The sequence below is a fragment of the Pyrus communis genome, chromosome 6 (genome assembly GCF_963583255.1).
Source record: "Pyrus communis chromosome 6, drPyrComm1.1, whole genome shotgun sequence".
Taxonomy (NCBI): Eukaryota; Viridiplantae; Streptophyta; class Magnoliopsida; order Rosales; family Rosaceae; genus Pyrus; species Pyrus communis.
The window spans coordinates 4,264,684-4,336,772 of record NC_084808.1 but is presented as its reverse complement, the minus strand read 5'-3'; the positions used below and the strand labels follow the sequence as shown (position 1 = coordinate 4,336,772).

The 72,089-nt window shown below is 40.3% G+C and overlaps 3 protein-coding genes and 1 non-coding gene across 4 annotated transcripts; 1 reads left to right on the top strand and 3 right to left on the bottom strand.

The window, feature by feature from the left end:
* Window positions 1-34,857: 34,857 nt before the first annotated feature.
* LOC137737659 (receptor-like kinase TMK4) lies at window positions 34,858-38,469 on the bottom strand. Its single transcript, XM_068477202.1, has 2 exons — window positions 36,159-38,469; window positions 34,858-35,717 (listed from the first exon to the last, which is right to left on the bottom strand). Exons 1-2 carry the CDS (start codon window positions 38,419-38,421, stop codon window positions 35,203-35,205), a joined length of 2,778 nt encoding a protein of 925 aa, XP_068333303.1. The 5' UTR covers window positions 38,422-38,469; the 3' UTR covers window positions 34,858-35,202.
* Window positions 38,470-47,900: 9,431 nt separating this feature from the next.
* Window positions 47,901-48,005, top strand: LOC137738527 (small nucleolar RNA R71). Its single transcript, XR_011068971.1, has one exon. It is a non-coding gene; the product is annotated as a small nucleolar RNA R71 (small nucleolar RNA).
* Window positions 48,006-58,085: 10,080 nt separating this feature from the next.
* LOC137735940 (uncharacterized) lies at window positions 58,086-62,223 on the bottom strand. Its single transcript, XM_068475292.1, has 5 exons — window positions 61,902-62,223; window positions 59,418-61,815; window positions 59,045-59,324; window positions 58,570-58,940; window positions 58,086-58,488 (listed from the first exon to the last, which is right to left on the bottom strand). The coding sequence occupies exons 1-5, from the start codon at window positions 62,221-62,223 to the stop codon at window positions 58,086-58,088; spliced, it is 3,774 nt and encodes a 1,257-aa protein (XP_068331393.1).
* Window positions 62,224-63,122: 899 nt separating this feature from the next.
* LOC137735939 (uncharacterized protein At4g02000-like) lies at window positions 63,123-63,758 on the bottom strand. Its single transcript, XM_068475290.1, has one exon. It carries the CDS (start codon window positions 63,756-63,758, stop codon window positions 63,123-63,125), a length of 636 nt encoding a protein of 211 aa, XP_068331391.1.
* Window positions 63,759-72,089: the final 8,331 nt, after the last annotated feature.

Below are 72,089 nucleotides of genomic sequence, written 5' to 3'. Positions count from 1 at the left end.
TAACCACTAAAAGGCCTAATTCCTATCCCTTTGTGTGCTCCATTCACCCTTGTTGAAGCCAAACACTTTTAGCCTAGTTCTTTCATCACCCATACCAAACTCTATCAATTTTAGCCCATTACAACCATACCTTATAGTTTGGGGAATACTAAAGTGATGAAGACATAGATCGATTGAGCTCTAGATTAAGAATGTGGCGTGTACCAAGGTAACATATGCTGGAATTACAAATAATAGAAAAAAAAGTTACAGAAAAAAAAAAAAATATCATGCATGGGTCCTAGACGCCAAGAACAAATAATAAAGACCAATTCAAGTGAAGAGCCTGCTTATTTCATAACAAAGACACCTTGGTATGTCCCAAGCTCTAGTATTTCCTATCCTTTCTTTCATAGCCCATAGCCTATGCCTTACATTACAACCTTGTGAAAGACCTAGTAGATCTTTGGGGATGTATACACAGGTGCTGGTAAGTACGTGCATTATCAATATTCTTAGTATTTGATTCATTCCATAAGATATGTTCAGAAATTGTACTTTTATTTCATATTTCATATGTGAGAATTTTTTAATCCCTTTTACATAATTTCACTCACATATGTTTGTGGAAAGACTACACCTTAAGATCTGAGTGAAAATTTGAGTGATATCTGTGAGGACTAGAGTTGGGGTGAATTCTATCTTTGGCATTTGAGTATGGTGTCTTTGAAGTCATGAGTCATAGAGTAATAGTTTTACACTTTACACATGATACGATTCTTTGATGTGGCAAACTTTTAATTTGGATGTATCACTAAGCTTTCATTGGTTCTTATTAGTTTGTTTTCAAGTATGCATTAACCAATTTGTTTGTAGAGTCTATAGATGTTTGTGGGCGTCATCACTGTAAACCCTCAGGAGACACAACTTCTCCGACTAGGGACACCTAGAGGTTCAAAGGCTTGTTGCACATGCTCAATGCAATCATGTAGCCAGTGAAAGTGGTATAGTTAGATTTTATTGTTTTTGTGTGTTTTTAGTTATAGTTTTCTTGAGGACTAGCAAAAACTAGGTTTGGGGGTATTTGATAAGCCATATATTTCATGCTATTATACCATCCATTTTTAGTCTCTTTCTGATATTTTTGAGTTAAACCGGTTGCATTTTACCTTATTCTGTGCTAGTGTGCAGTTACATGTACTTTAGGATCAATTTGAAGGCAAAAGAAGTGAAGACATGCCATTTTTTGATCTGGCCCTTATTCAAACGTGGAGAGAAGTTTAGTGGCCTATTTGGGAGCCCAAATAAAGTTGTTACTTGTTTTGAAGCCCAAATAAAGAATCCAAAGTGAATTTGGCTAGTTAGGAGACCAAAAGTAGAATGGGAAAGGAATTGGAATATCTAGCCTGATTTGGAGGAACCAAATAAGGAAAAATGTTCAAAACCTTGGCTTAATGGTTGGGATCACCTTGTAATCAGTTGCAGCCCCATTTAGCATATAAATACTAGGGCTTCAAATCACTTTTGTGCAAACCCCCCTTGGGTTCACCCAAAGCTCTCTTTCTTCTCTTTCTTTAGCTTTTCTTCCAGAAACAAAACCTTATTTCCCTATGCCATCCGCAACCACCGAAGAAACCACGCAGCTATGCTGTTCTTGAAAGATTTCCACATCAGAATTGCTTCAAGGGGTTTCTTCTATGAACTTTAATTTCCCTCTATATTATTCTTGATATTTATATATTATGTAATCATATTGTGTAATTAAGTTCATAGCTAGGGATTTCGATGTAGCCTTGTAGAACTACTCTATGTTATTAAGTTAAAGTATTCAAACTACCAATTTGTGTTCTTGTTTCATTCACTGGTCTTATAGTTTAATTTGTTTGTTAATCTTAATGTTTGATCACCACTAGGTCTGCTTATGAATTATTTTATCAAGGTTATAGTACACATCATGCTTAATCTTGGTGGACACGTGAATGAATGAAGAAACTCCTATGCATGTATCCTACCATGTGATTTCTATGGTTCTTTGAAGTTTTCTTGTTCTTCATGGATTCTTACTTGCTAGTCTAAGTTGAACACCCCAACTAGGTTGCAGATTAGGAGTACTTGATCACAACTGCACATCAAATGGATGATCATAAATAAGTAAAACGAACCCTAGTTGCATATTGGAGAGTTGAATGCGTTTTCACTTAATTTTCATAGAATTGACTTGTAATGGTGAAATCGGTATCCCTAGTTCCATTCCCATCGTTTCTAAATCAATCTATCATTCATCTTTATCTTGTCTTGCATTTTAAGTTACTTTAGCTTTCAAAACAAAAATCTAAATTCAGTTTTCATTTTCATTGCTTAGTTAGGGTTCACATAAAGCTAGTAATTTGTAGAGTTCTAATCAGTCCCTATGGTTTGACACCCTTACTTGTGCCATTATACTATCCTTATATTTGCACTTGAAAGGAACACAATAAGATTGCGATGCCATTGTCCACTATAGTTCTATCAACGATGGTGTGGGAAATTGGACAAATATCACCAGGGTGTCATCATGGGGAAAGTCTACTTTTTGGTGTCCTGCTCGGTGAAGCCAATGATCGAAGCTACTATGACTCACCCTGATTCGGAATGTCCACCTGGACTCCAAACCGAGCTGTGCTAGCCGACACTAGAAGGGTGACGAAACCATAAAGTGTGGTGATGTGGAAAATGTGAATAAATTCAAACCTAAAAGTGCCTAAATATAAGAGTGTGCATGTGAGCAGGGAATGAACCCATTTCATAAGTGATGTCAGAGCATAAGTACAATAAGGTAAGATGAGAATTATGCCATCTCAGGAAAACTCATATACCGAAATTTTCCACGAATCCTCGTCGATACAAAAGTCAGCTACTAGAACCTGGAGGGGCAAAAAACTAAGGTGAGTAAGCCTAAAAATAAAGTTTTGTAAAACCTTTTCAAAAACATAATAACCCTTAAACTAGTATAGTTTCCAATATATACATGCTACATATAGTATGAAAATACTTACCGTAGCCTACAATATCTCAAGATTCAATATGTCATAAAATTAGTAAATAAGCATCTAACTTCTAGTAATCGCAATATCTCACAGAAATAAACATATCACATCGAATGCTCATCGACATATGTTGACACACGAGTTCATGCACATGTATTCTAACATGAACAAAACTGGGTGTAATAATGAATTACGCTCCAACACTACAATCACTTGAAGACTAGCGCTACATGCCTCACATGCGAGTCCTAATTACCTATAGCAATCTAGGACAGGACTGGCACCAACAATGGCTCCAAAGTGAGCATATGGTGCAATGTGAACATATACGTGAAAGACTAGCCCTGGCCCGGGCAAAGTACTAACACCGCTGCAGCAACGATGATCAGATAATGTAAATAAAATCATGCAGTAGTAAATCAATAATTTACGTCGACCATAATGCTATTCATAACCATAAATATAATTAAGGCACTAATAATAATACACATACCTATGCATCCTGTAGGACATAGCATAATTTCATAATTTATCAATGTGCGAAATCTTATAAACGTTACGCTAATCTAGGGGTATTGTAAAAAACTCTGTACAAAATGTATAACTGGAAACTAACAATTATACACACACACACACACTATATGTACTATATAAAAGAAAAGACCCACTCACAGATACTTGTGAAGTCGTAGCCGTTCGAACTAGGATAGTCGGAGTCTCCGATAGTAATCGCACCTAAGTATAATATTAGAACCCATTAATAAAACTCAATTAAAACATTTGAATTTGGAGAAACGAACGACGAATTCGAAATCTGAGCATCGAAATACGCTACGAAGGGTTCCGGGCAATTTTCGTAAAAAGTCAACGACAAGTCAACGGTCAACCCTAAAAGCCAACTGAGTTGCCCCAACGGTCAACTACGTTAAAAATTTGGAATTTTTTTAAATAGATGTCAAAAATGGACTCGGGACGTTGAAATTAGCCTAGGAGGATTTCTGAAATTTTTTTGAAAAGTCAACGCAAGGAATATTCTTTGGAATATTCCATGATCAATTTTGAAATTAGGCTGGGTTGGGTAATAGCCCAAAGGTTTGGACCAAATGTGACAACCCGTCCCTAATTTTACGTTTTTATTAATTTTAAAAGCGTGAATTTACGAAAATGCCCTAGAGGCAAGAACTTTGACTTCCGTTGACCATCGGTTTGAGAGATGTGGGACTTATTCTTTTAGCGTATCCTCTTAGTACTCGTTGGTACGAATGCATAGGCGAAATCCGTTTGCGAGTCCGGATTATAACGGTATAGTTATGGACGTTTTAAAATGGTTATTTAAAGTTTAGTTATAAATTATTTGAATTCCCACCTTGTGGGAAAGTGGCCCAATCAGATTTGTGTTAGTAAAGGACCAATTAGGTAAAGGAGTGAGTGACCAATCAGAATGGGAGGAAGGAGGGCAGCAGCCAATCAGAGAAAGGGAGAGAAGCTCCCAGCTTCTCCTTCCCGTGCACAACCCAAAACCACCTTCGCAACCTCCCATTTTCTAAGGCTTATTTCGACCAACTCCAAAGGAGTTTTTCGATGCCACTACCACTATATTGAATCTCTCATTCCCCTCTACGAAACCCAAGCAAGAACCACCTTTATAAACCACCACATGTGGCAGGGCGAAGCTACGAAATCCAATGCATCAAAACCATGTTCTGCCACTCTTTTCAATTTTCCGACGAATCGGCAAAGCAATGGCCAATGCCACCACTTGGGCTTTGTAGCCCATCATCCCAGGAGAAAATCCCAACCAACCTTGACCCCGTTGGACCACCATAGATGACGAATCAACACTTGGAAGCTCTAGGCACCCAACGTCTTTGTGGGCAAAATTGACCATCTTCCGTCCACTTTTGGACTTTATGGTAAGTATGAAAGTTGTTCCACTCTTTGAGATCTTCATTTCTGTGAATTTGAGAATTTTTAGAAATAGTGGAATTTTCCAGTGAACTATGGCGGCCGGCCACCACGCCCGGCGGCGTGTGGGCCAAGACTCCGCCTGACCTTCCTAGGCTAATTTTGAAGCCCTGATTCCACATTTGACATCCGTTTAGTGAAATTATGGTGTTGAATATAATTTCATAGTTGACCACCTACTTGGCCATTAAGAGGTCCTTGCATGAATTGACGATCCGACCGTTGGATCGTCACCAAATTTTAACACATTATGTTATGTAATATTTGAGGATATTAGAAACTTAAGGATTGGAAATCTGACATACGGATCTTCCCAAATTGGATTTGTAAGTTCGTAAAATAAAACTTTGACCGCCACTTGAATTGGCAATTGGCAGAGATCCAACCGTTGAATCGTAATGAAACTTTAGTATTATGTTCGAGAAGTATAATGTGGATCTTTAGAAGTTTCGGATCGAAAATCTGAGATGCGGATCTTCCAGATTGAGTTACGTACGGTTGTCGACCCTACCGTTGATCTTTGACCGAAGGTTGAGTTTTGGTCAATGGATATGAAATCATTCTAGAACATCCTTGGGATGTGTTTTATGTAAATTATGGGTTCTATGGATAAGAGTTCTTAGATGTGACTGAATAATTGTTCTAGGTGAGGATCGTTCGTGATGTCTTGATATTCGTGCTTGGGAGTTGTAGCGTGAACCTAAGGTTAGTGGGCCTTTTCCCTTCTATCGTGTGTGTGTGTGTGTGTGTGTGTGTGTGTGTGTGTATAAGATTGACTCTCCACAAACGTTTATAAATTGAATATTTCATATAATTTCTGTGAATGGTTTGAAGGACTAGTGCGAACTATGAATGGCTTGATCCCTGTTTAGGGTACGTAGGCAGTCTAACGAGACGTTAGATGCAGCCATACAATAAACGAGACTAATTAATTGGGGCAATAGCCTTGTTTGGGGAATTGAGCAATGGGAAGGATATTGGTGGAAAATGTGAGATTTAACCTTATGATTTTGGTGGTTAAATGTTGGTCATAAATCAATATGTGAGGAATCAAGGAAATGAAGTAAGGAAACATAAGTAATGATGGTTAATTAAATTAGTGTCTAGTTGGGCTTATCACCGATAATTATTCCCGAAAATAAATAGTTTGGAAGTGGGCCATTACAGATTATACATTTCACGCCCTGTTATATTTATATGTTTGGAAACACTATGTTATGGTTGAGTTTTAGATTGCATCATGGCATATCCATATGTATATTATCTGTACATAATTACTATAAATGCTTTGAAGTGCGAAGTGGAACGCAGGACGCACAAGTAAGTTCATGTGAGTTTATGGTGTTACTCGAAATGATCGAGTTATGACATGACTATATTTATGTTTTTAGACAACTCCGACATTGTCGTACAGGTCGCCCATGAGTCGTACATGTTATGTTGAGAAGCATTGAGAGCTCATGAACTTGCACCCCAGTGTTAGTGCTTCCGCCCGTGGCCAAGGCACAGTCCTTTACATGATGTTCACCTCCCACACCTTACGCTTACCTTGGATCCAAGGTAGGTGCACAGTCTTGTTTTACAGACCACAATAGGTGGTTCCGACTTGTAGGTGACCCGCGATTATTCGCCTAGTCTTCACGTGATCGTAGCACTTGAGCGTATTTATTTACACCCAGTCCTGTCGTACAGACCACTTTAGGTGGTTCCGACTCATGTGCAGGTATACTTATTGAGCTATAGATTCAATCGTACAGGTCACTATAGGTGACTCTAACTTATGTGCTAGCATTGATTGATGAGCTACGGATAAGCCGTACAGGTCACGTGAGGTGACTTCGGCTAGCATGTTGATGAGCTATTGATTCAGCCATACAGGTCACGTGAGGTGACTCCGGCTAGCATGTTGATGAGCTATTAGTTCAGCTATACAAGCCACAATAAGTGGATTCGGCTGACATACCATTTCATGTTGATTTATTTCACCTGGGTTACTTATTCTTGTTGAGATATTTGACACGGCATAGCTATGAGACTGTTATTTTGGTTATGGTTTTGAGTTATAGTCATGCCTGTTATTTTCTGGGAAATTATACAGGTGTTACAGCGAGGGGTTACTGCCTTTGGTAATTGAAATTGGGTTGAAAATTTTTGTTTCACTCACTCACATTTTCTATTTTTGCACCCCTCCAGGTTCTAGCAGCAGAGTTCCGTATCGACGAGGATTCGTGGCACTTTTCAGTACAGATGTCTTCTTATGGTGGTATAATCATTATCTTACCTTATTGTACTATACTTATGCTCTGTATCACGTGTGAAATGGGTCCAGACCCGCTCACCACGCACTCGTGTACTTAGGCATTTTTAGATTTTAATTTATTCATATTTTATACATTATCACACTTTATGGCTTCGTCAACTTCCAGGTGTCGGCTAGCACACCTTGATTTGGGGCCCTAATGGACATTCCGGGTTGGGCTGTGTCACCAAAGATTATAGGCCGGGTTTTGGGCTTAAGGCCCCTATTTTTTGTCTTTTTTTTTCCTTTCTTCTCCGGCCGATTGCCACTGCAACTGTCGGAATATGAGAAAAATGATGGTTGGGATAAACCCCGGCTCTGACCAACCAAAAACTTCACTAAACCTAGCCTTCCAATATATCAAATTGAAGCTCGGAGAGCAAGGAATCGGAATATACATTCGGTTTCCTTGACCGTGGCCGAAGTTAGTCGGAAAACGGCTCGAAAGTCGCCGAATCTCTCGCCGAAAAACTGGGTTTGAGTTCCCCGAATAGTTTTTGTCCCCAAACCCTACAACAAAGGCCTAAAACCTTAAAATATTTGACAACAACGAAAAAGGATGAGAGATGGGGGTTCTCGAGACCTACCTTGATCGGAATATCGTGGTGACTCACTGGGAAACATGTAGATCGAGGTCCATGTTCGTGTTTCCAGCTCGAGGTCTGGGTATGCGGTTTCACAGTCAAGCAATGAGGTAGGCTTCGGGTTCGTGGCCGTGATGCTCGTCAGAAATGATGGTGGGTGATGGTGGTCCAGCAAATCTCATGGAGAGAGAGAGAGAGAGAGAGAGAGAGTTATCAGAGAAAGAGGGATGAGAGAGTTCGGGAAAGAAGACACGCGTTAAAAGGAGAGTGGAGAGCTTTGGGATATGTGGGCCCCACGGGCTAATAATAATTAATAAAATATTTAAAATATCCCAAAGTAATATTCTAATAATAATAATAATAACAAAATAATCTTAAAAATTATGAGAAATATATAAAATAATAAATAATAGTTTTTACAAAAGTACTTTTCGGATTTGTAGTTATGTAAAACCTTCATCGTAACCTTGACTTCGATTTCGCTTGCGCCTATGCGTTCGTATTGTCGACTACTTCGAAAATACAGTAATATAGTAGCTCGTACGCATCACGAAATGACGGTCAACAAAAGTCAACAATCTCACCACTAGGGGCATTTTTGTCACTTCACACTTTTAAAATTAATAAGATTGTGAAATTAGGGACGGGTTGTCACAATCTACCCACCTTAAACATATTTCGTCCCTGAAATTTGAAATAAGTTGCTATACAAAAAATACTCAAAATAGAAATAAAATATATAAAGAAGAAATCAAGCTAGAGCAGTTGCATAAAAGAGAATGTCATTCCATCGCGATCAGATTGCAATGATTCCTCTTTCACGCCTCCAAATTCATACTTTCCTTCTCCTTCAATACAATACTATAATATAATACTTATTATAAAAACATAAAGTCGAAAATATTTATATATGTATAATAACTTCACATCAAAATACATATATATAATAACGTAAAGTTAAAATAATTGTACTGATATTAAAACTGAACATAGAATATTTTTCACCTGCGCACCTGTTGCATCACGTACTCCGAAGATAAGTGTGTAGTATCTTTGGGTTAAGCCCAAACAATAAATAACTAATTAAATAAACAATACAAATGCTAATGTAGACGACCAATTTGTCCACTTGCTTAACGAATCCAACAAATAAGTTAACAATATTACGGTTTGTAGCCCGTAATACTAACAACGCATTGTTCTCTCGGCAAGCAAGTAATAAATTCTCAAGGGTGCAATATTAACATCATGCCCCCCCATTAGGAAATATACATACATCGCATGATCAAACCCTCGATCGTACTCACGCACTACCCTCTCGGGCAACATCACCAATATTATACAATTCTCTATATCATAATCTCGATCATTCAAATACCTGTTCGCAATACTCATATGTCAATCGTATTTTGTGTGTAAAATCTCTATACAACGGCTTAAATAGTACTATAGCCAACCCAGAAAAATAACTATCATTGTACACAACTTAAACAAAGATAGATATCTATCACAGTCATGCTAAAATTGCAAGACCAGACAAAAGCAATATGTTCTCCAAGGTTTAGAAAGTTCATTTAGACTGGCGATTAGTCTGAAGGCTAAATGGGGTATTGAATAACAACTTTGTACCACATCTTTCAAGAAATCTTCCCAAGACTTAGAATTAAAACACGCATCATAGTGTGATACAGTAGTGATACGCACACCCTATAGTTGAACAAATGTAGTTCACAACGCCTTAGTGAGCAAATTCCAAGTGAATTTCCCTCGGATTTAGTGAAAAACTATGTCGAGTAGGCTAAAAGAACACTCAAGAATTTGAGAGTCAAAACAAGTCCATCAAACCTAGAGTACAAGGTAACTGGATTGAATGCATAATATCTCACTACAACTATAGCTTCCTGAATATTCAATCACCAATGGTAAAGATTCATTTAGCAGAGTATTTATTGGGTGATTGAGGAATTAATTGTAGCAACTAAAATTTCACTATCCGGGTGATTCTCCAAGACAATCTGTCTGCCCCAGAAACAATACGAAGTGCAGCAGGGTAGACATGTACCCAAGATTGACCAGAATGCCTTCCAAGAGGTGATTATGAAATCATATTCAGAATAGATGTTGATCAAAACACCTTACCAAGTGGTCTAAAATGTAGTCCCTCTAGACCAACGGAAGGTGAGTTAACTTGTCAAGTCGGTTAGTAATCATCGAACATTATCATAATCTCCACATGTACAAGATAACTCGTACCAGGAACTTATGGTGATATTTCTCCATCTCCATTTGGATTAGGAAGTGATTATAACCACTCGAACGATTCTTGATGATTTGTAAGTAATGTTAAATCAATACTCATGAATTCCAATTGAAATGATATAAGACAAGCTGAAAGTGAGAAAGGGTATATATGTCTTTTGCTGTGGTAATAGTAATTATGTTTGCACAACCGGGGTGATACACGATAGTGTAATCATAGGCGTTGATTTGGTTTCCCCATCGTTGATGTCAACAATTTAGCTATTTTCAAGAAAAAGGAGTATTTGAGAAGTTTGTGAGGTTGGTAAAGATTTTGGACACGTTTCTCCACAAAGAAGTGCCATCCGGCTTTTCAAGTAAGAATGATAATTGTTGACTCAAGGTCATGAGTAAGATGGTTCATTTCATACGGTACCAACCATTGGAAACATAAGCGATACTCCATCATGCTGCAATAGTACGCAACCAAAATATACAGAGAAAACATCATCGTGGATTTCAAAATTATCGAGTCATCGAAAGGTGTAAGAAAATGCTCAAGAAAAAACAGTACTTCAGTTGTCAGAAACTTCATTCATAATCAACAACACAACTAAACGAACTTTCCTTGGTTGACATGTGAACAAAAATGCCATAGCCGAAAAATCACTAACAAACGACCGATAAAATCAACAAAACCAAGGATATCACGTATTTCACAACACCTTGTGAGGATTTCAAACTCATTCCACTAAAACCTTTTTGGGAAAAAGAAACGAATATTATCTACTAAGATCACGTCTCCCAAGAAGAGTGCCAATTTAAACAAAACTAACATTTGACAAATTTGGTATAAAGCTGACTGTCGGTATTTAGAAAATTTGATCTCATTGCTGAAGTAGGTGGGAAAATCGTCTATAAGACTACAACAAATTCGACAAGCTAAGGAAGAAAACTCGAGTTCTAACAGTTGGTCAGGTAGACCATCAATTCAAAGTATGGGTTAACGGTTTTAACCGTTGCCCAATTGGTTTGCTAAATCTAGGCATGACCCTACGGTTCAGTATTTCCTCTTCGCGGATAGGTTTGAGGTTCCCTAGATAAAGTGTTTGGTTGGCTAAATTCCTAATCAGTAAGCTTTTGTAACTAAGTTCTCTCAATGATGTAGAAGTTGTTCAAAAAGACGCAAGGAAATTTGATTTAGTATGAGAAAGTGGATCAATAGTGTACTTCACTTCACCATTTGGTGATATTCCAAGTAAAATTTTGAGAAATGATGCCAAAGGTATATGCCCTCGAAACATATCATATTACTTCCTTTCTCTACGGCACATACTAATAGGCCTTCGTAATTTTCTCAATTCTCATTTCGCTCCTAAAGCGGGAAATTCACTCGTGCTTCGATTCTACTATTTGTCTGTGAAAGTGATGAGACAGATGGCTGGTCGAAAAGGTTTTGTTTACCTAGATGGGTGATAAGGTTAAAACAACTATGAGTTTACTATCCTACTACAAAACTTGCTTCTAAGTTTCTATGATTGTAATTATTTCGACTCAGGTTGTCACTGTTAATCAGTCTATCAGTTGCACTGCTAATTAACGCATTTAAGATATTTTGATATTGTTCGTTGCCCTGAAACTGTGAACCAGTGTTCTGGCACAAAGGTATCACTCCTAGCTACTAGGATGTGTCTGGTATCAGAAATCATACCGCCTGAATATTGGTGGACAATTCCTAGATATTAGACAGTATCGTCAATTAGTAGCACCACTATAGGCTGATTACAAGTTAGAGCCTGCTTAGGTGGATAGTTTCGGATGATTGGTAAGGAATCGGACCTAATGATTTGGTTTCATTGATTCAAGGAAAAATTGATTACTGCTTTTGGGAAAGAAATCTCGAAAGGAAAAATTGATAAACCTATACTCACAAGCCTATACTCATCGAACTAATGTTGGTTGGAATGTCCTAAGGCTGGAAAAAGGAATTTGCTACTTTAGAACAAACTTAAACGGAAGGCGATCTTCCTCCTGAAGATCTGGAATGATCACTAGTATGATCGAAAAGATTAGTGTTATCGGGGACCAAAAGTGGTTGTCCCCCAGATGTTCTTCCATCCAGTGCTACCACTCTAGCACCAGGTTGTCGCTCAAGACATTTTTGGAATCTTGACGAAGTAAACGGCGTAGGAATTCTAATAGATGGTATACTAACGGATGCTACCAAGGAATCAAAACTATTCTTGGTTTCCTAACTCGAAAGGGTTGGTAAAGATGACGAGATAATAGTAGTGGAATTGATGAGTAAAGTCTTTGGTGGTACACAATTACCAACAAAATAGCCCTGCTTCAGGGCCACAAACTCTTTTTCGAATCGGGATTTTCGTTGGTAGGAAGGTTCTTTGTTTAAAGTCTAGAGGAGGTTGTCTAAATAACCCATAACTTAGGAAAAGCTAACACGTTTTTTCGTATTCGACGAGGTAGCAAGATTCGACATTTAGGTTCAAGAACCAAGAATGCTTACATCACGCATGTGATGAGCACAATACTGCCCAAACTTATGCTCTGATACCAAACTAACACACCCCGACCTGGAATGTCCACTTGGACTCCGAATCAAGTTATGTTGGTCAACACTAGAAGGGTGGCGAAGCCATAAAATGTAGTGATGTGGAAAATGTGAATAAATTTAAACCTAACAGTGCCTAAATATCAGAGTGCGCTCATGAGTGAGAATGAACCCATTTCATATGTGATGTTAGAACATAAGTAAAGTAGGTAAGATGAGAACTATACCATCTCAAAAAAAACTCATATACCGAAATTAGCCACAAATCCTCGTCGATACGAAAGCTTAGCTACTAGAACCTGGAGGGGCAAAAAACAAGGATGAGTGGGCCTAAAAATAAAGTTTTGTAAAACCTTTTTGAAATAATAACCCATTGCCATAAAACCAATATAGTTTCCAAAATATACATACTACATATAGTATGAAAATACTTACCGTAGCCTGCAATATCTCAAGAATTCAATATGTCATCAAATTCGTAAATAAGCATCTAATTTCTAGTAATCACAGTATCTCACAAAAATAAACGTATCACATCGAATGCTCATCGACTTATGCTGACACACGAGTTCATGCAAAGGTATTATAACATGAACAAGACTAGGTGTAGTAATGAATTACATTTTAGTACTACAATCACATGAAGATTAGCGCTAAGCACATCACATACGGTGCGATGTGAACATACACGTGAAAGACTAGCCCTGGGCCAGGCGAGTACTAACACCGGTGCAGCAACGATGAGCAGATAATGTAAATAAAATCATACAACAGTAAATCAATAATTTACGTTGACCATAATGTTATTCACGACCATAAATATGATTAAGGCACTAATAATAATACGCATAACTGTGCATCCCGTAGGACGTAGCATAACTTCATAATTTCTATCAATGCGCTAAATCTTATAAACGTTATGCTAATCTAGGAATATTGTAGAAAACTCTTTATGAAATGTATAAATGGAAACTAACAATTATATATATATATATACACACACACACACATTGCATAAAAGAAAAGACCCACTCACAGATACTTGCGAGGCCGCAGCCGTTCGAACTAGGATAGCTGGAGTCTCCGATAGTAATTGCACCTAAGCATAATATTGGGACCCATTAGTAAAACTCAAGTAAAACATTTGAATTTGAAGAAACGGACGGAGGATTTGAAATCAGCACGTCGAAATATGCTAAGAAGGGTCCCGAACAATTTTTGATAAAAAGTCAACGAAAAGTCAACGGGCAACCCTAAAAGTCAACCGAGTTGTCCTGACGGTCAACTACGGTAAAACTTTCGAATTTTATAAAATAGATGTCAAAAATGGACTCAGAATGCCGAAATTAGCCTAGGAGGATTTTCAAAAAGTTTTCGAAAAGTCAATGCAAGGAATATTCCAAAGAATCCAGGAATATTACAGGATCTCTTTTGAAATTGGGCCAGGTCGGGTAACGGCTCAAAGGTTTGGACCAAAGATTATGGGCTAGGTTTTGGGCTTAAGCCCCCCTGCCCCTTCTTTTTTTTTTTCCTTATTCTCCAACCGATTGCCACTGCAACCGCCCAAATCTGGGAAAAAAGATAGCTAGGATAAACCCCAGCTCCGACCAACCAAAAACTTCACTAAACCTAACCTTCCAATATATCAAATTGAAGCTCAAAGAGCAAGGAATTAGGATATACCTTTGGCTTTCTCGGCCGTGGCCGGAGTTGCTAGAAAACAGCTTGAAAGTCGCTGGATCTCTTGCCAGAAAACTAGGTTTGAGTTCCCCAAGTAGTTTTTGTCCCCAAACCCTATAACAAAGGCCTAAAACCTTAAAATATTTCTCAGCAATGAAAAAGGATGAGAGATGAGGGTTCCGAGACCTACCTTGGTCGAAAAATCGTGGTGACTCGCTGGGAAACAAGGAGATCGAGGTTCAAGTTCGTGTTTGTAGCTCGAGGGATAGGTATGTTGTTTCATGGCCAAGTAACAAGGTAGGCTTCGGGTTCATGCTTGTGATGCTCGTCGAAAAGGATGCTGGGTGATGGTGGTCTAACAAATCTCACGGGGGGAGAGAGAGAGAGAGAGAGAGAGAGGGATGAGAAACTGAGGGATGAGAGAGTTCAAGAGTGATTTCCAAAGAGTTCGGGAAGGAAGACACATGGCAAGAGGAGAGTGGAGAGTTTTGGGATATGTGGGCCCCACGAGCTAATAATAATTATTAAAATATTTAAAATATCCCCAAATAATATTAAAATAATAATAATAATAACAAAATAATAATATAATAATTATGAGAAATATATAAAATAATAAATAGTAGTTTTTACAAAAGTACTTTCCGGATTTGTAGTTTCGTAAAACCTCCGTTGTAACCCTGACTTTGATTTCGCTTGTGCCCACGTGTTTGTACTTTCAAGTACTTTGAAAATATGGTAATATAGTAGCTCATACGCGTGACGAAATGACCGTCAATGAAAGTCAACAATCTCACCACTAGAAGTATTTTCGTCACTTCACACTTTTAAAATTAACAAGATCGTAAAATTAGGGACGAGTTGTCACATACTAGCGAAAAATAGAAGAGTAATTGTTCCATTAGAAGTGTATATAGTCTCTCTCTCTCTCTCTCTCTCTCTCTCTCTCTCTCTCTCTCTCTCTCTCTCTCTCTTTATACATAGACACACACATATAACATGTGCAGTGTTCAGATTGGATGGCATAATGTAGTAAGTGCTCTTTTTAATGGTTCATTTCCATTATTTTTGTTTCATCATGTAGTATCTTCCCTAACATCTTGGTATAGTCATTTGCTTTTCAGGATGGGTTGTTAGGAAGCGGATGTGGGGTGGCACATTTGGTGAAGTGTACAAAAAGGGAGTGCTTTATGAGATTTCATGCTAAAATCATTGCTTGTTTTTGGTATTTCATGTTGTGAGACTATTGGCTTGTTGAATTGATTCTTGGTATTTGTATTTTATAGAAGTACTAAATCCAACTTGATTTTATGTGATTGTTTCGATACACTTAAGGTCACGTATTGATCTCAGACGTATCTCGGGATTGAGGCGCAACACCACAAGTTTTGGAGCCTAAGTTCCATACCTAAGTGTGATTGGCACTTTATTGTACTTAGCTCAGTGCACTAGAATGGACATCTACTTCGCTATCAAATTTTTGGCAAGTGGCAACCATGTTCCTACATGCAGACACTAGACAACTGTTAAAGACATCTTTTGCTACCTCAAAGTTACGACGGATTTGGGTTTGTTCTATCCCTATGAATCCTCAAGGAGGAGCTGCAACCCTTCTCGGTTTTCGAGTTGATTCACGCCTTGTTGGTTGTGTTGACACAAGGTACTTATCTAACTCAAACAAGGCACATTCTCAAACGAGTTACATCTTTATCATTGGAGGAACTGCCATATCTTAGAGGTTAACCAAATGTATCCTTAGTTGCTATTGGAATGTGCCCTAAAGTCAATCATATGATGATACTTTACGGACATTTCACATGTTAAACTAATCTAGTTTAATATAAGGGCAAATATTATTGTTTAAAGTCATCTCATATAAATATTATGTGCTTGAACAATAAGTCCAAGGAATATGTAACTGAGAGAATGTAATCTAAAGAAGTTAGATCCATGAGACCATTCTTTTTCGTATACATATTCTAAATGTTCATGATCATAGGATTTCCAATTGGGCATTAACAGTCCATTAAGATCAGTATGTGCTATGTCTTCTCTCTAAGAGAGTGACTAGTCTTAAGTCATTGGTGTGACTGACACCAAGACAAGCATGTAGGTGCTCAATAAAGAATGAGTCCACTAAACGCAATCAACAAGGAGTTCTCATGCTCATGTCACATGAGAACTCAAGGTTGAGGTAATGCAAAGTAGTCATTTGACCAAATGCATCATTATTGTCTTGTGGTTAGGTCCTTGATCTTTGACCGTGTCAAAGGCACTCCATCAGAGAGTGTCCACGGCATAGTTGGGGTTAAGCCACTTAACTATAGAGGCAGGTGAATGCACAACAAGGGAATTATTAACCTTCAAACCGTTGAGGGAGAATACTCTATGATATGATTAAGAATCTCTTGCCAAAGTATTAATGAGATTTAGGAAGTCATTCGATATCACATTCATGGTAATCATATAAGTAAGAGAATCACATTGGATAGTAGACATGAATAAACTATCAAACCAAACAATGTGATCAAGAGTATTGTATTTGAGAAAAGCTGTATTGCATTGTAATCTCAAACTGAATAGGTTCCTCCAACATCTTCTGATTAGCTTAGGTAGCCATGACATAGTGCTAGGTGTCACTCATGGCTTGTGGAAGCCCTTAACGGTGTATAACCATTAAAGGGACAATTGAAAGTAAGTTTCAATTCACAATCAATTAGTAAGAGTTCTAATCGCTACTGCCTCGCTAAAAGGAACCTAATAGATCACACACCATGTAAGGTAATGATTGAAGGAAATAACGAAGATGAGTAAGGACTATTAAATAGTTTAATTGTATATGGCAAGGATTAATTAAAAGTTAATTAATCAAGAATGAAAGGCTTGTTTAGGCCTTAAGTTAGTTTTGGGTTTCAAGACTCAAAAGGGTTTTGGTCCACAAGGCACATAAGGTTAAGTTGTGTGACAACTAAAATAAAATGGGCAATTAACCCACTAACAATAGGGAGGCCTGCTTAGAGAGGGCGTGGTTTTGGACTTACTACAAGTTTGCCACTCCAGTGAAGGTAGGTATAAAAGTAACTTTATAGCCTTTTCTTCATCAGGGTTTTTCTTTGAGGAAAGATTAAAGAACACAAGCTCTCTCTTTCTCTCTAGAGAGGCCGGCCACCATGGGAGAACATTGCTAGCATTTTGTTCTTCCATGGTCACTCATCTTCTTCCTCCACCATCCTTGGTGTCAGAACTAGAGGTCTCCAACTTGGGGACTTTTGGAAAACCCATTCCTCCATCCATAACCAAGAAGTCATGGAGCCAAGAAGCAAAGTTCCACCATCCACAGAGGAAGGAGACAAAGGAAAGAAGGCCCCCACATAGGTGAATATCCTTTGCTAAGCAAAGAGGTGCTTGAAAGGTATAAAAGTTTCTCAACTCCTTTCTTTAAGATTTGAGTTAAGTACTAGTCCACCCCAACTACTAGGCTTTGAATTTCATAGTTTAAGTTTTGTTTTAAAGTGCATAGAAACATACTTTTGCCATTTAATTGTTAAATGCATGTATTATGTTGCCTAATGAATTTAGTTTTTCACAAATCTTCCTTCAGTTGCGACTTCTTCGAACCATCCTAAATTCTAGTCCTATATAAAGCTGTGTAGGAATGTTTTTGGTTAAGAGTAGTAATGGAACATATTCAAAGCACCTATGAACTTTCTTTCATCGTTGATGTTCCTACAATGATCTATAAAGGTAACGTAGCATGTATCGAACATCTTAAGAAGGGATACATCAAATGAGACAACACCAAGCATGTTGCGCTGAAGTTCTGCTTCTCTCATCAACAACAACAACATAAGAAAATTGAAGTCAAGCAAATCCGTTCCCAGGACAACCTGGCCGACTTCTTCACCAAATCACCAAATCAATGTCGAAGACTATTTTCTAGAAGCTTGTTCAAGGAATTGGTATGCAATGACGTTTTGAGTTGTAACATTATTAGTTCTCTTTGGAATTATGTCAAACTCAAGGCGAGTATTCTGAAGCATACTTGCTTGATGTTGATGTACTATTTTTTCCTACGATTAGGAGCATTTTTTCCCTTTGGGTTTTTGCTACCTAACTAGGTTTTAACAAGGCACCCATCATGGGCTATTCATACCCTTGTGTACGTCCTGTAGACGCTTAAATTGGCTTTACATTGACTCACCTTTTTCCTTAGCCTATGGGTTTTTGTCCATATTGGGTTTTACCATATCCGAGTTTTGTGAGACTTATTTCCTTATGCAAATTCCTTTTGTTTGAGACTAGTGTATTCCTAAATCAATGCCGACGAGTCGACTTCCTCAACTTTACCTGATGACGAATCTACTTGAATAATTACACACTCAAGGGGGAATGTTGTGGATACTCTTTAATGGTGGGTGCGTAAACTTAGATTTAGTTTTTAGATATATCTATTACTCTAGTTATTCTTTCCGTATAGGATTGTACTTACTTGGAAGACAAGTTAATCCTCTCATCTTCTCTTGCTCACTAGTTCAATCTTATATTGCTTACTAACTTGATTGTGTAGAGCTTTTGATTGACACAGTCCCCCCCCCTTTCTCCAGTCTTTGGCTAGTTCACAGTTGTTTACTCTTTACAAGTTACTTGGGTTTGTACATCTTCACCTCCACCTCCTACAGCAGTGCGCGAATTTGGTTTTAACAATCATTTTTAATTTATTCGATTTAACAGCTGAAAAATTAAGAAGTTGTTTAGACCTAAAATTACTGGGTTGGGCCAAGTATAGAATTGTTCTCAGCCCAGAAGCTCTGCTCAAGGATTGCTATGAACCGTCTGGTTCATGGGCCATCTAACCGAGGTCGGCCAAGTCCTATCAGGAAAAGGAATATTCTAGATAAATAGAAAGTGGGTGAGCCCTATTGTGAAACGGATGAATGAAGAAGTTGAGTCCTGATGCAGGAAGTGAATACGGCCTGATAAGGGGTTGAGTTCAAAATCCTAATGGAATGAGGACTGGCTGAGACAAGATGGATTGGGGTAAGGAGTTCTAGTCCAAGTATGGTTTTAACTCAATCGTAAGAAGGATTTGTTCTTGCTGCTATAAATAGAGAACGGAGTGCACAATTCAAGTCTCTCCAATTTAACACACAATTGTGTTGCGCAAACCTCTCAAACATCTTGAGATTTTGTATTTTCTTTTTCCGCTGACACATCTTCAGTTTGGATAAACAACACTGTGAAGGCAACCGGCGAACATCTTCAGTTTGGATAAACAGCATTGTTGTCATAGAATCAGCCGACCAAGAAGCACCTTCAGTTTGGATAAACAACATTACATCGAGGCCGACTGGTTACCTATCCAAGTCCCGGTCGATAAGGGTTTTCGAATCCTTGTTGGCAGAGGTCACTTTATTAGCCTTCTAGGTGTTACAAGTTACAACATTCAGCTCATTGAATGCCGAGTGATTTTATGATTGGATATTCACAAATGAGTTTCAGAGTTCGGCATTCTGACGGCCGAACCACATTTACCATCAAGACATCCATCTCCATTGAGTATTTGTGTCCATATAGTCTGGTGTCGATTCGACGTGCTTATACTCTTGCGAATATAATCATTGTGCCCGAATCTGGCACCGACGATTCGTGATCTTTGCAGAACTAGCAGCCTTGTCTTCAGGCTCGAGAATCCGAAGGCTGAGATGTGTTCCTTCCTCAGCCCCAGTTGCATGATCAAGAAGTCAGCAACGCGCTCAACGTAACATCAACAAATTTTACTCTTCAGCTGAGCTCGGCTGACGAGTTGGCACGCCCCGCATTGAACTGAATGACGGAGTTAGCTCGTTAGTTACTCGGCCTGCACACCACGTAGGCTTTGTAATTTTTAGGGTCAACATTTTGGCATCCCCGATGGGACCCAATGCTAAAACTTTCGGAGTTTATGACCATTGAGACACGGTCAATCAAAAAGAAAACAGTCATGGGAAAATCAACGACTGACCTGCCAATATAGGGGCCTGGACAAGATTTGCCACAGGTGCAAAATCCCCTCATTACTATGCCACCCGAGGCTGCAAGTGCGACACACCGAGAAAAGGAAGTTTCTCTCGGCAGCCAGCCTCGCAACGCAGAAATTCCCAATAAAACTACAGGCATTTTCATCGAAGACATAGTGGAAGATTGTGACGAAGATGGTGGGGAAGGTTCTAATCCCCCAAGTAGGTCGTTTCTTCAAAGATGACTTAATGAGCAATCTCGCCAAGTCGAACAGTCAATTGGCCAGAAAATGAACAATTTGCTCAAAGCCATACAAAATAATAGTGATATGCAGACTAGATTACTTGAACTATTGGTCAGTAAAGCCTTCGAAGATGGCCACGTCGGCCAACCTCGACAACTTCCACTTAAGAATGTTCTAGTACAAGCCAAGACAGGATCTGCTCGGCTCCAACCAATTGACTTAGAAAAAAAGGGGGATCTAGCAGTAAAACAGACGGGTTCAACCAAGGAGTGGAGACAACATCCTTCAATATAACCAAGGTCTAAAGGATGATAGACTCGGCCTTAAAAAAGAGGCCCAAATTCCCAAAGTTCATCCATTCATACCCGGCTTATGTGGAGAAGTTCGAATATCCTAAAGGCTTCAAGATCCCGGACTTCAGTCTTTTCTCTGGAGAATCGTCTTTATCCTCGTTAGAACATGTAGCTCGGTTCACTGCGCAATGTGGAGACAAAAAATAGTGACTTCCATAAACTACGACTATTCAACTTCTCACTAACAGGATCAGCATTTGCTTGGTACATCAACCTCTCACCTAACTCCGTCCAGAGTTGGGAGGAACTGGCCGAAAAATTCGATGAACAATTTTATCGACCTGAGATGGAAATGTCAGTCTCATCATTAGCTAGGATGGCTCAAGCCTCAGATAAGTCACCAATGGAATACTTGACAAGGTTCAAGTCGGCCAGAAATTGGTGCCGAGTATCTCTCCCTGAAGTTGAATTCGTCAGAATCGCTCTAAACGGCCTGGATGTGGAATACAAAAAGAAATTCCTGGGGGTAAATATCTGAGATATGTACAAACTGGCTCAGCACGTTGAGCAGTATGATTATTTGCTTTGAGAGGAAAAGATCTCAAAGTCCCCATCTCGGGGAACGATATACAAGAATCCCATAGTTAGTTACGCATTGGCCAAAAGCGAGGATCCCCAATGCGCCAATGTGGACGCAGCTGAAATAGTCATAGACAAACCATATGTTTGCAAGGAATTAGCCCAAATCAATTCCAAGGATGCCAAAACCTGCTCGGCCTTTGAAGCGACGATTAAAACATCAAAAATCTACACTTTCGATATCACCAAGGCCGATGCAATTTTTGACCAGTTGTTGTTAGCAAAGATCATAAAACTTTGGCCAGGACACAACGTCCCTAAGGCCGAAGAGTTGAAAGGCAAAACGTATTGCAAGTATCATAATTCAAACAAGCATACCACCAATAATTGCCTCGTGTTCCCTGATACAATTCAAAGTTGGATTGATAAAGGTAAGTTAAAATTTCCTGAGAAACAGATGGCGGTTGGCATCAATCCTTTTCCCTCAAGGACAATTAGCATGGTGGACGCTCACCTACCTAAAAACAAAAGGAAAGGGAAGGCCGAGTTCTTCCCAGTACAACATATCCTGAAGCGGAACTCTCAGCCAAGACTCCAGATTGATTTATTTTCAAATGCACCGCCCATGGAGTCTTCAGGACCAGCCATAGTTTAATCTACTTCAGGTTCTAGTTCCAAAGAAACTGATGAACCAATGGTTTTGTGTAGACGCTATCAAATACGAGTTGTCCTAACTGAACCTGAAAAAGAGAACACCTCAAGCTCCAACTTTATGTCAACTGTCCACGACTGCAACAAAACCTCTGAAGAAACTCGATGCCGGCCAACGTCGGCAGGTGTTCGAGAGACTCGGCCCACAGGTACGAACAAAAGATCCAAACCCAGTTAAACGATGTCTTGATTTTGACGCGCCATTCTATAATAAGGATTATTATTCGCATAACTCCAGCAGTTCGAGTTCATCGGTGGGTCAAAAAACCTTCAAGCCACCTAAGCCACGCGACCAACGTTGGTATAGTTACAATTCTCCTACTGGTATGTACACAACGTTATCCAAGTCTCAAAAACGTCATTGCCAATGGATAGATTGCATGGCCCGACGACAAGAAGCACAAACTCATTCAACTACCTGGTGGCAGCCAAAAGAGGTACCAGGAAGCGGTGACGACTGACATATCCCAACCATTATGGCCAAATTACTTCAAGAGAAAAAGGCAATTGATCATGATTTTGAAACCACCATTGAAGAGTCCAGAAAATGCATCAAACTCATTCTTTGGCCTGGAGAGATGAAAGCTCGTTTTGAGCATTTCAGACAAGAAGCCGAAAGCAAGCTTCCCCCCTTAGCCCCGCAAGAACCGTTAATAAAAGTCCGGCGAAATTTACACCCTCCATTTTTCGGTGAATCCTTGGAATACATGCGAGAATTTCATAAGAAACATTCCACCAATGACTTGTACGGACTGCCCAAGGCATGTCAGGAAGCCCTCAACCTAGCACTAACTTATCCTGATGCTGAACAGATTATCCAGAAAACCACCGGTCTAACAATAAAAGCTAGGTTCCAACATATACGTGAGGCTCGAGTCCTCGGCTTTGAGGTCAACCCATACACAAATATAGACACTGCCGAGCTACCTTTTCCCCTTGAAGACCTTCAGCACTTGCGATATCATTTCGACGTCTTCTTGGTCGTGTCCTTCTTCGGCTTTTCGACGGATGAGGAAGATCGTGTGGCGCGTTTAGATGCATACCTGGACACAAAGAACACCCAAATCACCTACGAAGAACAAAATCATTATTCAGCAACAAACAAGTTTGAGGACGACAACCAGAATGAACTAGGTTTAGTCGACGCACCACGAAAGCAGGTACATAACGGGGCAACAGATGATCCAGTTGAAGACACTCCAAAGACTGGTACCACACTCGCTAACCTGGAAGACGACAACTAAGACCCGATGGGTCCTTCGATCCTTGAGCACATGGAAATCAACATGGTTCATGTCCTGCCGGTTGAATTTCAACCAACCACCCACCAGTCAAATTTCTTAGATGGGGATGTGCTTGCCGAAGAAGCGACACAAGTCGATTTCATCGCTACCGAGAGGATGGGGAAATTAGTAAAGACGACAAACTTAAAGCAGCCCTGGCTGAATTATTTCCTCGCTCTCCTTCTGTTAATCTCCAACATCTAAAGTCGTTATACGTTACGACTCATATTGAAGGATACCCCATTTCCAAGGTGTTTGTCGATTGTGGAGGCACAGTCAACATCATGCGAATTTTCATCATGAAGGCATTACACCGCTCCAATGACGAGCTCATACCATCAGGAATAACAATGAGTAGCTTCATCGGCGACAAGTCCCAAACCAAAGGAGTGCTCCCGTTAGAGGTAAGTGTTGCAGGTCGCAACCACATGACTACATTCTTTATAATTGACTCAAATACCGAATATAATGCATTGCTTGGCCACAACTGGATCCATCAAATGAGCTACATTCCTTCATTGTTATACCAAGTTCTCATCTCTGGGACGGCAAATCGATAATAGTCCATCCAGCCAATAATTAGCCGTTCGAGACCAACATGATTCAGGCCTGCTATTATGACGATCACGTCGGCTACATTACCTTACAGGGTTTTAATAAGGATGGACGGCCGACTCGGATGTCAGTCCAGAAAGCCATCGAGGTAGGCGCCAAGACTATACACCAGGAGTCGGTGAAACTCGGCTTGGCAGACCTAATCACCAACACTGATGACTGACGCCGCCAAACAAGAAAGGCGTCTGGCCGCGGTTTCATCCACCATGGAACGTCTGTTGGCTCATTGGTATGCTATTTCCAAACAACCACACAAGGCATAAGCTTAATCGAATTTTTGGTCGAGGGAGATAACGGCCCAGTTTTATCGTTAGACAAAGTTCAGGCCACACCGACCGAACTCATAGACAGTCGGCCACAAGTCAAGGACCCATTAAAAGAGATAAATGTTGCCACAGTCGATGAGCCCTGGCCGTTGTTTATTAGTGCGTTGTTGCCTCACCCCATGAAGGTTGAACTTAGTAAAGTACTCAACGAGTTTAAAGATTGTTTCGTGTGGAATTATCATGAGATGTTGGGCCTTGACCGAAACCTAGTCGAACATAAGTTACGCATCAAATCTGGTTGTAAGCCTTTTCGACAACCCTCTCACCGATTCTAGACCGAAGTACAGCTTGGCATAAAAGACGAATTAGTTCGACTTTTAAAAGCCAAGTTTATTCGGACCGCTCGATACGTCAAGTGGTTGGCCAATATCGTCCCGGTGCTAAAGAAAAATTGAGCCCTACGCATCTGCATCAATTTCTGTAATTTGTAACTGGCAACTCCCAAGGATGAGTACCCGATGCCGATCTCGGATTTGTTAATTGATGCCGCAACCAATCATGAAATATTGTCCTTCATGGATGGCCATGCCGACTGCAACCAGATCTTTATCGTCGAAGCTGACGTTCACAAAATCGCCTTCCATTGCTCGGGGGCACTCAGTACATACGAATGGGTCGTCATGCCATTCAGCCTCAAGAATGCCGAGGCCACATACTAATGCGCTACGAATACGATATTCCATAATTTGATCGGTACGGTCATAGAAGTATATATCGACGATGTGGTAGTGAAATCGAAGTGTCGCTGAACGCATCTAGATGATCTTCGGCAAGTATTCCTTCGTATGCGCCAGCATAATCTAAAAATGAACCCGGCCAAATGCGCCTTCGGTGTATCGACTGGTAACTTCTTGGGTTTTCTTGTGCACCATCGTGACATCGAGGTCGACGAAAATAAAGCCCACGTAATCATTAACGCTCAATCCCCAACGACCAAGAAGTAACTCCAATCGTTACTCGGGAAGATAAATTTTCTCCACCGTTTCATAGCTAATTCGGCAGGCAAAATGAAAGCATTCTGTATGCTTTTGAAACTTAAGGACTCAGATAGGTTTAAGTGGCGAGAAGAACGTCAAGCAGCTTTCACGCAAATCAAGGTTTCCCTTACCACACCATTAATACTGGTACCGCCTCGCCGTGGTAGGCCTCTCAAACTGTACATTTCGGCAGCCGACGAGTCCATCAGTTGCCTCCTCGCGCAAGATAACGATGTTAGGCGTGAACAAGCTATCTTTTATCTCAACCGGAATCTGAATTCGCCTGAGTTCAATTATTCACCATTGAGAAACTTTGCTTAGCTTTGTTTTTCGCCACGTCAAAACTTCGACATTACATGCTCCCATCAGTTACACAGGTCATCGCCCAAACAGATATTATTTGTTACATACTTACTCGGCCTATCGTAAAAGGCCGAATTGGTAAATGGACAATGGCATTATCAGAGTTCAGTTTGCAGTACGTACCCCAAACAACCGTCAAAGGTCAAGCCCTAGCCGATTTTTTGGCCCACCACCCCTTTCCTTATGGTTTTGGGGGCAGCGAAGTCGAAATCGGTTTAGTCAAAACATGAGACAACTATTGGATGATGCATTTTGATGGTTCTAGCACCTCAACCTCGGCTGGTGTTGGTATCGTCATTCAATCTCCCGACCACTACCGTTGGTATTTCTCTCAAGTTAGATTTTAGCTATACGAATAATCAGGTCAAGTATGAAGCTCTCATCATCGGCCTTCACGACTTAAGGGCAGCCCGTGTCCTTATCCTCAGTGATTCTGAACTGGTGATTAACCAACTAAACGGTGTTTTTCGTTGCATGAGTTGTACTTTGGCGCCCTATCACATGGTTGCCACCTATTTGGCCAAGTCGTTTGAAAGAATTACACTTGAGCACATTTCGTATGTTCAAAACACTAACGTAGACGAACTCGCCCAAATAGCCTCCGAAGCACAACTCCCGAGGGGCGAGTTAGGCCAGGCAACACCTATAGAACGGCGGTCTTACCTAGCCTTGGTTAATCAGCAAAATCTCCAGTGCAGTCAAGTGATACGCACATGAGTGATGTCTTTACCATCATTGCTAAAGCGAGGAGACCCTATAGATGTATACGCCATCGAGACAATGCCAGATGATTGGAGAATAGCAATTATACGATATCTCGATAACCCCAGCGACAAACACGACTGCAGAACGAGAGTACATGCCACAAACTACGTGTCATACCAGAATGAGTTGTATCAAAAGGGTGAGGATGGTTTATTGTTATTATGCCTCGGCCCACAAGAGGCTGCTCAAGAAATCGCCAAAGTACACGAAAAAATTTGTGGGGCTCACCAATCCAGCATAAAATGTATTGGTTGCTTCGTTGACACAGTCACTTCTGGCCAAGTATATTGAAGGATTGCATTGAATACGCACGGGGATGCATACAGTGTCAAATTCACGGACCTATACAGAGAGTCCCAGCCGAATTACTCCACTTAGTTACCAAACCATGGCCGTTCAGAGGATGGGCAGTGGACCTAATCGGCAAAATCACGCCGTCTTCTAGAGCAGTGAAACACGCGTGGATATTAATGGCAACCAATTACTTCACTAAGTGGATCGAGGCGAAATCATACTCCGAATTAACAACCAAAGAAGTTTGCAATTTTGTAGAGGAAAATATTGTGACCAGATTCGACGTGCCAGAAACGATCATAACTGACAATGGCACAATCTTCACAGCCGACAGGTTTAAGGAATACACGGTGAATCTAAATATTCGACTTCAGCAGTCTACGCTGTATTACCCACAGGCGAATGGGCAGGCCAAAGTAAGCAATAAGGTTTTGATCGGCATTCTTGAAAAAATGGTAAGAGAGAGACCTGGGATGTGGCATTTAAAGCTAAATGAAGCATTATGAGCTTACCGAACTTCACCCCGATTAGCCACGGGAACAACTCCGTACGCGTTAACCTACGGACACGATGCTATGTTATCGGTCGAGCTAAGTATAAACTCATTATGAGTGATCGAACAAAGTAGTTTGTTCAGTGCCGAATACAATCAAGTGATAACACAAGAGTTAGAAGACTTGGAAGAAATTCCACTTGATGCTTATAATTTATTAGTAACACAGAAGAAGGTTGTCGAACGAGCTTATAATCAGCACGTCAGACAAAAAACATTTGGCGATGGAGAGTTGGTTTGGCAAACTATGCTGCCCATGGTTCGGCAAATGGTTGCCGAATTGGGAAGGACCGTTCATCGTCCACAAAGTTCTCGGCAATGGGGCATACCACCTTAAAGATCGAACTGATTTAGTTCACAAGGTGCCAATCAACGGAAAATTTAAAAAAGAAAATATTACCCAATCACTTGGGAAATGAGGGAATAAAGGCGCGTTCATTAAATTTGGAAAAAAGTTACAGGTGATTGAAGATTAAAGTAGCCTACAGATATACAAAGTTCTAAGGGGTCGAACGAAGGAAAGCATTCAGAGCAGCTTTTAATTCTAGCCATCTTACTTCGCCCATTATAACCTTAGCCTGCCGTATCTTCTTGTCAAGCTTCAGTTGCTTAATCTGCTTCGTGCCAGTTGCGAACTCGGTCAACTTAACCTTGTTCGATTCAAAATTCTTTTCAAATTTTGAAGCAAGGGCCAATCTCTAGCGTTAAAGTTTTGCAATTTGATGGTCGAGATCGGCCAGCTGCTTCTTTTGAGTTTTGATTACCTCAATATCCGGTCAGATTGTTTCTTGAACAACCATTGCAGCCTCTAGATCGTTTTCTGCTCGAAGGGCCCACTCAAAAATAGTAAAGTATTCTCGAGTTTTCTTTAAAACCGATGACAAGTGAACAACGAATTCATTGCTCAGTTGACCTTCAGAGGCAAGGATGTTCAAACACTCTCCTACGGAGTCAAGGCTGTTGTGATATAGGGTTTACGAAGCTGAAAGAAGAAGGAGTTCTTGTAGTTTGGCAAAGGCATTGGTCTCGGTCGTGGTAACAGTAGGGTCGGCCGAGGTGGTTGAAGAACCAGCTGTCCCGGAAGTACTTAAGAGGAGAGCGTCAAGTTCGACCTCCTATGAAGGCTGCACATGAGAACATTTTTTTAAGCACAAGGAAAATTATAAAGGAACAAAATGAAGGGAATTTTTTTTTAAACCTGCCAAGAGGTGACTTCGGCCATGTCCTTTGGTTCATTGCTCGAACCTAGAGAGCTTAATGGCCGAGCCCAGTGTCTAAGACTACTTTTCAATTCACGCGGCCGGTGGAGTTTATCTACGTTTGACGGCTACTGAGGTTGCTAGGAAATGTAGATAACACCCTTCGGCGTATAGAATTGCCGATGAAATGAATGGTCGAGCACCTGACATTTAATATTTTCCTGGGTTCAGACACATTATAGTAAAACTAATAAGGAAAGGGGATCAAGCCTTACAAAAGCCGAGGTGACTTTTTGTGGAGGAATGTCGAGGTTTTGATCTTATGAATGGATCGGCGTCTCCGTCGTTGCTTCAGGCTCGACCAGGGGTATTTTCCTATGATCGGCGGTAGGGGATCCAGTTGAACATTCACCTCGACCACGGGGGGAGGATTGGTGGAAGGAAGTTTGGTTGGTCGAGGGCGACTCGCCAACAAAATCTCGTCGCCCTCGTCGCTTTCGTCATCCTAAACAAAAAAAAAAAAAAAACAAACAAACAAACAAAAAAAAAGGTTAATACTTTTGAGATTAATGAGAGAAGGGAGTTACCAACGATATAATTATACCTCTTCTAAGATGATCGTTGATTGTTTTGGATTTCTGGGGAGATTTTTCTCGACCAAAGGGGTAACCCCCAAGACAGATGCTACGGTCGGCCCTGGAGCTGTAGGTTTTTCAACTAGTGGTGCAGTAACTGGGTTAACCACGAGCTCAGTTGGGGGTTGAATTTGGGGTGCTGAGCTGATTGAAGTTGGTCATTTCTCCGCCAAGGCCTGGACAATGGGAGCAGAAGGATAAGCACTAGGAGCGGTCGTTCCCATGGTCTGACTGGAGATAACGTGAATCTCCCGCTTTCCTTTCTTTGCCAATTTCTTGACACATTTTGTAAGACGAAGAGCTTCACCTACCGTCTCAGTTTCCTGGCAAGGCTGTTTGCTCGGCGGGGTTTGCGCGGCAATTTTAGTTTTCTTGGAAGAGGGGACCAATTTTTTCCTGGCCGTAGTCGCGGCAATCACGTCTGCTTGTTTCAATACTCAACCGCCTGAGAAAGTGAAATCAAGTTAGTAAAATTGAGCAAGTGATTGAAGCATAAAGGTAAAGATGATCATATACCTTGGGTCGTCTCTTTGGATTGAGGAGCATGAGCTTTTTTCGGTCGGTCGCCGAAAATTTTATTGACCACGTCTTCGGCCAAAACACCAAAAACGTTGTGAGTATACTCTTCCCACCAGTCGTTGAAGGTGTCAGTACCAAGAGATTCAGGAATAGTCGGTCGAAGTCAAAAAATTTTGCACCGTTCCTGAAACTTGTTTTCTGTATCTCTACATTCCCTCTCTAAGGAACCAGAGAGGCGTCCTCGGCTTAAGAGAGAGTGAGAAGTAAGTAGGGGCATTGGGCAACCTTGGAGGTAGCCGAGCTGCCGGGCAGCAAAGTAGGGCTGGTAAACCTCCCAACTAGCTCGACGAGTGTCGCAGCCGAAGGGAAGGTCGCGTGTTAACATGAACGACCCCCAGTTTTGACGGAGATCAGCATCTTCAGTCTTATTCCATGCTGATGTTGGAAGCCTGATTGAGGCGGGGTATTCTTGACGCGACATATTAAGAATTCATCGTCAGAAAGGATGTCTAGGCCAAAGAAGTATTTAAAAACTTCATTGGCCCAATCAAGAGGCCAATTGAAGGCTGAGCGCTACGGTAGACTGCAAGACGGGAATCTCTGGCCGAAGTGTGGAAAAATAGACCTGCAGCCAGATTTGGAATACCTAGAGAGGTCCGTTCTGGTGTGGGTCGATCTTGTTGATGGTCATTTCAGCCAGACAACGCAAGAGATTAGTAAAGATAGCTGGACTAAGTGCCAGGGAGTGACCACTTGCCAGGGCTTGAGCCACCGGCATATTTTCGACCAAGCACTTATTTGACCTCGTACAACAGATAAACTTGTTATACTAGTAAAATATGAAGGCTTCGTGCTCGCCCTTCCGTAGACTTGCCTCTCCTCGGCCAGTGAAATGGATGATGAGGGTGTTGTAATTGAAAAAGTTCTTGTGTATCTTTTGAACTTCTTCATTTCAAAGCTCCTGACCTTCTTGGCTAAGCGTCTCGATGGCCCGTCCGTCGAATAGTGCTTGAAGGTTGAGATTCGACAGGCACCCAAAAAGGGCGGCATCTATTGGGATGCCAAAAGGAGAAGTCCCACGGATAGCTGAGATATCAAGGATGGTGGGGCCGAAGTGAAGGATCATGGTGTTTGTGGCCAAGCACCAGAAACTCAGAGATGCCATAAGGATTTCTTTATCCATGACAATCTCCATGGTCAAGAGTTTTATGGCGTCATAAATACCAAGAGCCTCCCATTCTTTGCCGAAGAATTTTTCCATCCGTTCGACCCAGGCCGCCCAGGTCGCATTGGTCGAGGGCCAAGCTCCATGGGGCTTCGCCAAGCACCACTTCGACCAATCAAACCCTTACAACAAGGGTGTCAGGCAGTGATCTTTGAGGAAGTTGGTGATGGACGATGGCACTGTGTCCTTGAAAAGTGGCCCCAAGATTTGATGAGTGGTGCTTAAATCACTCTCGAAGCGTAGTGTTTTGATGGTGTTCCGGTCAATGAAATCCTTGCATTTATTGCATTCGTCAGAGAGCTTTGAGATGAAGGACGCCATCGATGAAGACTCGAGGATTTTTTTGGGTTTGAAGGGGGTTTTCTTGGATGGGAGTCTTCAGGTTTTCTGTGATTTTGAAAGCAGAATGGCAAGAAGATTTAGGGGTTTTGTAAGCATAATGTACGAATGGGAAGGTTTCAGGTATTTATAGGCATTTTGAGAAGAAGGTCAAGCATTTGATTTTCAAAATTTGGGGTAGAATTGACCGAGAAGTTGTTAATCATGAGAATCCACGTGAAAAGATCGAGGTTTTCGCGGTTCAAAGACGCACAATTGTGTGTTACGGTGGATTTAATGCGGATGAGATGTTTTGGTTGGCGCACGTTTTTGAAGGTCATGATTAAGGGCTTCTAGGTTTACCATAGAATTGACATGTGGTAGGACATTGGGAAGAACTGAGATCGCGCGATCATGTTTCATAAATGCACATGGTGGTGATTATCGAGATGGTTAAATTTAATGACAAAGGACGGTTTCGCTTCTTCAAGGTCGAGACTCGATCAAGGATTGATGGTCGACAACCTCAAAGCTAGGGGGCAATGTTTGGACCTAAAATTACTGGGTTAGGCCAAGTATAGAATTGTTCTCGGCCCTGAAGCTCTGCTCGAGGATTTCTATGAACCGTCTGGTTCATGGTCCACCTAACCAAGGTTGGCCAAGTCCTATTGAGAAAAGGAATATTCTAGATGAATAGAAAGTGGGTGAGCCCTATTGCGAAATGGATGGATGAAGAAGTTGAGTCCTGATGCAGGAAGTGAATAAGGCCTGATAAGAGGTTGAGTTCAAAATCCTAATGGAAGGAGGACTGGCCGAGATAAGATGGATTGAGGTAAGGAGTCCTAGTCCGATTATGGTTTTAAGTTGATCGTAAGACGGATTTAAATGCTGCTATAAATAGAGAACAGAGTGCACAATTCAAGTCTTTCCAATTCAACACACAATTGCCTTGCATAAACCTCTCAAACATCTTGAGATTTTTTGTTTTCTTTTTCCGCCGACACATCTTCAGTTTGGATAAACAGCACTGTGAAGGCAACCGGTAAACATCTTTAGTTTGGATAAACAGCATTATTGCCGTAAAATCAGTCGACCAAGGAGCACCTTTAGTTTGGATAAACAACATTACGTCGAGGCCGACTAGTTACCTATCCAAGTCTCGGTTGAGAAAGATTTTCAAATCCTTGTTGGCAAAGGTCATCTTATTAGCCTTCTCGGCAAAGTAAGGTGTTACAAGTTACAACATTCAGCGCATTGAACGCCGAGTGATTTTATGATTGGATATTCACCAGTGAGTTTCAGAGTTCGGCATTCTGATGGCTGAACCACATTTACTGTCAAGACATACATCTCATTTAAGTATTTGTGTCCATATAGTCTAGTGTCAATTCGACGTGCTTATACTCTTACAAATATAATCACTATGCCCGAATCCGGCGCCGACGATTTGTGAACTTCGCAGAACTAGCAACGTTGTCTTCAGGCTCGAGAATCCGAAGGCCGAAGACGTGTTCCTTCCTCGGCCGCTGTCGCAAGATCAAGAAGTCAGCAACGCGCTCAACGCAACATCAACAAATTTTACTCCTCGGCCGAGCTTGGCCGACGAGTTGGCACGCCCCACATTCGACCGAATGACGTAGTTAGCTCATTAGTTACTCGGCCTGCGCGCCACGTAGGCTTTGTAATTTTTAGGGTCAACAGAAGTATATATGGAAAGTAAAAGAGAGTATGCATGGTATAGCCCTTTATATTTACACATCACCATTCATCTAATAAGTTCACACTAATTTTTATTTGCACCCAACAAAAACATTTTAAATTTGAACTTTTTTGAAAAACACTAAACGCGACATTTTGTTACCAAATTACCCTTAAACCCCAATACCCACCCTTTTGAGGGTACGCTTACTAATCCGTAATCAGATTGAGAAAAATTGAATTGAGGATGAATTGGATTGAGGAGAGATTGAAATGAGATGGAATCAGAATCAGATTCCTGGTGAAGTTGTTTACTAAAACTGTCTAGAATCGAAGTAGGGTTGATTAGTAAATTGCCCTTATATAAATAAATTATTTTCATACTAATTAATTAAATTAAATTTCTTAATTAAATTTATATAATAAAATTTATCTATTTAAAAATATATAAATAGGTTTTATTTATTTATTAAAAGATGGTTATTTCCATCCATCTCCCACATGTCCATCTTTCCCACACCTCCCTTTCATCCTGAAGGTCCAATTGCACTGCCTTCCACCCATTCCTACCTTTCATTGCCCTGTCTCTATCTTCCACCCTTTTACACCTGCATAGCCACCGCCCCATAGCTAGGTCATTCATGGTCCAGCACAGAGCGGTCTCTTTGTCGTCTCGATCCCGGTCCTTGATTAAGAGTGCAACGGTCGAATTCAGGTAAGAGCCCAGCGATTCGGTGAAACGAATAGAGATTAGGCTAGGTATGTGATGTGGCACTTCGCGGCGAAGGGCGTGGTGTAAACAGAGATGGAGAATGAGCAGCTCTGGTTGAGTATCAAATGAAGGGCAATGTTGGGATAATAAAAAACAAGTGAGGGCATAATTGGTAAAAAAAAAATCCATTCCGGATTTTTCAGGTGTTCAGGAATTAAAATAACTCCCTCATGTAGGGAGTCCAATTCCTCCAAAATAAGGAATGGGATTCCCAAATTGGTGTGGACCCCACATATTTTGATTCCTCAAAATTACGTAAACAAAGGTGTATCCTGTAATCGGAATCTAATTCCATAAATTAATTCCAGTTACCGGTATGTAAACATGCCTTGAGAGTTTTCCAATTAGATTCATCGCTTTGGTTGGTTCTTTTGGAGGCTTTGCATTGATGGAGCTTCCAAATGGCAACTTCAGCAGATATGTCAAATTCGCCGATTTGTTTTCGCTTTTCGCCCTCAGACGATAAATACAAATTCGACTATTTTATTCCACATACGTAACATAACCTATTGTGGCCTTGACATTTAACCATGTATAAGATACTTGTCACTATCATTCCGCATAAACAATCAATCATCTCCGTCTCTCTCTTTCTTACGCCTCCAAATTATTAACAATCATCTCCGTCTCCTCTTTCTTTAACCATATATATAATTCAGATCTCACTATTCAGAACTTAAGTTTCAGGCGATTCGGACCATTTAAATTGAATCTAACGGTCCTCGTTAACTCATTGTGCTGGCTCACTTCACACAAGCCAAGGGCTCCGATTTTCTAATTCTTTGGTTCCGGACACTAGGGTCTGAAGAGGATCCAAATTCATTATGTGTCTGTGTATGTAAGGTCCTACAACATGTGCAGCACTACAAAAATCATCTTCAAACAAAAGGTCCACCCTTACAACCAACCTAACATGTTTCCTTCTAACATGCTCTCTTCCCATGTGCAATTGTCACTATCTCTCTTCCAGCTTTACATCCAATCATATCAACCTCAATCTTTGTTTCTTTTTCTTTTTCATTTTTTATGATTAAATCTTGCAAAGCATAATAACCAGAATCCTAAGCAGCCATGTTGTTATACAGCTTGGGCACCATCTAAACAGACATGTCAAAGATAATGAATGAATGAATAGTCAAAAGAAGAAAGCAAAATGGGAAAGGGAATATCATTAAATAATTCACTGATGAGTGTAATAAAAATATCATACAACAAAATTTCTGTCATTTCTTTCATTTTTTTCATTTTTTTCTTTCTCATGATCAGTAGCATCTCAATCAATCTGCTAGCAATCCAAGAATCAATAACAGAAAATTTTTAGAGGTTCTTGAGGTCTACTGACAAAGATCGTGGAAAGAATGAAAAAAAAAAAAAACCAATAAATACAATAAACTTGTGATACCTGCTGCTTTACTTGATCATATCTTCCACGTCCCAACCCTTTTGCGTCTCTTTTTCTCGGTTCCAAAATGTTATGGTCTCTATTTCATTTTTTATCATCGACAATCCATTGAATCGAACGAGTCAGCAAATCCAGAAGGTTTTGAAGGGATGCTTGATTGAGTTTGAGAGAAGGACATATCGTCAAACATCCTAGAAGTACCTTCATTGGCTTGCCATCTTTGTAACGCTTGCGGAAGGCTCATGTGCAGGTCGATGCCAGAGTTTTCTTCTTTTTCATGGGTGGTCGGTTTCCAGTGCTCAACAAGAGGACCCAGGATGTTGACAGCATGTCCCATGTCCGGTCTCTGGTATGGCTCACGAGCAGTGCAGTGTCCTGCCAGCTCAGCAACTTTGTATATGCTCTCCATTGTCTCCTCATCGGGGTCAAGAGTTTGGTCAATAGCCTTTGGAATGTTTTCTTTGTTGACAAGGACTCTGCGGAACCATGAGACCAAATGAGACCGTTCATCCGGCATTGTATCATCTAGAGCTTTTCTACCACTCATCAACTCCATCAAAACCACTCCGAATGCATAAACATCTACCTTTGTAGTGACTCTGCCAGTAGCTGATTATAGGAACACAAATCACATCAATGTTGTAGCATAACGACATAACTACAATTAAATCATAGAGAAAAACGTAAATTCACAATTTCAAAGCGACAACAAATTGACAAAACTCTTTAATAGTATCATCAGTTCCCAGTGAATTCAAAAGTCCAGTTCAACAAATTACTGAAGGGTATTATATTGTGTCTTTTCCTTCCTCGTTCGAGGTTCTAAAATCTAGTTAAAACAAAACACGCAGTGGAGACAAATACTATTTTCTCCTCCAAAAGAATTAGATGACATGTTTGATGCAATTGAGTGGCAATATTAATTTTGCAGGTGTGCATACATATACAAGTTAGCTTAATGCTGGAAGTCTGGAATGATTGAAGCTTAGGCAAATGCACGATTCCTTCAATTCATAGATGAAAATCTAAAAATTAGAAGGTTTCTCTTACCTGCATATTCTGGTGCGAGATACCCGAATGTCCCGGCCAGCCTTGTCTCAACAGAATACTTCCCGTCAGGGGCATTTTTAACCAAACCAAAGTCAGCAACCTTGGCCCTCATGTCATCCCCCAATAGTATGTTTGAGGGCTTTAAATCTCTGTGAATAAAACTTTGTTGAGCCAAGCTGTGCAAATATTCCACTCCTCGTGCCACATCCAACGCTATTGTTACTCTCTGCTTCCAAGTTAGTGGAGGCACTCCAGTCTCGCGCCATTCAAATAAATGTTGTGTTAAAGTCCCTTGTGGCATGTACTCATAGACCAAAAGTCTCTCGTTGCCATTGATACAGGATCCCAAAAGCGCAACCAGATGCCTATGCCTGACCTTAGTAAGGACCGCGATTTCTGCCTGAAACTCGTTCAATCCCTTTGTTCCTACTGCCACAGATTCCATCCGTTTGACAGCAACTTTAGTCCCATCATGCAATTCGCCTTTATAAACAACTCCAAATCCTCCTCTGCCTAATATGTTGTCCTCGCTAAAATTTTTTGTCACTTGTCTAAGAACTTGGATCGAAATTGCAACATTTCCACCCTCAAAAACGTGAAGGTCACCACTGCTCTGGCTTTGCAGCTCACTTGTAACTCCATTGTACCCATTTGCGCTACTCATAACATCACTCTTAGCAATTTCTGTCCCATTTGATGGATTACCCACCCTTCCAAATTTCCTATGCTTTTTACTACTATAGCATTTGAAGGACACAAACAATACCACCACAATGAAAATTATAACAGCAATAACTATACCAGCAATCATACCAGGCGATACTGAAGAACCATTTGATACCAGAGCTGGACTCCCACTAGGAATAGTTCCATTAGAACCAGAACCCGATGGAGTACCTCCTTCCCCTCCAGTGCTCGGAGTAGTCCCAATCAACACATTACCATTTGTAATTAACTTCACCGTAGATGGAAATTTTGGAATTGCCCCACTTAGATTGTTGTTGGAAACATCAAGAAGCTGAAGTTCAGCCAAGCTTAGCAAGCTATCTGGTATCGACCCAACCAAATTGTTACGACTCAACACCAAATTTTTCAACGATGTCAGATTGGCAAAAGCAGGGGAAATGGTCCCATTGAAATGCTTGTTCTCAAAATTCACTGTGAAAACCTTTCCCTGTGGATCACAAACAATGAAGCTCCATCCACTGCAAGGCTTGTTCCCTTCCCAAGAGTCAGCAAGCAAAACCGGGTACCCAAAAGCCCCTGCAACCTCAAGCAGCGTGGTGACCAGCGGATCACAACGCCCTGGAGTCGTTTGACAAAAGCTATTACCATCAACTGTGGACTTTTCGACATTGGACCCAAAAACCGGCATTGGACCCTGCAGTTTGTTGTTGTCCAGAGAGACGTTCTTCAAACTGGATATGGACATCAACGTGGAGGGCACAATGCCAGTAAACTGGTTATCCCGGATCTGAAGATCGAACAAAGTTTCGGACTTTGAGAGGTCGGGGATCGGACCAGTGAATTGGTTCTTATGGAGCCAAACCTGGGACAACTGGGTCATGTTTGCTAAGACCTCAATAGTGCCAGACAACCCAAATAGCTGATTGTTAAGCCAGAGGTTCTGAATCCCAGATCCAGAAAACGTTTTGGGCAAAAACCCAGTAAAGTTATTGTACGAAAGCCTTACATTTTGCAAGTTCGGAAACGAATCAAACACATCAGGCAACGGCCCATATAAATTTGCATTGCCAGCAGCCAAAGTGACCAAGCTGGAAGCTTCAGTGAGCTCCGAGGGGAAAACCCACGAGTCGAGATTGATGTTCTGGCTCATGCTCAAAATCTGCAAGCTCGAGAGGCCTTTGAAGCAGCCGGCGGGAATGGAGGTGAAGTTGTTGGTATCGAGGTAGATTTCTTGGAGGAAGGAGAGGTTGGCCAAAGAAGGAAAGGCGCCGGAGAGAGAGTTGCTCTGGAGAGAGAGAGTGGTGAGCTGAGAGAGAGAGTTCAGATTTGAAGGGAGAGAACCGGAGAGAGCTTTGGAGGCTAAGTTGATGGAGGTGATTCTGTTTGAAGAGTCGCATTTGACGCCGTCCCAATCGCAGTAGCCGGTGCTTTTGGACCAGTCTTTGGGTGCGGGGCTGAGGCCTTCTGCGAGTTTTGACATGACGTCGGAGTCGTCGGCGGCGGAGGAGGCGGTGGTGATCAGGAGGAGGAGAGAGAGAGCTAGAATGAGAGCTCGAAGGGTTTTCTGCTTCATCATTTCTGGGTTTCTAGAGAGATAGAGATGGGACTGGTTTTCAGGTTTAGTGGTTTTTTTTTTCGGTTTAGCGAGTGGTGGGCGCTTTGTACAGGAAGACAACGAAAGGAAGCTGCTGCTTCTGTTCGCTACGGCTGTTGAATAGGTTCTATTTTTAGAACCAGATTTGGCTGCTGATTCTTCAGCAACCCTCCTGAGAGCCAATCACGGCTCAACATGTACGTAAGTTGTGATTTTTTTAATCACAATTTGAACACGTGTTGCACCGTGATAGGCCTTCAGAAAGTGGCATTGCTGATTCTTTCAGCAACCAAGTTAAATCCTTATTTTTATCAATCTTATTTTCATTTTTAAATTTGTTTAATTTTAATTTTATCCATGGACTAAAGCTTTAGTCAATTTTAGGGACAATCCTCCGCCAAAATTGCATCAAATAACTTTTCCAAATATCCTGATGGTCGCGAATCACTAAGACAAATAGATAGTTTAAAGCACAGTGATTAACATTCCAAAACCTGCATGCATAAATTCATAAGCAAAGTAAAAAGAGACTACATATTCTTGCTAAGGATCATGGCCTCGCCCTAGCAAAAAGAATTAGTTACGCATATTCATACTAAAAATCATAGTCTTTATTGAAATAGAAAAAGAATGAAAACACCTTGTAGAATAAAATCTGAAAATCTCTAAACTTTTCCCAAAATCTTCTCTCCAAAAGTTGCATAAAAGAAAAGCCTCATCACCATGAGAACGGCCAAGCCCTTTTAATATCTCCCTCAAAGCTAAAACAAAAACCCTAACCCTAAAGTATTTTATTCCCACTAAGAAACTAAATAATAATAAAATAAAATAGAAAATAAATTCCTAATTAAACTAGGAAAAACTGCACAGAAACTGTTCAGCCACGTTTTAGCCTCAAATCTCCTCCAAATCCGGCCCAAGATAGCTTGTTTTAAAGATAAGAACATTCTGAACACATCTCCAGAAGGCCACAAACCCATCCGAGGTCATCTTGGACTCCAAAAATGCAATTCAAGCCCGAAACGTCACTATTCCAGCACTGCACATTGCTCCTTTATTTTATTACCAGAAAATATTCGCTTGGTAGAAAAATCTGATATTTTGACACGATCAAGCTAAGTGACTCGCGAACGTCCTCCAATTGAAATTACTCCAAAATTCGTCTATTTGACCATCTTTTGCTCCAGAGGAAGTCGAAAATCCTATATTGGAAATATAATTCAAAGTATCAAAATTCTTCCAAATTATTAACCAAAATATACTAAGAATAGGGTTAAATATATAATATAAAATATACTCATCAAAATACCCCCAAACTTAGCTTTTTGCTTGTCCTCAAGCAAAACAAAACTCGAAAACAACAATAAACACTAACAAACTAGAACTTAACTAAAACTAACTGACAAAAATTTTCACCTTCAAAGTTGCAATCCATAGAACATGTTAAAAATCATAACATCTTTTCAAAAGTTCCAACCAATCCCACCACAGAGTCTAAGCCATTTAGAATCAATTAGAAAAGAATTCACGAGCTTCCTTTGGTGTAAAGTGAATCAACATAGCTAAGGAGACTCGACTAAAACCCGTACCTCTTGTCCTTCTTTATTTCACACATACTAACTTTAAATATAACTTTTTTTTTTTTTTTTTTTTTTTTTTTTTTTTTTTTTTGAACTTTTTTTTTTTTTTTTTTTTTCAGTAACAGTAGTGGTCGTGCAATGTCGGTTCACTTAAGCTTTCGATCCAACCCATGTAGCGAGCTTTAGGTCAATGACTCCCAAACCACTAGGGCTTTAGGGCACTAGGTGTAAAACACCCCTAAGGACTTATTAACCCGAGTTGAAAAGGCTACGAAACCAACTAACCACCCTGCCCCATGCCAAAACTCTACTGTTTGACGCGAGAATCACTGCTGATTAGGCAGGACTGGCCCGGTTACTAGGCAAAGTCTCGGGTGAGACAATTATTACTTTATAACACAAACTAACTTTACTTTATGTAGAACAAAAATTAAAAATGAAACTTAGACTAAAAGTAAGTGTTTCAATCTCACTCCCCACAAACCATGTTGATGTGAATGTGCAAGTTGTCAAAGTATAATTCATGAATTAGTGTCTAAGCAACGATAAATAGAAAAGACTCTAATGTGGGATTAATCTTCACCATGTCCATTTGTTATAACGTTTAAAATAATCTATGGATATTAACTTACAAAGAATGAAAATTTTAACTTGACACAAAAATTAAAAACCTAAAATGTTATTTCCCACCCCCAAACTTATTTCACACTTTGTCCTCAAGGTGTGGAAAATAAATAGAAGAGACAAGAACATAAACAAAACTACTAAATCCTAGAAAATGTAAAACAAAAATAAAAAATAAAGAAAATACCCTAAGCAAACAAAATAGGAAAAAGAAACAAGAAAAGAAAATAAAATAAAACAGAAAACAAGAAAGAAAAGAAAAGGAAAAAGAAACTAACACACCAGAGATTTGAAGAGGGAAACTGTGAATTTGCCAAGGTGTGCTGACCAAGGTGTGCTGACCAAAAATGTGGAGAACAAAAACACTACTGGAAACTTTGGGGATTCGAAAGCAGGACCTGGTAGTTGGGACCAGCGAAGGCGCGCTGACCAACACGTACAAGTCCACACTAGTGTCAAAACCTAGCAACAGATACAATATAAGCTGGTGTAGCAGCTGCATCTGTCATTTGAAAAAAAACCTAGCTATTCTTGAACACGCTTTGGATTCCCTTTCACTAGCCTCGAGCCCAGAGCCAAACGGCTCTCTTCTGTCCATTCCCATCCCCTGTGCAGAAGGATAGTATTATTATTTGTTGTAAACCCCGAAGCCCCTTGTTCTCTCTAGAAAAATGAGAGACATCTCTCACTACTCTCATTTCAAACCTATTCCTCGTTGCCCTCTTTCTCTCTAAAAAATCTGGAAAGGGCTTCTTTTCTCCATTTCCTCTCAAGTCCAGCGCCCACCATTTCAAAACTTCTCCTTTCTCTCATTTCTAATTATATTAAGAAATCCTAAGCCTTTTTGCTCTAGAGAAACGGAGAGGTCTCTCATTTCTCGCAGCCCTCTTTTCTTTAAAATGTTTCTCATTTCTCTATACTGGAAAACATTAGCCGCTCCTCCAACCTCATTGCAACATCAATGTCTCGGTAACACAACCCGAAATCGCAAAGGTAAAACTTTTTCCTTGCTGCCATTGCGTGCTAGAGAGCTTATTTTCATGGGAAAAGTAAAGAACTAACACATGCAACTATTTTCTCTGCGAGGACTCTTGGATCCACAACAAAAGTAAGGCACCAACACCCAATCTTCATAGATCCATAGCTAATACTCCAAAACTCATCCATCAGCAGGTAGAAACTTAGTGTCCCCTACACTTTGGTTTTGATTCTAGATTTTAAGTAACATTTTTCTGTGATGTGACTAACCAAAGGGCGAAAAAATATAACATCCATCCGTGCTCTTATTTATGCACAGAGCAGAGTTCGAAGGCTTGGATGACGGCATAACAACGGAAGAAATGATAAGGACCCCAGTTTGACGAAAAACAGCCAAGCCAGACACAAATAACACGGATCGAAAACCAAAGGTAACAATTCATACTCGCATGTGACTGTGCTATGCCTGCATGTTGAGGATCTGCTGGGTTGCATGGGTGTATTATCTGTGAGATCACCCCCAAACTTGATATAAATAATAACTGGACACTGTAGTTGCTGGACAAAAGAAATAACACTGAGATCTGTATGGGGCCCATGTATGCGGACCATTTGGAACTTAGAACACTGCTTCTCCCTATAATATTCGTGAATGACAACCTGGATCACCCCTGAACATATGTACGAACTTTTTGGATTTGACCCGTTCGGAGGACGGATAAAGAACTCACCCCCAAACTTAAATAATGGCATACCCGGCATCTTCGAAACTAAATGGCGTAGATCTGCATAGAAATAATGATAGCTCCTCAGTACGTATCAACTTGATGTTTTTTTTTTTTTCTTTGTTGCAGGAACACCGGAGATCCCCAAAAGCAGCTCATTGGCGGCTAAGGCGTGCATGGAAGAATGGCCGCGTAGCAAAACAGAGGTATAATGTTCTATCCTTTTGTGGCTGGATCTGTGATTCTGCAAGAGCTTTGTAATTTCTGCATTATATGTCGGCATGGTCTAGGAATGTGGTTGATGGTAATGTAGACTTGCCACTGGGTGCGTGATTCCAGCCTAAAATAAGTTCTCTGTGTATACATGCTTGTTTGCTTTGTTTGTTGTCTGCAAAAACCCACGTTATGAAATCAGAGATAGATTATAGAAAATACTAACTGTAAACTAAAAATTAAACAAGTAAAATGAGAATTTTTATTATTATTATTATTATTATTATTATTATTATTATTATTTTTTTTTTGAACTTTTCCTTTTTTTTTTGTTTTTTTTTTTTTAGATGATTGTCGACACTAAATGTAGCCTAGGAATTAAAATGCAGCTAGACGGAAAATAATGAAATAAAAAAAAAACAGAAAGTAATGAAAAAGTTAGAAAATTGGGTTGCCTCCCAATAAGCGCTTTATTTAACGTCTGTAGCTAGACTGAACAGAAGCCTGGTGATTAACTTGCTGGATCCTTCAGAGTTATAGACTCGGTTGCACTGTCAAAGGGTGACTCTAAGTATGGTTTCAGCCTGTGACCATTCACCTTGAATGTGTTGCCATTAATCTCGCTTGTAATATCAACTGCTCCATGAGGATAAACCTTAGTAACCAAGTAGGGTCCATTCCATCGAGATTTCAATTTCCCTGGAAATAACTTGAATCTAGAACTAAATAACAACACTTTCTGCCCTGGCTGGAAATCTGTCCTGAGAATGTGTTTATCATGGAAGGCCTTTGTTTTGTCTTTGTATATGCGTGCATTTTCATAAGCCTCCTGGCGAATTTCATCAAGCTCATTGAGCTGCAGCTTTCTTTTTTCCCCTGCTGAATCGTAAGCAAAGTTTAACTCCTTGATAGCCCAAAACGCTTTATGCTCTAGCTCCATAGGTAAATGACAAGCCTTGCCATACACAAGCCGAAACGGGGACATCCCAATGGGTGTTTTAAATGCTGTTCTGTATGCCCACAATGCATCATTTAATTTCAAACTCCAGTCTTTACGAGTGGAGCCAACTGTTTTCTCCAAAATACGTTTTATGTCCCTGTTTGAAACCTCAACCTGCCCTGATGTTTGTGGGTGGTAAGGAGTGGCAACACGATGAGTTATCCCATATTTTGCAAGTAATGCAGCAAACTGTTTATTAATGAAATGCTTACCCCCATCACTAAGTATAACTCGCGGGATGCCAAACCGTGGAAATATGACTCCTTGGAGGAATTTCAGAACCACTGATCCTTGATTAGTTGGTGCTGCAATTGCCTCGACCCACTTAGAAACATACTCAACCCCTACCAAAATATATTGATTGCCATGTGAAGATGGGAATGGTCCCATAAAATCAATACCCCAAACATCGAATAATTCAACAACCAAAATACCATGTTGTGGCATCTCATTCCGTTTGGACTGATTTCCCACTCTCTGACAACGATCACAAGATTTACACCAATTATGAGCATCCTTGAAAAGAGAAGGCCAAAACAGCCCACTTTGTAGAATTTTAGCTGCTGTCCTTGTAGGCCCAAAATGGCCACCACAAGCATAATGATGTGCAAACTTTAAAACACTGTCTTGTTCCTCTTCTGGAATACATCTGCGAATAATCTGATCTGGACAGTATTTGTACAGATACGGCTCATCCCAAAAATAAAATTTTGCATCTGCCAAAAATTTCTTTTTCTGCTGATAACTTAAATCTGGATGAATAACTCCCCTGGCCAAATAATTAACCAAATCTGCAAACCATGGTGTTTTGTGCTGGACAGCCAACAATTGTTCATCAGGAAAATTTTCATTGAGAGGCAATGTGTCTTCTTCTGCAGTAGCAGAATTTATTAATCTTGATAAATGATCAGCCACCACATTTTCACTGCCCTTTTTGTCTCTAATTTCCAAATCAAATTCTTGAAGTAAAAGAATCCACCGAATAAGTCGAGGTTTAGCATCCTTTTTAGATAATAAATACTTCAAAGCAGCATGATCTGTGTAGACAATTACTTTAGCCCCAATTAAATAAGAACGAAATTTCTCTAATGCAAAAACAACTGCCAACAATTCTTTCTCAGTGGTTGCATAATTCAACTGTGCATCATTGAGAGTTCTGCTAGCATAATAAATGACTTGAGGAATCTTGTCTTTTCGCTGTCCAAGAACTGCCCCAACTGCATAATCTGATGCATCACACATTAGTTCAAAAGGTAAGTCCCAGTCCGGAGCTGCAATAATCGGTGCTGAAGTTAAGAGTGTTTTCAACTTGTTGAAAGCCTCCAAGCATGCATTATCAAAAACAAACTGTGCATCCTTAGCCAATAAGTTACACAAAGGTCGGCTAATCTTGGAGAAATCCTTGATAAACCGTCTGTAAAACCCAGCATGTCCAAGAAACGAACGAATGCTCTTCACAGTAGTAGGAGAGGGCAACTTAGCAATAACATCAATCTTAGCTTTATCAACCTCAATACCCTTGCTAGATACTAAGTGCCCTAAAACAATTCCTTGTTTAACCATAAAATGACACTTCTCCCAATTCAATACGAGATTAGTTTCTTTGCAACGCTCAAGAACCAAAGATAAATTTTGTAAACAATGATCAAACGAATCACCAAAAACAGAAAAATCATCCATAAATACTTCAACAACTCGTTCAACCAAACCTGAGAATATGCTCATCATGCATCGTTGGAATGTGGCAGGTGCATTGCATAATCCGAAAGGCATTCTTCTGTAAGCAAATGTACCAAAAGGGCAGGTGAATGTGGTCTTTTCCTGATCCTCTGGTGCAACTGGAATTTGATTGTAGCCTGAATACCCATCTAAAAAACAATAGAAAGCCCGACCAGCCAATCTTTCCAACATTTGATCAGTAAAGGGTAGCGGAAAGTGATCCTTTCTAGTACCTGTATTGATCTTCCTGTAATCAACACACATTCGCCACCCAGTAGTTAAACGTGTAGGCACAAGCTCGTTATTGTCATTTGTCACAACTGTAATTCCAGTGCGTTTAGGTACCACTTGAGTAGGACTTACCCATTTACTATCTGAAATTGGATAAATCATTCCAGCATCTAAAAGCTTCATAACCTCATTTCGAACAACTTCCTTCATGATCGGATTCAATCGGCGTTGAGCATCAATGGTGGGTTTGACACCCTCCTCCATCAAAATTCTGTGTGTACAGAGTGTTGGGCTGATCCCCTTAATATCTGCAATTGTCCACCCAATGGCATCTTGAAAATTTCTCAAAATACGCAGCAATTTGTCTTCCTCAATTGGAGATAAATCTGCAGAAACAATAACTGGCAGTGAAGAATTAGCACCCAAATAAGCATATTTTAAGTGTGCTGGTAATGGCTTCAATTCCAGCTTAGGTGGCTGTATTTTTGAAGGCTGTAATGGTGTTTTTGGTTCTCCCAAACTCTCAAAAACGTGCCTCCACTTTGGCTGGTGTAAAGGGACACTTTCCAAAGCTGTAACATACTCAAAAGCTTCTTCATCTTCAGTTTTGGTGTCTTCAAAACCATGTAAAACTTTTAACAGTGGATCTGCTGTCAAACTGGGCATAATATCTGCATGCATGATGCCTTCTAACACGTCAACTCTCATACAGTCTTGCATATCACTAGGCCTCTTAGTTGCTTCAAATAAATTAAACACAACAGATTGTTCTTGTACTCTAAGCGTCAATGTGCCAGCTTCCACATCTATCAAAGTTCTAGCAGTTGCCATGAATGGCCGCCCCAGAATAATTGGTGTTTGCATATCTTCATCCATATCCAAAACCACAAAATCTGCTGGAAGGTAGAGATTATCCACTTTAATAATAAGATCTTCAATAATACCCCTAGGATAAGCAACCGAACGATCTGCTAACTGTAAAATAACAGATGTTGGTTTGATTTCTCCTTGTCCCAGTCGCTGAAAAACAGAGAAAGGCATTAAATTAATACTAGCACCCAAATCAATTAAAGCACGTTTAAACTCAGAATTTCCAATTGTGCATGAAATTGTAAAACTCCCTGGATCTTTTTTCTTTGGTGGTAGCTTTTGTAATAGAACTGCACTGCACTGCTCTGTGAGAATCACTTTTTCGAAGTCGACAAGCTTCTTTTTATTTGTGCACACATCTTTCAAAAACTTGGCATATGAGGGAATGTTCTTGATTGCATCAATTAATGGTAGATTAATCTGAACTTTAGCCAATGTCTTCATGAAATCTGTTAATTGTTGATCTTTTGCATGTGGCTTCAATCTTTCGGGATATGGCATAGGTGGAACATAAACACGTTTTGACTTTTCTGCATTTTCTGCAGTAGGCACTGCAGTATTTTTGGATCTGTCCAGTGGTTGGGCAGATTCTGCAGAACTTTCAGAACCTGTTTGTGGCTGCACAGGTGCTACCCGTGAAGCTCCAGCACTGTTTTCTTTATTTTCTGCATCACGGTTGTCATAACTTTTACCACAACGCAATATTCTAACAGCATTACAATCTGCATTTCCACGTGGATTTGGGATAGTTTGGCTGGGAAATTTTCCTGGTTCTCTGCCTGAAAATTGGAGTGAAAGCTGCCCCATTTGCTGCTGTAGATCTTTCATTGTTGCTTGTATGTTCTGAATGTTTTGGTTGGTTTTTTGAATTTCTTGTTTTGTTGCATCAAAACTTGCCTTAGTATGATCTGCCAATTTTTCAATTGCGACTTCCCAAGAAGGTTTAGCTTGAGCATCAGGTTGCTGTATTTGTTGTTGAAACTGTGGTTTAACCTGTTGATCTCTATTCCACTTGAAATTTGGGTGATCTCTCCACCCGGGGTTGTAAAAATTTGAGTACGGATCATTTCTAGGCCTTTGATAATTATTGAATGCGTTAATCTGCTCTGTAACATGCTCCGGGTATGCGTCCCTATGTGGGCAACCCATAAAATCATGTGTTGTAATGCCACAAATGGTACAGGCGGCTGCAGTAGGCTGCTGGACAGCAACCTGCTGCATAGGTGCTGCCATTCTTTGTAAAAACATGTCAAATTTTGCATCAAAATTTTCTAACTTCTTCTCCATCTTTTCTATTTGTGCAGATACATGAGGTGAACCACTAGACATCTCAAAAACACCCCTGGTCTGAGGTATATCAATTGCCCATTGTTGAGATTCTGTCGCCATGTTCTCAAACAATTGATACGCTTGCAGTGCATTTTTGTCTGAATACGTTCCTCCACAAGAAGCATTAACAAGAGTCTTAGTAGTCAAATTCAGCCCTCTGTAAAATAAATTCATTTGTGTGTCACCATTAATGCCTGAATGTGGACATTTCCTGAGCAGATCCTTGTAACGTTCCCATGCTTCATGAATTGCTTCATTAGGTTTCTGAGCAAATGTTAAAATTTGAGTACTCATATCAAGTGTTTTTGAAGCTGGGTAGTATTTGCTTAAAAAAACCATGAAATGAAGATAGAATCTCCAACATATGATGTCGTATCTCAAACGTAGACCCGTCTTCAACTTCAGGATAGGTAATGCAGCTTGGCACCTCTGTGGCATGAGCAGCCAGAGATTCCCTCAATGGTTGTCCCGCTGTTGGTAGAACAAATGCCATATCTTCCCCGCTGTCCAAAACCCCAGTAAACCGATTATGCAAAACTGTTCCCTGCAGTGAAGGTTCACACTGTAGATTCTGCTTTCTAAGTCTCTGTCTGGCAGTACGTTCAGGTTCTGGATCAAAATCTGCAATTTTCTGTTTGTGTGATCTGGTACAGACCATGCACAATCTGCAGAGAATAAAAAAAATGAAAATTAAATTTTTTTTTTTTTTTTTAAATATATACGGGAAGAATTAATTGAGAATATGATAGACAAAAATCTATTTAAAATCAATCCCCGGCAGCGGCGCCAATTTCTTGATAGGAATTTTTACCACCTGCGTAAAAGGGTTAAAAACACCTAAAATACTTGCAAGAGAAACAAGGTTATTGTAGTATAATTGGCTCAAGCAAGGTCGTTCTCCACAAGGATTAATTTAAAGAGATCAAAGCAAAATCAATTCTCAACTAATTAATTAAAACAAAGTTTTTCTTCTGAAGGAGATGATTTAATGACCTAAACTAAGAAAAACGAATTTAATTAAAAAGATTACTTAAAAACCACAACTTTAAAGAAAGATAAGGGGAACAATTTTTAGGATTCAAAGAGAGAAAGTACTAGGGTTCCGCCGTCACCCTAACAATCCTATGTAGCTTTTCTAAATTACTTATGAACCATACATGTATGTTTTGAAAGTTAGGTTTTCCTAGAGTATATCCTACTTGGAACCTCCAACATAGAACGTATATCTAACATGCAACCCGTCCGTGGTGTTCAGATCGAATGTGAACATGCAAGACTCATTAAGTTTTATGAAAACCTTTTTAAAAAACCATATAACCCTTAAAACGTGTCGTCCATCCTAAGAGGTTACACATATTAACCACAAGAAGCTTTAGTCAATTTTAGGGACAATCCTCCGCCAAAATTGCATCAAATAACTTTTCCAAATATCCTGATGGTCGCGAATCACTAAGACAAATAGATAGTTTAAAGCACAGTGATTAACATTCCAAAACCTGCATGCATAAATTCATAAGCAAAGTAAAAAGAGACTACATATTCTTGCTAAGGATCATGGCCTCGCCCTAGCAAAAAGAATTAGTTACGCATATTCATACTAAAAATCATAGTCTTTATTGAAATAGAAAAAGAATGAAAACACCTTGTAGAATAAAATCTGAAAATCTCTAAACTTTTCCCAAAATCTTCTCTCCAAAAGTTGCATAAAAGAAAAGCCTCATCACCATGAGAACGGCCAAGCCCTTTTAATATCTCCCTCAAAGCTAAAACAAAAACCCTAACCCTAAAGTATTTTATTCCCACTAAGAAACTAAATAATAATAAAATAAAATAGAAAATAAATTCCTAATTAAACTAGGAAAAACTGCACAGAAACTGTTCAGCCACGTTTTAGCCTCAAATCTCCTCCAAATCCGGCCCAAGATAGCTTGTTTTAAAGATAAGAACATTCTGAACACATCTCCAGAAGGCCACAAACCCATCCGAGGTCATCTTGGGCTCCAAAAATGCAATTCAAGCCCGAAACGTCACTATTCCAGCACTGCACATTGCTCCTTTATTTTATTACCAGAAAATATTCGCTTGGTAGAAAAATCTGATATTTTGACACGATCAAGCTAAGTGACTCACGAACGTCCTCCAATTGGAATTACTCCAAAATTCGTCTATTTGACCATCTTTTGCTCCAGAGGAAGTCGAAAATCCTATATTGGAAATATAATTCAAAGTATCAAAATTCTTCCAAATTATTAACCAAAATATACTAAGAATAGGGTTAAATATATAATATAAAATATACTCATCAGGTATCGAGGTAGATTTCTTGGAGGAAGGAGAGGTTGGCCAAAGAAGGAAAGGCGCCGGAGAGAGAGTTGCTCTGGAGAGAGAGAGTGGTGAGCTGAGAGAGAGAGTTCAGATTTGAAGGGAGAGAACCGGAGAGAGCTTTGGAGGCTAAGTTGATGGAGGTGATTTTGTTTGAAGAATCGCATTTGACGCCGTCCCAATCGCAGTAGCCGGTGCTTTTGGACCAGTCTTTGGGTGCGGGGCTGAGGCCTTCTGCGAGTTTTGACATGACGTCGGAGTCGTCGGCGGCGGAGGAGGCGGTGGTGATCAGGAGGAGGAGAGAGAGAGCTAGAATGAGAGCTCGAAGGGTTTTCTGCTTCATCATTTCTGGGTTTCTAGAGAGATAGAGATGGGACTGGTTTTCAGGTTTAGTGGTTTTTTTTTTCGGTTTAGCGAGTGGTGGGCGCTTTGTACAGGAAGACAACGAAAGGAAGCTGCTGCTTCTGTTCGCTACGGCTGTTGAATAGGTTCTATTTTTAGAACCAGATTTGGCTGCTGATTCTTCAGCAACCCTCCTGAGAGCCAATCACGGCTCAACATGTACGTAAGTTGTGATTTTTTTAATCACAATTTGAACACGTGTTGCACCGTGATAGGCCTTCAGAAAGTGGCATTGCTGATTCTTTCAGCAACCAAGTTAAATCCTTATTTTTATCAATCTTATTTTCATTTTTAAATTTGTTTAATTTTAATTTTATCCATGGACTAATTACCCTGCAAGCGCTTGACGTATATTATGTTTTCAAAAAAATCATTCACATTTGAAAATTACACTAACACCCTATGAGTTTCCAATTTGCTTCCACACAACTCCTTTAAGATCAACATCATCTTAAAATATTTTTTAAAAAACAAATTTGCCCTCATTATTAATTTCTTTATAAAATAAAATATTTATAAAAATAAATATAATAAAAAGAATTAATAAAAATTGCTCAGAACAAGAAAAACATTATAAAAAAAATATAAAAAACCAATCTCACCTCCACCTCAATCTTCCGCTCCCCTTCACCCACCACCCTACTGCGTACTTGGATCTCTCCGGACTTTTGTGTTCGAATCCAACATGCCTATTGAGCACCTACACATTTGACCGTGTGGCTATGTATTTATTTTTTTAACAGTTGCCCATCCTCTTTCACAGTTGAGGACATGACAACAGCGTCGATGCCTTTTGAAGGAAAATTTTTGGAAGACTAAGTTGTGGTAAACCAAGACTCTACCATGAAATTCAATGTGATTCTCGAATACGATACTCTTGATGATATTGTTTGGTTTGATAGTTAATTCATGTTTATTATCCAATGTGATTCTCTTGTCTATATGATTACCTTGAATGTGATTTTGAACGACTTCCTAAATCTCATTCATACTTTGGCCAGAGATTCTTAATCATATCATAGAGTATCTCCCTCAACGGTTTGAAGGTTAGAGATCCCTTGTTACTAAGTCACCTACCTCCATGGCTAAGTAGCTTAACCCTAACTATGTCGTGAACACCCTCTGATGGAGTGCCTTTGGCACAGTCAAAGATCAAGGACGTAACCTCAAGACAACTATGATGCCTCAAGACAAATGACTACTTTGCATTATCCCAACCATGAGTTCTCATGTGACATAAGTATGAGAACTCTTTGTTGATCGCGTTCAGTGGACTCATTCTCTACTAAGCACCTACACATTTGTCTTGATGTTAATCACACCAATGACTCGAGATCAATCACCCTCCCAGATAGAAGACATAGCATATACTAATAACGGATTGTCAGCACCCAATTAGAAATTCTATGATCAGGAATGTTTAGGATATGTGTATGAAAAAGAATGGTCTCATGAATCTGACTTCTTTAGATCACATTCTCCTAATTACATATTCCTTAGACTTATCATTTAAGTGTATAACACTACAAGAAAACAGGGCTTTTGTGGCGACTGACATTCATCAGATAAATATGAAAATTTGTCACATTTGATTATATGTGATGCAATTCCATCACCACAATTATCGTCACATGTACGACTCTGGGTTACGCCAGAGAAGAAACATATACATATACATCTCACACCGACACTAGCCGTGGCTAGTAAAGCTGTCCAACACTTATTTCGCCAGTGAAGCTGGGGGTATGACATAAATATCCTCAACTGTGTTCTGTGGTCAGAGACAATATACCCGTGTTGTGTGTATGTGTTGTATTATAACCCACTAGATAAGCATAAAAAAACATCTCGAAACCATATCTCAAAACTCATATCAAACCTCAGATCTCAAATGTTCAAAGCATCATGTCATAAAATCATAAAAACCTTCTAGCTCCAAATCATCAGTAAAACCCTAATAAATAGTCAAGTGAAACCATAAATTCAAAATTCATAAATCCACAGAATTTCGTATGTATAAATCCAATGATTCATAATCTTTAACAAAAACGTAAATTCGAATAAATCATAATTATTTCGTAAAAGCAATTTAAATAGATCCTAAAATATGCAATGCATGCAAGCCTAATAATTTCGAAAAATATGTAATTTAAGAAGGGTCCACTCACAATGTTCCGCCACCGAGGCGCCGCTCAAACGAGGGAAGATGGTGTCACCTTCCACTGACTCACCTATACACAAATAGAGGCCCTTTTAATGAAACTCTACTAATACGATTGAATTTGTGAAAACAGAGTGCGTATTTGAAATTAGGATGTCAAAATTAGTTTAGGAGGGAAACCCGAAAAGTCAACCCAAAAGTCAACATTGACTAGTCAACAGGTCAAGTCAACAATCAACAGTCAACGAGTCGGATCTGGGCTTAGGTTGTTGGGTTGGGCCGTTTATTGGGTTGGGCTTGGGTTAGGGTTATTAGGCAAAGACTCGGGTTGATGGATTGGGTCAGATTTCAAATCGGGTTTTGGCCCTGGTTTTGGGTTATAGATCGGGTCAACCCGATTTAGCTTACTAGTCATCGAATTCTCATCGAAATCTACAACATTACATCGAGAGTTTGAAGGGGGTGATTTCAATCCCAAAATTTACAAATTTCATGTTAAATCTCGTAGAAAAACATCATTGCAAGGTTTGGGGACTTACTTAGAGTAAATTTAGGAGAAATGAGGGTCGAATCCACCTTGGATTCGACAAATTTTCTTCAGGGACCTTTGCCAGAATCTAGAAATGGAAAGGAGAGTGTATACATGTCAATACATAGTTATCTCTACCCTAAACTCATATCCAAATAGGTATCTAGTTACCTGGGATAGTGTTCAAAAGAGTTCGAGTGCCAACACCTTTAAACTCGCCAGAAAAGTACGAGGTTCACCGTCGAAAATTAAGACCAAGAGAATGAGTGCATGCAGAGAGTTAAACCCATAAATTCAAGCTTAGGTGAGCCCAACAATACATTAAAAGTCTAAATCGAGCTAAACCCTAAGAAGACAGCCACCACCTAGCTTCGAACTCAACGACATTCGTTGGAATTCATCACCGGGATGACATGCATGCACAGATTCCAAACAAAGATTAACCCTAGAGATTTTTGACATAATCCTCATCACAGATAGATTAAAACCCGCATAACCAATAGGGGAAATAATTCATACCTGAGATGGAGTTTGAGAGAGCTCAAGCTCTACGCGTTAATGGCAGAGCACATAGTGGTGCACCGATGATACATACAACACTGCAGGTGGATTCCCCATGTCGCAAGGGTTCGAGGGTCAAATTTTTTAGGGTTAATTTGGTTAGCATCGAGAGGAATGGTGGGGGTTCCTTCTCGGAGCTTAGAAAAATAAGGAAAGTTCAGAGAGAGTGAGTGATCAACAAAGAAAGAGGAATGCCATGGGAGAAAGAGAAAACAATGGGCCAAGTTTGGGTTGGTGGGTCACACAGTCCAAAGGTTTGGGCCGGATTTACAAAACCCAACATAAGGGTATAATCGTAATTTGATTCTATTTTTAGAACGGTTTGTTACAATCTACCTCCCTTAAGAAAATTTCATCCCTGAAATTTAGAATAACTTGCTATAAGTAAAATACTCGAAAATAGGAAGAAAATATGTGTATATATATACAAGGAAGAAATCGAGTTAGAGCAGCTGCATAAAAGAGAATGTCATTTCGTTACGATCGGATTGTAATGATTCCTCTTTCATGCCTCCAAATTCACACCTTCTTTCTTCCTCAGTAATATAGTATAGTATAATACTTATATAAAAACTATAAAGTCAAAAATATATATAATTATGTAATAACAGTAAGTCAAAAAAATATATACATACTAAGATAACGTCAAAAATAGATATATATATATATATATATATGTGTGTGTGTGTGTGTGTGTGTGTGTGTGTGTAGCATAGAATTAGAATACCTGTACTAAATTTAAAACTGAAAGTGGGGATAACTACCCAAATATTTATGACGTCAAAAATATATATAACTAAAATAATGTAACTTAAAATATTTTCCCTGAAAATTAAAACCAAAAATAAAAATGAGTTACACCCCTACATTCGAACCGTCACGTACTCCGAGAATGAGTGTGTACATCACGAGTCAAGTCCAAAACCATAACTAATTAGTAACTACTGCTGTAGATGAGCCGACTTGCCCACTTGCTTAGCAAACCCAACAATTAAGCCACCAATATTACAGTCTGGAGCATTGATGTCTCGGTAAGCGAGTGCGAAGTTCTGAATATGCCAAAATACCATTTTGCCCCTCATGTGAGAATATGCTGAAATCGTTCGATTCACGCCTCGATCGTGCTCTCGCACTACCCCAAAGCAGACTAACCAAAGATGCAAGGAATGCTTCGATGATGCTTGAATCTAACGAACCAAGTATTCCATGCATTTTTCGATGGACTAGTGATTGTCTTATCGATAACCTTCTTGCTTACTCCAACCATAAGGCCAGTTCAATAAATATCAATAGCTAGCTCTACGCCAAATTCTTCAAATGTCGATCTTGCTTAGATTTCGTACCTTTCTTGGGAGATGTGCGTGTAGCAGAAGATATTCTTACCAAATTCCAGGTTGTGAAGGTTGGAAATCGAGAGTCCTTTTGAGTGTCGTGAATTATGAAATATCATTGGTCTTGTCGATTATATCGACAGTTGTCAATGGCTCTTTGACCATACCCCTAATTCCATTTTCTTAGGTTAGGAAAAAGTCAGATTTGTTAAGATATTTAATGTGAACAAAATTTCTATCAATTGAAGTGGTGTCTCACCCGACCACTATTCCTACACTTTTCGATGACGTCAATCAATTTCAAATCCTACAGTGATGTTTTATCAAATGGGTAGTTGTGCACTAACGCAACATGATCAAGTGAACGCTTTTACCTTCAACGGTTGGGACCACATGATGTGAATCATCCTATCTATGACCTAGAGTCTACGATTATCGTTCTTACTTGAAAACTTAATGACACCTTTCTGTGGAGAAACACGTCAGATCTTTATCAACCTCGCAAACTTCTCAATTATCTTCACTCGAAAGGAACTAAATCTTAGACAGCAGCGTTGAATAGGAAAATACATAGGTACCGAATGTGCAATTGTAGACATTAATGTCTACGATTGCACCATCGCATACCACCCCGATTGTGCAATTGTAGTTATTGACAACCACATTAGAAAAACACAGGTATCGAATGCTCTTCAACAAGTTCTATTTCCACTTTATGCGGAACTCTCGAATACTTTTGTGACGTTACTTTTTGACCAGCAAGAAACCTTGTTAGCTAATTTTCAAGTTCGATCTTTCTACCTCGGCCTAAGATGGCAAAGGAACTATTTAGTCCTTCAGCATAATTTTTTTTATTTTCGAAATTGTCAAACTCTCTAACGTTTTGGTATGCATCGACTTTGTTCATAATTCTAGATTCACCTCCTAGTACAAAAAGATGTTTTACTCAATCTTGGGTTATTTTTCTGTTCTTCGTATCATATCTGAAGTAAACAGACTGTCCAGGAGAACCACCCAGATGTTGAAGTTTTCAGTTAAGATCATCAGTCCTTGAATCACCCAATTAGCATCCTATCAAATGAATCTTCATCGTTGGCGATTTAATATTCCTGAAGATACAGTTGTAGTGAAGTTCAATAAATTTTGGTTCGGGGAAAAGTCTAACTTTACGTCCCTCAGCTTTCAATTGACTATCGTCCAAGTTGAGTTATCGTTCGACCATTTCAATTACTATCACATAATCAAGTTAAGTATTTATACGTATTCAAGCAGCAAAGTTGTATATTCAATCCAGATATCTTGCACTCTAGATTTAATGGAGTTGTTTTGACCCTCAAATTCTTGAGTGTTCTTTTAACCTTCTCAACATGGGTTCTCACTTAATCCGTGAGGAATTCATGATGAATCGACTCAGTTGAAATGTGGGCTCAGTTTCATATCGATTTTAACAAGAACATTAGGAACATAATCTGTTTGCAAGCTTACCGGATTTACCAGGAAGAATTCCAAGTGGTCTTGACGAGTGTGTAGTATTTTAGTAAGGAATTGGTGATGGTAGAACTGTGGGCTCCGAGTCCGATTATTGTGGGGCCAGTTTCAGTTGATGATTTGAAATGGTATCGGTTATTCGAAGGAAGTGGTTTAGCGATAGCTCCTCTATTACAAGTTTTAGATCTTGTACATCTTGATCGGGGAGTAATCATCGCAGTTAGTCACGAAAGAAATGTTTTACGACAAGTGTTCGTCTTTACGCAACTGACACTCCCCGACCCTAATATCCTTAAATACCAGGATGGGCACATGTTGGCCGACACCCGAGGGTGACAAAACCATTTTAAACATGCACACAAATAAAAATATGTCAATATAAAGAAAAACACTAATGTCGATCGTGTTCAGAGCATACAACTAACCAAGAAAAACGAAAAAGATCCGAACAAAGGAATGAGATCTACACTAAGAAGACTCGAGGATACCTAGGCGGAAATGCCCTGACGCCGAAATCATATGCCTCGCTTCTAACTCCGGAAGGAGCGCAATAACAAAGGATGAGTGGACCATAATTTATACTAATACTAATAATATGAAAACCATTTTCTTTCTTAACATACTAACCCCCTATTTTGAAAACACATATATAATACTATGTATAGGTTTTTTTGAAACTCTAGCATGCCGAAAATATTCATAGCAACAAGATCATCTCCAAATGTGGTATCGATAAGGCTGAAGGAAAAACCCAAAAAATCTCATAACTCAAATCAATGATAAAATCAACTAGGGATATCATAGTCGCCCGAAGGCATAACCTGTCCATCACCCGAAGGTGAAGCTGTATGACACTGCGTTACGCTAGTGAAGAAACATGGTAGGCCTCATCACCCAAAGGTAAAGTTGTACGACTCTGGGTTATGCTAGAGAAGAAATATATCTATATATAGCATAACACACCGACACTAGACGTGGCTAGTGAAGCTGTCTAACACTGGTTTCGCTAGTGAAGCTGGAGGTATATCATAAGTATCCTCAACTGTGTCCTATGGCCATAGACATCTACATACCCGTGTTGTTTGTATGTGCTATATGATAACCCACTAGATAAGCACTGAAAACATAACTAAAAAATCATACCAAAACATCGGAGCTCAAAAGCTCAAAGCCTTAATTCATAAACCATGAGTGAATTATATTCACAAATCCTTAATATAAATCATATTCATAATCCATAGAATTTCATAAATGAAAATCCAATAATTCATAACCTTTAGTAAAATGTAAATTCCATAAATCATAAGTATTTTGTAAAAGCAATTTAAATAAATCAAGAAATAAGCAATGCATGCAAGCCTAGTATTTTGGAGAAACATGTAATTTAAGAAGGGTCAACTCACGGATAATGCAACCAAGATCCATAATAGGTGCCACTATAAACCAGGGCCGAAGCCACAATACAATAGATGCTCAACGAGAGCAAGCCACAAAGGAAACCACAACCACAAGCAAAGGAGGAGGATCAACACAACTGACCCAGCCCAAAGGCACGGCCTCCCCCTCCCCAGCCAAAACAAAAATTAATGGGGGCAGGGTAACCCATCCTTGTTAAGAACATGGACCAGCGAAGATGAAGGGAGATTTACCCAATTTACATCGCACATCTCCGGATTACTTCTCAACGCCAACACATGCGCGGCTAAATTGGCCGATCTCGGAACCCAAGACCAGCGACAATCCTGAAAGTTCCCCCCAAGACGCAAAGCCTTTGAAATATCGGGGAAAGCCTCCCAGCTGCCCCGCGAATAACCCTGAGTTAAACTAAGGATATTCTCCTTTGAATCGGACTCCACAATGATGCATTCCAACTCCAACGCTTTTGCCAACTCACACCCACCCAAAATCGCAGCAGCCTCGGCAGCAGCCACACTAGGCGCCCCAACCTTTCCACGATTAGCAGCCACAAACTTCCCCTCGTGATCCCTAATCACCACTCCCGCAAACCCGCATTTAGAATTAACCTCCTAGCTCGCATCCACATTCACCTTTATGAAAAGACAGCACGGAGGACCCCAGCAGACAGGAGGACTAGAGTGAGTTAGATCCCTCTGAGGGCAACTCGCAGAAACATCAGTCGCCTCCAAAAACCCATTCACCGATGTCAAAATAGCCAAGATGACTCGATTAGGATAAATACCCATGTTACCAAAAACAAAGCTACACCGGGATTTCCATATGTACCAGCAAGTAACAGCCACATACATCAAAATCCTAGCAATCTCTTCCTTTGAACCCAAGTTAAACCCGAAGAAAGACAAAACCCAGGCAGGAAGAGTCGATATATTTGCTCTATTCACCTGGTAATTCAACGGGCCACCAAACCAAATCGGCTCAACCCACGGGCACAGAAGGAGCATATGTTCTACAGATTCATCCTGATCAAAGCAAATTGGGCAACACGGTGATGGAGAACAACGACGTTTGAACAATCCATCGTTGCCAACGCACGATTGAAAGCCCTCCACATAAAGTTCCGGACCTTCGGAGGAGTCTTCAACTGCCAAATACTTCTCCAAACTTTGTTCGGGATTATAGTGGAAGACAAGGAGGCACTGCCAATCATAGAGCTCGAGCTAGCATGCTTCCAATGATATCCAGATCTCACCGAGTACACCCCATTCCTGGTAGCCGGCCAAATTATCCTATCCTCCTGGAGCCAATCTCCTATGGATGTATCCAGAATGGCCTCGTAGTCCTCCAAAGATATAAAAGGCTTAATGGCCTCAATATTCCAAGTTCCGGACACTTCATTAATCATTCTATTCACCCGCATATTCCGAGACACTCTCACATCTCCAATAGCCGTAGGTTTCCCAGCAGTGATAGTCGGCAACCATCTATCTTACCACAACCTGATACTTCTACCATTCATTATCTGCCAGTGAGCTCCGCTCAGAAGAATCTCACGCCCAACCAGAAGACTGGACCAGCCCCAAGATGCTCTTCCCCCCAAAGTAGCTTCCAGGAAAGAGCAGTGAGGAAAATAACGGGCCTTAAGAAGCTGCGCCCATAGCGAGTTTGGATCATGAATCAATCTCCAACACTGTTTAGCAAGCAAAGCATCATTAAACTCTTGAAAATTCCGGAACCCCATACCTCCTTCCAGTTTCGGGTACCCCAAAAGACCCCGAGAAACCCAGTGGATGCTCTTCTCCCCCCCTTTCTTCCCCCACCAAAACTCAGCAATTACGGCGTCAAACTCCGAACACAGAGTAGTAGGAAACTTAAAGAGATGCATGGGATAGGCAGGGATTGCTTGAATTACAGCCTTAATCATTATTTCTTTTCCTGCTTGTGAGAGGGTGCATTGTTTCCAGCCCTGAACTTTTTCCATAATTCTTTCCTTCACAAAAGCAAGCCCCTGCTTTTTTGATCTACCCCAGATAGACGGGAGACCAAGGTACTTCCCCGGATCCTCCGCCAAAGGCATGCCAACGATGTGACATAGCACAACTGACAAGCTTCTAGGCACATTTGCTCCAAAGAAAATACACGACTTCTGATAATTCACCTGTTGACCAGAAGCGTTACAATAAGCATCTAAAATCCTCATCAGACTATCACAGTTTTGTTTATCAGCGCGCAAAAAAATCAGAGTATCATCCGCAAAAAACAAGTGAGAAATAGTCGGGCACCCATAGTTCAGCTGGATTCCCTTAAGCATCCTCCTTTCCACCGCCTGTTGAATAAGCCTTGCCAAGACCTCACCAACAAGTATGAATAAATACGGAGATAGAGGGTCTCCCTGACGGATTCCCCTAGATGGAATGAAATGCTTCCCTGGTTGCCCGTTCAGGATTATAGCAAATTCCACTGTTTTGACACATCCCATAACCAGGTTCCTCCATTGTGGACAGAAACCCAACTTTTCCATGACTGCCTCAAGGAAATCCCATTCAACCCGATCGTAGGCCTTATGCATATCAAGCTTCACTCCCATCTCAAACTTACTCCTAGCCTTTCGGAGTTTCAGAAAATGGAACATCTCATGAGCAATCCCAATGTTATCTTGAATTTGTCTCCCCATCACGAAAGCGCTTTGCGTAGAGGAAATAATCTCCGACAGAAGAGGCTTGAGACGATTCGCGAGAATTTTAGAGACAATCTTGTAGGAATAGTTGCACAAGCTAATAGGTCTGAATTGTCCGACCGAGTCCGGGTTTATGATCTTTGGCACCAACACAATGTGTGTCAAATTGAGCCGTTGCGGATCCGAAACCCCCTGCATAAAATCCTGCACAATTCCATTCACATCATCCATAAGGGAGTTCCAGAATGAGTGGTAGAAAATCCCCTGGAACCCATCAGGACCTGGGGCTTTCATTCCTCCCATTTGTAATGCTGCCGTCTGGATTTCCTCCATTGTTACCGGTTTTATCAAGCCAACGTTCATCTCATCACTTACCTTATGTTGTAAACAATCCAATATACTTCCCCACTCTCTAGGGCCAGATGTGGAGAAAAGACCTTTAAAGTGTTCTTCAATATACTTCTGAACCTCGCACTGATTATCAATCCAATCTCCATTCCCATCTTTAATCTTTACTACCTTATTTATCCTTCTCCGTTGAAGCGTAGATTGATGGAAAAAGGCCGTATTCGCATCACCCTCCTTGAGCCACTTCACTCTCGATCGCTGTTGCCAATATTGCTCTTCAATCTCCCCCAATCTGTCAATTCGCGCCGAAACCATCTTGATTTCCTCCCAATTTTTGCGCCAATTATGTTGAAGAACCCCCAGCCTGTTGATAAGGCCATCAAGATCTCGCCCTCTCGATTTAAATTCTTGCTGGCTCCACTTGATTAACTTCACTCGATAATCATTCAATTTTTTCTGCCATCTCATAATTCCATCACCACTGCATTGTTGCCTCCAACAACGATCCACTATTTCCTTACACCTTTCTTCTTTGGCCCAGTAAGCTTCAAAGCGAAAGAGCTTCTTCGTTTTCTTAACCCGAGGTTGATATTGAATAATTAGAGGGCAATGGTCCGATCCAATAACAGTTTCATGAATAACCATAGTATTTGGCCAACTGTCTTGCCACTGCTTGTTAGCCAAACCCTTGTCCAACCTCTCATCGACAAGTTGCCCATTTCTCATTCCTCTCCAAGTAAAGCAAGGCCCATTATAGTCCAGGTCCATGAGTTCCGTGCCATTTAAGAAATCCTCCAGGTACCTAGGTCGGTTATAGTTCAACCTTGCTCCTCCTGATTTCTCATAATCCCAGAGGATCTCATTGAAGTCTCCTCCGCAAAGCCACGGAATATTGGTCGGTTTAAACCATTCTTTCATCCATCGCCAAAATTCCAATTTTCATTCTTATATGCAGTACCGTATACCCAAGTAACCCGAGCCTGTCGATCCGAGTCCACATAATTGATATTAGCATCAATAATGTGTTTGGAAGTATAATCAATCGTTACTTCTACAGAATCATCCCACCGCATACTGAAACCCCCAGCTCTCCCAATGGGGGAAACATTAAACCCCTTTCGATACCCCATTCGCCTTCTTACTCCATCTACTCTATTATCTCTCATCTTTGTTTCAGCGAGAAAAATCATTGCAGGCCTATGCTTTCTAATGAGCCCATGAAGAGCCCGAACTACCGTGTCCGACCCTAGACCACGGCAGTTCCATACGAGGTGTGTCATGGCTCTCTTGCGGCTGTTGAGGGCCAGCCGCCACCACCCTGTTTTCCTGTGAGCTCCTATTGTGTTGTCGACTCAAGTAATATCGTCTCAGTATGTTCTTCAATAATATCCCCCTTCTCTTCTGACGGACTCGCCTCTGTTGTCGTTTTCCTGGATAGAGGTAATTCCAAATTTTTTCCTTCAGCACTTCCTTCCCCTAGCTTATTTCTTTTGAACGAATAGTGATTTGTCTCCAGACTGCCCCTCTTTGCTCCACTGCTCCACCCTCCATCCGGTCTCCAGTGTTGCCCACTCATCTCAAACCTCGGCAAGGCCCCTCTCGATCGCAGTTTATGCCTAGAAGACGATGCCATTGTCTCTAATTCATTTGAGTTCCCCAAATTCGAATCACCTTCATTAATTTTGATAGTATGTCCATCTGTTTCCCTGATTTGGCCTTGAATAGCTTCTCCCATCTCCTGTGGCTCTTAGTCTCGGGCTGCCTGGGTAAGAAAATGTGGGTTAGGTATATTAAATATTGTAGTGGATTGAGGGCCCAAACACCCAATTCCCATAAACACTTGCTGGGCCAACTGGGCCATGTTTCCATCTATCACCCACTTTTGAGAGAACCCATCCTGACCCTCCTTTCTATTCTTCATCCTGTGCCATATTTTCTAACTTCTCCTTGGACTGTGTGCCTTCGCCTGGCTTGTTGTCCCCTTCACTGGCCCTTCCACTTCCAAACGCTCAGTAGCCTCCGTGGACACGACGCGCCGATGCATATTGATCTGGTCCCTTCCTCTGGTGGCTCCAGCAGGTCTCCTCTCTCCTAAATTAACCACCAGCGGTTTTGGCTTAACTATTTCCTCTCTAATAGGACCCGTTTTCGTCCATTCACCATACCCCGCTGTGGAGCTCTACCCAATCTCAAAAGCACACTCGTTATTTGCATGTCCTATCCTCCCACATTTGTAGCAGAAATCCTGTAGTCTTTCGTATCGAAATTCAATCCACGAATCCGTGTTACTCTCCCGCGGTATCCAGCATCCTTTAGCTAAAGGATTTTTTGTATTAATGATCACCCGCACCCTGAGGAAGCCCCGAGCCTTTGCAGGATCCTCAATCTCCATTAACTCTCCAATCTCTTTGGCCAGTCGTCTTACATTGGTTTCTGTACACAAACATAGAGGCACCCCCCGGATTTGAACCCAGAAAGGAACCAGCTCCATGGGGATTTCCTCTATCGCTAGCTCTGGTGGCCACCGTTTAATAGAAAAATTCTGCTTCATAACCGCCCATGGTACTTGACTCAAAATCCGCTCAGCCGAGCGTTCATCCTGCACTGTGATTATAAAAGTGTTTCCATGAGCCCATTTGACTTCGAATTCCCCCATTTCCTTCCACGTAGCTCTCAGTATGTTTCTGACTCCCCATTTATTTAACACTTTGTGGGTTAGGGCAGTCCCCACCAGCTTTATCCCTCGTTCCATAGTCGTTATCTCCATTGACTTCTCCAGGTGGACCACCAGTTCTTCCACCTCTTGATTCGCCATTATCCTGATGCTTTCTCTGTCTCATTTTTCCTGGCGATCAGCTCTTCTACAGCTTGCTTTTGTATACTCAGAATTCCCCCTGGACCACCAATTGTTATTTCTTACCTCTGGTGTGTTGCTTGTTTGCCTTTTTTCTATCTGAACAGCAAGAAGAAAAACCACAGAGAGGATTGTGATTTTTGGGCCTCCGTGCCTTCCCACAGGATTTTTACTCCTGCGCCAGAGATCAGATTTGGCAGTAGGAAGGCTACCTTTAATTTCATTAATTTTGTTAGGTGACATCCTATAATAAATACCCCCAACCCCCTCCACCAAGGATGGATTGAAGATCCACATCACCCCTCCCCCACTCCCCAAATCACCAAATAACTGGATAGCCAAACCCCAACCAACAGGAAAACTCCCAGCCCCTCCTGGTTAAAACTCTAGTCAGCCCACCGTAGACAACACAAAGAACGGATAAGAACTGAAAACAATAAACCAGCACACTCCCACACGGAGAGAAGGGACACTCACCACGGAGGGCTCTCACAGCGGAGAGAAGTAAAACATGGTTTCAGTGTTACTATCCAAGTTTGTAACCCTAATATCGCACCTATAAAATAACACTTAGCCTTACTAAGCGAACTCTAACATTGTACAAATTCTAACACCTAATATGAGTAACGGAATATACACCTTTTCCGTTGAAGATTTCGTTAAATTTAACGGAACTCACTGCCTGTCACTGTTAAGGTTAACAATGACACTGTTCGCCGTCGCTGGAGCTTGCCGGAAAATCGTCAATTATCCAGAAATACACAGAAATCAAAATTAGCTCACTTCCTACATGGATTTCCATCCCAAATTCGCTCATAACACCAAATAAGGGTTTAGGACTTACCCAGTCACAAATTAAAGATGAAAGAGGGTAGATTTGTCTCAGATTTCACCAGAGTTGCACTGGTGTGGGTTCGCTGGTTTCTGGAACTGATTGCAACGAATAAACAGAGGTGAAACACCTCGGTTTCACATGGGTTTACACAAGAATTTCACTAGAATTTCAGATAATTTCCTCAGGGCATCATAACAGATGAAATCGAGTCAAATTCACTTCGATGCGACAAGACTTCGTTGGATTTCCTTGCTGGTTTTCTAGGAATAATAACACCAATACATGCAGAGGCTTAAAACTTCGCACAGAGGTTCAGAGATTTACCCAGTCATCGATTAGGAATGAATTGGTCTCTGATTAGATGCAATGGCACCGGTGATGCTTCGTTGGTTTCCAGGTAGAAAATACAGAGCATGCATTAGCTCCAGTCCTTCGAATTTAACTTGAAATTAACATGCAGAGCATGGGTTAAGCTGCCTGAGTTTCGAACGGGACCAATTCGAGCTCATGGGACCCCAAGTTTGACGGGTTCCTCGCCGGAGCTCCACACCGGAAGCTGGGTCAGAGACCCAGATTTTGAACCTAGATTTAATCTGAGATGCTAGAAGACATTGCCTCAGATGAGAAATTCCATAATTTGGGACAGGTTTGATCTAGAACTCGTCGGAGTTCTGCCGGAGAGGATTGCCAGATGCTAAAGTTGAAGAACAGAAAATTACAGGGGTTTTAGACCTTGGATTCCAAGTCGATTCGAACATGCAGGGCTTGAGGATGATACCTGAGACATTATAGGGGAAATATCGAGCCAAAACAGAGACTGGAAGGCTGAGCTCCTCCCTAAATTAGGCGCGAACTATGAATTGTTCCGCTCCGTTCCGTCATCAAACTGGACATGTAGCACCACCATTCGATTTCCCAGGCCGCGTATAAGCTTAATTTGAGGGTTTAGAGGTACGATTTAAACGGAGGTTTAGGATGGTATCATGGTGGTGGTGTGTGGCATTTGGTGCAGAGGAGAGAGGATAAAAGGTTTCAGATATTGAGGGAGTTGTAGTAAGAGAGGCGAGAGAGTGGGTTCTCGGGAAAGAGAGGAATGTCGTGGGTACTAAGAAAAACCGTAGGCCGGGTTACAGACACAACACAGTGGTGGATCCCACACCTAAATTTTAAAAACGGATTGTTACAATCTACATCATTTTAAGAAAATTTTGTACTCCAAATTTGAAATAACTTGATACAAGTAAAATACTTGAAAATAGAGAGAAAATACATACATACGTACGTACATACATACATACATACATAGACACAAGGAACAAATCATGTTAGAGCGGCTATATAAAAGACAATGTCATTCCGTCACGATCGGATTGCAATGATTCCTCTTTATACCTCCAAGCTCATACCTTCTTTCTTTCTCAATAATATAGCATAGAATAGTACTTATATAAAAAGTATAAAGTCAAAAATATATACAATTATGTAATAACATAAGGTCAAAAATATATACGTAATAAGATAACATCAAAAATAAATAAATATATACTAACGTAGGATTCAATTACTTGTATTGAGTTTAAATTCAAAAGTACTTATTGATGAGACTACCCAGAATATTCAGATAATTAAAGCTAACCTGAAAGCGGCCCAGGATTGACAGAAGAGCCTTGCTGATAAACACGCCATTGATAGAGTGTATAAAGTTGGAGATTGGGTATTTTTGAAGCTATCTCCGTGGAAAGGCGTTGTGCAGTTCGGTAAGAAAGGTAAATGAAGTCCTTACTACATTGGACCGTACAAGATCACCGAGCGAGTCGGTGAAGTCACCTACAGACTTGAGTTACCTTCAGAATTATCACAGGTGTACGATGTTTTTCATGTTTCTATGCTTCGTCATTATGTCTCTGATCCATCACACTTGATACCTTCTTAGCCACTAGAAATTAATCCAGACTTGACATATGATGAGGAACCAATGACGATTTTGGATTGGAAGGATAAGGTTCTGAGGAACAAAACTGTGCGCATGGTGAAAATTTTGTGGAGGAACCACTCAGTGGAGGAGGCTACTTGGGAAACGAAGGATCATATGCGAGATATGTATCCACGATTGTTTTATGGATATTAATGGTTTGTTATGTTTGTGTATGAAATTTCGGGGATGAAATTTTCTTAAGGGGAGTAGGTTGTGACGACCTGTCTCGAATTAAAATATATTTTATCCTCAAGTGCGTGGAAATGACTATTTTGCCCTCATAGGCCTTGTAACGTGGATGTATGTATATAGTCTTCAATTATTTTTTCATTGACATGACTAAGTTGTATTTGATGTTACAAGAGCGTGGATGCAACTTAGGGCCGAGTCGGGTATGTAGAGAAAATGTTATGTTGAAATAAAGGAGATTGGGTTAGTTCTTTTAGTTTGATCCAATTGTATGGATCTTGGGTTTGGTAGCCCAATTAGGGCTTGAGGTTGTTTTAGGTGACCAACCCCGTAAACCACACACACACACACACACACACACGTGCAACCTTATTCTTTCTCTCTCTCTCGAAAATTCCTTCTGTTCGTACGATCTAATTCCTCCAGCCCTCAAACACCATCAATCACCCACAGATCGAGTGATTGGAGGTCACCATCATATTCCTTGTGACTCCACGAGTTTGGTGACACTTTTGGAATGAAGAACAGTTCACGGGGACCCGAGAACTTAGAAGCTCTTGCTTAGTACCCTGTTTCCAAGATGTGATTGTCGAGGTTTTACTTGTTTTTAAGACTTGGAAATGTATTAATACAACTCCTTTAGTGTTTTAGACTAATTTTGGTTAAGTTTGAAAGTCGAAATAAGCTCGACTGTGGGTTTCCAGGTTTAGCCGAGATTTTGAGGAATTTTCCGACAACCTCTCATCGGTTTTAGGACCTCTAAAGGTAAGAACATGTTCTACTCGTTCAGGGCTTCAAATTGATATAAAGTTTGTGAAATTTGGTTGAAAAATGAGGAAGATATTATGGTTTAAAGATTTTTACAGTTTCTGGCGACGCAACGGCGATCGGCGCCGAAATTCGACGAACCACCGAAGAAGGAAGGGGAATATTCCATCAACTTTGGTAGAATATACTAATGGTGTCAGGTAAAGTTAACAGTATATGCTACTATTTAACAGAATATTCCCTAACGGCGTTAAAGATTCCATCAGTGTGCCAGGCACGTGCTTGTGGGTGGCCGGTGCGTGAGGGCGCGTGGGGCGTCGAAAAATTATTCTAAAAATGTGGGGATGCTCGTGGTGTTGAGTAGGCCACGATGGTATATTCAAACACCCCAATTGAGCAACGTATGAGAAGTTATTACACGGTTTTGGTTATGTACTTAAAATTAACATTAAAATAGTGGTTTCATATATAGGTGAGACGTTTATGGAGGACGAGCGCAGTCAAGCGAGACTCGGGGGTTACGATCCAGCTACATACCAGTGAGTGGGTTTTTGGTTTTCTATATATACGTATATATGCTTTGCGTTTTGCCAGAAATTTGTTTTAAATGGAGTCACGATTTTAAATGCCATGTCAATTGCATTATGCTTTAGAAGTATGCATTAGGATAGATATGCATATTGTTGCTTGATGCTATGGATGCCCATGTAAGCTTCAGGTGAGTATATATTGATGATAGTGGATGCATTGATTGTAGTTATACGTAGATGCATTTAGAGCTCATTATCCTGCACCTCGGTGCTTAATGCTCCCGCTAGTTAGATTCATAAGACCATTCTTTTTCGTATAGATATCCTAAACGTTCCTGATTATAGGATTGCCAATTGGGCATTGACAGTTCGTTAAGATCAGTACGTGCTATGTCTTATTTTAGGGAGAGTGACTGGGCTCGAATCATTGGTGTGATTGACACCAAGACAAGCATGTAGGTGCTTAATAGCGAATGAGTCCACGAAACGCGATCAATAAGGAGTTCTCATACTCATGTCACATGAGAACTCATGGTTGGGATAATGCAAAGTAGTCCTTTGACTTGAGGCATCATAGTTGTCTTGTGATTAGGTCATTGATCTTTGATTATGTCAAAGTCACTTCATCAGAGCGTGTCCACGACATAGTTGGGGTTAAGCCACTTAGCCATGGAGGCAAATGAATGCGCAACAAGGGATCTCTAACCTTCAAACCGTTTGAGGGAGAATACCTTATGATATGACTAAGAATCTCTGGCCAGAGTATGAATGAGATTTAGGAAGTCGTTCCAAATCACATTCAAGGTAATCATATAAGTAAGAGAATCACATTGGATAGTAGATATGAATAAACTATCAAACGAAACAATGTGGTCAAGAGTATTGTATTAGAGAAAGACCGTATTGCATTGTAATCCCAAACTGAATAGGTTCTCTAACCTCTTCTGATTAGCTTAGGTAGCCATGACATACTGCTAGGTGTCACTCATGGTTTGTGGAAGCCCTGAAGGTGTATAATTGCTAAAGGGAGAATTGAAAGTAAGTTTCAATTCACAATTGATTTGAAGAGTTCTAATCGCCCACTGCCTCGCTAAAAGGAACCTAATGGATCGCACACAGTGTAAGGTAATGATTAAAGGATATAATGGAGATGAGTAAGGACAATTAAATGGTTTCATTGTATATGGCAAAGATTAATTAATATGTTAATTAATCAAACGAATAAGTTTGTTGTAAACCTTGAGTTAGTGTTGGGCCTTAAAGCCCAAATGGGCTTCAAATCGTCAAGCCCATTAGCTTAAATTGTATGACAACTTAACAACCAAAATTCAAGAAGCCCAAAACAGCCCAAAGGCTTGGGAAAGCTGGCAATAGAGAGAGGAAGGACCTTTTGGTCCAATATGCAAACAAAAGTTGAAAGCATAGAAGGGGTATCTTTCCTCCATCCTCATTAGGGTTTTCAAAGGATGAAAAGTGAGAACAACTCTCTCTCTTTTCTCTCTAGGACAGTCGGCCACCATGGGATAGTTTACTAACATCTAACTCTTCCATGGCCACTCATCTTTTTCCTCAACCATCCTTGGTGTCGGAACTTAGAGGTCTCCAACTTTGGGGACTTTTGGAGAAACCAATTCTTCCATCCATATCCAAGAAGGCATGGAACCAAGAAGCAAAGTTCCTCCATCCACATCCTTGGAGCTAAGGAGCAAGGTGACAAAGGAAGAAGGCCCTCACATGGGTGATTAACCTTTGCTAAGCAAAGAGGTACTTCAAAGGTATAAAGAAATCTCAACTCTTTCTCTTAGATCTTGAGTTGAGTCTTGGTTCACCATAACTACTAGGCTTTGAATTTCATGGGTTAAGTTTTGTTTTGAGTGCATACAAGCATGATTCTGCTTTAATTGTTAATTGCATGCATAGATGTTGCTCAAATGAACTAGTTTTCAAAAATATTTCCTTTATGCACAGCCCTGTCATACAGACCACATTAGGTGGTTCTGACTCGTAGGTGACCCGTGATTATTCGCATATCCTTCACATGATCATAGCACTTGAGCGTAGTTATTTGCACCCAGCCCTGTCGTACAGACCACAATAGGTGGTTCTGACTCATGTGCAGGCATATCTGATAAGCTATAGGTTTAGCCATACAGGTCACGTTAGATGACTCCGGCTGGCATATCATTTTACATTGATTTATTTCACCTGTCTTACTTATTTCCATACTGGGACACTTGACATGGCATATATTTGATTTTCACTACTCTTGACCGTGATTTTTAATATACGTATGTATTTTTATTTTTTGGGAAACTATACGGGTTTTACGGTGATGGGTTATTACTTTTGGAAAGAGAAATGGTTTTGAAAAGGTTTGTTTTTGCCCACTCACATTTTTTGTTTTGCGCCTCTCTAGGTTCTAGATAGAAATGTGTGTTGGTGGCTCACGAGGACTCTATGGCGGTTCTGACAAACATCCATCAATGTAGGGTTTTCTTTCATACCCTGTATAATTAGTATTTAGCCTGCTGGATTGCACCTTGGCACCTACGCTCTGATTATGTGTATCTACACTCTAACACTTCTTCCCGCACTTATTTACTTGTCTTGTGTGCATTAGTTAATAAGTTTTTGATTTCTCACATCTTCATATCACTGTCACTTCCACACTACACACATGGCTACGTCACCATAACGTGACGGCCAACATGCCTCGATTTAGGTCGGGGTGTGTCAGTTTGGTATCAAAGCCTAGGTTTGGCAGTCCTGCATATTTTTGGGAGTATTCTAATCATTTCGACGTCTTATGTCAGAACCATGCCGCCTCGTAGGGAGCCACATACCTTTTCTGAGTCTAATTTTCTGGATACTACCCAACTTGGGGAGGCTATTGCTAATGCCATTCAGTCCTTAGTTCGTCCTCCCCAGAGAACTCCCCTAAAGATCGTTTATAACTTAAAGTTGAATAATTTCATGGATAATGAGGAACCCGAATGAGCCGAACAGTGGCTTAATCATGTCGAGAACACCTATCGAGTGATGCAGCAACAGGGGAATTTCCCTGAGGATAGATGGGTCGAGACGACTACTTGGTTTTTTTGATGCGAAAATAGTTAAGCACACAAATTAACCCTCTTGTTGTCAAATTGTACTAAGGATGCAAGTAGGGATCGTTCTAGACCGGGGATTAGGAGGGCTTGCTAAAACCTCTAAACTGACTCAAAAACATAAAAACAAAGTTAAAAACGTTCACAAAGACTCAAAGGACTCAAAACAAGTTCAAAAGACTCAAAACTGCCTAAAAACACTAACTAGGCAGTTTCTGACCTTAAACCCAATTTTGGACGAACTTAAGATTATGGCTTGATTCAAAAGACTTTAAAACATAAACTAAACAGATTCTAAGCATTAAAGAACAAGAAAGTAAAGGGGGGTTTTGATTTGACGAAAATTGAAATAACAAAACAAGTTAATAAACTAGGCAGATTGTAAAACGAATTCCTTGAAAACAAGATAATGGATGGATTAGTTAGAGGTCCATTCTCCACACATGACACATTTGTATATGAATCGATTCTCCAATTGCTTTTCACTAACTATGATGCTCAACACCCCAAGTTAACCGTGATGCACTAATTAACCTTCAAATCTTCCTTCTGTCAATGAATTGGATGATGCATGCGACAATTCAAATCATTCTCCAACGGTCCTCAACATGAATGCATAGAAGAGGTACAGTGAGAGATCATTATGCTCTATGAAAATTATAAATGTTGACGAGGCAATTGTAACTATGAATGCATGAAACTCTTGCCAAGAATTCAATTAATGCGGTTGTGACTAGCAACCTTCACTACTCATGTTTATAAACTTGTGACGATTAGGTGAAACTTGTTTATAAACTAGCATCGAGTTTATGCATGAAGACTAAGTATGCATCCCTAATCAACATACAAAAACAAGTTTTTAATAAACAGATAATTGAATTGCAATCA

Coding starts and splice junctions, on each gene's coding strand:
- LOC137735940 (XM_068475292.1), bottom strand. CDS start 62,223: ATGACACACCTCGTATGGAACTGCCGTGGTCTAGGGTCGGACACGGTA. Junction 61,816..61,901: donor TCGGGTTACTTGGGTATACG/GTACTGCATATA, acceptor GGCTTTGCGGAG/GAGACTTCAATGAGATCCTC. Junction 58,489..58,569: donor CCTGTCTGCTGGGGTCCTCC/GTGCTGTCTTTT, acceptor AGTGGTGATTAG/GGATCACGAGGGGAAGTTTG.
- LOC137735939 (XM_068475290.1), bottom strand. CDS start 63,758: ATGGCGAATCAAGAGGTGGAAGAACTGGTGGTCCACCTGGAGAAGTCA.
- LOC137737659 (XM_068477202.1), bottom strand. CDS start 38,421: ATGATGAAGCAGAAAACCCTTCGAGCTCTCATTCTAGCTCTCTCTCTC. Junction 35,718..36,158: donor TCTCGCACCAGAATATGCAG/GTAAGAGAAACC, acceptor TCCTATAATCAG/CTACTGGCAGAGTCACTACA.